Below are 72,089 nucleotides of genomic sequence, written 5' to 3' on the forward strand. Positions count from 1 at the left end.
TGGTACATCAACAGTGGTTGCTCGCGACACATGACAGGCAGAAAGGAGAAATTGCGAGAGTACAAAGAAATAAAAGACGGCGGAAGAGTGAAGTTCGGAAATTACTCACTTGGAGAGATTAAAGGATATGTGTAACACCCAGTTTCCCATGTATATTAATTTATGTTGTATTTCTTTAATTATGTAAGGTGACTCGATGAGTTGGTGCTTAGACTCGTCGAGTTTGGTCACGACTGGATGACATGGTTAATGATGGGACTCGACGAGTCAGGGGAGTGACTCGTTGAGTCAGAGATGACGAAAGAAACCCTAATTTCTTGGGTTTGGGACCTATTTAAAGGCCCTTATGGCCTTCATTTGCGGCTACCAGTCCATAGAGAGAAACCCTAGAGTGCTTGAGCGTTTTGAGAGAGAAAGGAAGTCATTCTTGACCTTTGTGGTGTTGTTTAGCAAGAAGAAGGAGGTCCTAGCCAAGAGGAAGCAAAGGAGGTTGCTATTCTGTAGATTTGAAGCTAAGATCATCGCATTTGAGGTAGTAATTCGGCTCTTCTTCTGTTTTATGAAGAATATATGGATTTAGGGTTTCTTGGGCCCTTTGTTAGGTTGATTTGATGTCCAAATAGTCCCTTTCTGGTGATGAGGCTTTGGATCTGGATCCATAGAGGTCCAGAGAGCCTTACTCATCAAGCTTTATGAGGATCAATGGAGGTTATGACTTTGGGTTATGGTACTTGGGGCTAAATCATCATATATATATATATATATATATATATATATATATATATATATATATATATATATGGTCATATAAACGTTTCATTAGCATCAAGATAGAGACTTTACATGATTATTGAGCTTGGGAAGGTTAGATCTAAGGATTAGAGGAATAGATCTGACCTTAGAAGGTTGTTTGAGGTTGTGCATGAAATGAACTCGCCGAGTGCATGAGCTGACTCGACGAGTCAGAGTGGGTTGTCCCGTGACTTAGATCAGTGGATGAACCGGCGAGTTGGGTGAGTGACTCGGTGAGTCATAGAGGATTCAAAGGACTCGAGTTCACGTATGGACTCGATGAGTCTATGCAAGACTTGACAAGTTGGGTCAAAGGTTGACCATTAACCAGGGTTGACTAGTGTTAACTTAATAGTGTTAGTCAAATTAAGTCAGGAAAGTATTAATTAGAGATGTACTTATGATATAGGAGGACGATAGGCATGGTCCTTATATAGTGTGTTGCATTAGGTAAAACCCTAATGTAACATGACTCTTCATTTCTCAATCCATGGGTTAACTCCATGGAGCACCCATGGAGCATCTTATGGGTGGAACCCAACTTGATAATCCATGGAGCCTTTTAGCCTACTATATAAGATATGGAAGATTGATATAATCTACCCATATATTTAATTAGTTATTCTTTTGATCACTTAATTAATTCTAAATTAATTATTGATCAAAACTAATTAAATAATATTATTAATATATTAGAACTTATAATATATTAATAAACCATATGTGTTATTTCTCTCATTTAGTTTATCCAATTGCATGGTGCCATGCAACCCAAATGGAACATACCGGGTCGGGTCAAGTATTTACCAAAAATAGTTATGGACTTAGATTCCTTATCCAACAATATATGTGCTATGTTATGATATGGGTATGATGATATGGACCGAAATGTCAACAAAGTATGGGCTGGAAGGTCAACAAAGTTATGGGATGGAAATCCCCTGAGACACTTTGATCGGAAGATCCTATAGATTTATGGCTTGGAAAAGCATATGTGTTGTATGTGGTATTTTAGGGAACTCACTAAGCATTTATGCTTACCGTTTGTGTGTTATGTGTTTCAGGTACCAGTGGTGATCGCGTGAAGGCACCGGCATGATCAGTACACACTTGCAGATGATATGCTTTTGAGATCTTGGGATATAGATTACGTATTGTGTTTTTTTTTTGTGAAAATATTGGATACATGATTTTGGGATGATTTGGAACTGAAATGTTTTTATTAAAATTAAATGAAAAATGTTTGAAATTTAACGGTGTTACAAATTGGTATCAGAGCCTTGTTTTGAAGGATTTGGATTCACCTTCGGGTGTATTTGAACTCAAACTGAGGATTTGAGAAAGATTTTCATAAAATAAACAATTTTTCTAAAGAGTAAAAGAATTTGGAAGATACGCAAGGAAGCAGTGTGTACGATCAGCCAGCGCCCGAATGGTGATTTCCTAAATTACCCTTACATTATGTGTTATGAGATATATTGAAATGTGTGATGCATTCTAGAGTAGGCTAGGTATTCATATAGGCCTAGAGTGGCCTGATTTGTGATGCCTTAGCCTAGAAGATTTCTGCTGCCATGGAATTCTTTAGAATGAGTAGGTAGCAGTTATGTGCTATGAGAGTCTACCGAAGGGTAGTTTATGTGTGGAAAGAGATAGAGTACTTGTGACTTTGGATCCTTGGAGGATGACTTGGTATGAATACTGGTGCGGTGTGGAAGGTAGTAGTGGTCCTGTACTACTGGAAACACCGGATCATTGTGCAGTCCACGTAGGAATCCTTAGGGTACTAGGAATCAAGTAGGGTTGGATTATCGAGTGCGAGTATATTCGAGCGAGTACCTGATGTTTTTATGTTGTATTTCAGAGATATCATGGTTGGGACGTGCCACAGACCAAAGACCAGCAAGGGAGGCGTGAGCGATGAGGAGCTCCGCCATATGATTCATGAGAAGGTGGCTGCTGTCATCCAAGCTGAGATTCCAGAGATGTTCGGGTCTATTAAGACCACACTGATTGAGACCTTTGATGAGTGGTACACTGATCTTACTGATGTTGTTGCTACGGCCACTACAGCTGTCGTTGCCGCCAGGCCACAGGGGGGTGACTCGTTGTTGTACCGGGAGTTCAACAACACGAAGCCACTAGAGTTTGATGGGACGCAGGACCCGATTGCTGCGATGAGATGGATATCTGACATTAAGGGATGCTTCTACACCTGTTCGTGTCCAGAGCATCCGAGGGTTCGGTTTGCACTGAACCAACTTTGCTTGGGAGCGAAGGACTGGTGGAAGTTTGTGACTGCACATCTTAGTTCTGCGGAGATTTCAGCGGTGACATGGGAAATGTTCACTGCCATGTTCAGAGACGAGTATGTTCCCCCGGTGGAAAGGGAACAGTTGGCTCAGGAGTTTTTAACCCTCAAGGAGGGTACTGAGTCAGTTACTGTGATTACCAGGATGTTTCATGAGAGGGCGATGTTCTACCCTCAGCACCTGTCGACCGAGTAGGCACGTATGAGCTGATATCTGAGCATTCTGAGGAGAGACATTTGTGAGTTTGCAATGAACTCATCATACTGGACATTTTCTAAGCTCCATGAAAATGCCCAGAAGAGGGAGATTGAGCTGGATACTCATGCTAGGGAGGACGCCAAGTCTTAGAGCAGGGATCGCCGACCGACACAGTCTCAGTCGGCGGCCAAGCAGGGAAAGCCCGCCGATTCGAGATCTGGGGGCCAGAAGATCCGCACTTGCGGAAAGTGCGGCAAGGGTCATGATGGGGTTTGTAGATCTGGTGCTTGCTACAAGTGTGGCAAGGAAGGGCATATCGCCAAGGATTTCCCCAAGGGGTTCATGGTTTGCTTTCATTGCAACCAGACAGGACATCGGAGGGCCGAGTATCCGCAGTTGAGGGGGACCACACAAGGGACGCCTCAAGGATCTGCCCCTGCTGCTACGTGAGCTATTGAGGGTTGGCCGGTGAAGGCCAAGGCGCTAAAGGCGCGAGGGAGAGCGTTCCAGCTGACAGCGGAGGAGGTCCGTGCAGCACCCGACGTCGTGGCTGGTATGTATTCTATTCATATTTATTTATGCTGTAATGAGATCTTGTGTTTATATTATGTTATGCATAGGTACTTTTCTTATAAATTTTGTACCTACTTTGGTGTTATTTGACTCGGGTGCGAGTCGGTCTTTGTGTCATTAGCATTCAGTAGGCACATCAGTATCCAGCGAGAGGAGATAAGTCGACCTTTGCGTGTTTCTATAGTTGACGAGCGAGCAGTGTATGCCACATATGTGATTCGAGGGTGTGTACTTGAGATCTTTGGCGTTGGGTTTCCGATAGATCTGGTCCGAATTGCAATGGGGGACGTATGTGTTATCGTGGGCATGGATTGGTTGAGCCGATTTAGGGCAGTAATAGACTGCGAGCAGCAGTTGGTGACTATCCGAGATCCTAGTGGGGGAGTGCTAATAATTTATGGTGAGGGGACTCGTAGTGGGTCAGCATTTTGTTCGGCTGCTAGGGGAAGGCAGAGTTTGCAGCAGGGCCGCAAGGGGTTCGTAGCCTATATGATGGATACACGGGAGGCCTCTTGGAGGCCAAGTTTGTTTGGTGATGTCCCGATCGTGTGTGAGTTCCGTGATGTATTTCCCAAGGAGTTTTCGGGTGTGCCTCCCAAGAGGCAGGTGGAGTTTTGCATCGATTTGATTCCCGGGGCCGCACCTATCGCTAAGGCGCCTTATCGCCTAGCACCGCCGGAGATGCAGGAGTTATCCTCACAGCTGCAGGAGCTGTTGGGGAAGGGGTTTATTCGTCCGAGCAGATCGCCTTGGGAGTGCCGATCCTCTTCGTTAAGAAGAAGGATGGTTCACACCGGATGTGTATTGATAACCGGGAGTTGAACAAGTTAACGGTTAAGAACCGTTATCCGTTGCCGATGATTGATGACTTATTAGATCAGCTGCAGGGGGCATCTTGGTTCTCCAAGAGTCATCTAAGGTCTGGATATCATCAGATGAGGGTGCGTGATGAGGATATCCAGAAGACGGCGTTCAGGACGCGTTATGGGCATTATGAGTTCATTGTGATGCCTTTTGGGCTCACCAATGCGCCAGGAGCATTCATGGATCTCATGAACCGAGTATGTAGGCTGATGCTGGATTGATTGGTGATTATGTTCATTGATGATATTCTGGTGTATTCTAGATCCTGGGAGCAGCATGAGGGGCACTTGAGAGAGGTTCTTGAGGTGTTGAGATCGGAGAGGCTTTATACCAAATTCTGCTAGTGTGATTTTTGGTTACGAGAGGTCTAGTTCCTGGGGGATCTCGTTAATCAGGATGGGATATTGGTTGATCCAGCCAAGATTGAGGCAGTGATGAGTTGGGAAGTGCCAAGGTCTACTACCGAGATAAGGAGTTTTCAGGGGTTGGCCGGTTCTTATCGGAGATTCATTCAAGATTTCTCCAAGATTGCAGTGCCACTCACTAGCTTGACCCGGAAGGGTGTTTCCTTCTCATGGGGTCCAAAGTAGTAGATCTCATTTGAGACTCTTCGCCAAAAGTTGTGTGAAGCCCCAGTCTTATCCCTTCCAGAGGGAGTTAATGATTTTGTGGTTTACTGCGATGCAACGATGTCTGGGTTAGGCGCAGTGCTTATGCAGAGGGGGCATGTGATAGTGTATGCATCGAGGTAGCTAAAGCCTGATGAGGTGAGGTATCCCACTCATGAACAGGAGTTGGGGTAGTAGTGTTCGCCCTTAAGATCTGGAGACACTATCTGTATGGGGTTTGGTGTACCATATACACGGACCATAAGAGTTTGAAGTATTTGATGGATCAGCCCAACTTGAACATGCGGCAGAGGGTATGGTTGGATGTGGTAAAGGATTATGATTGTAAGATCATGTACAACCCGGGCAAGGAGAATGTGGTAGCTAATGGCCTGAGTCGGAGGGCAGAGAGTGCCCCAATCCGAGGTATGTGTATGAGGATGACTATGATGACTCCGGAGTTGGATGCCATTCGAGAGGCCCAAGCCGAGACTGTGAGACCGGAGAACCGTAAGAAACTTTGTGACTGATAGACGAGGGCTTATGACATTTGAGGGTCATATTTGGGTGCTGTTTATTGGTGGGGCACATAGCATCTTGAGGGAGGAGGCACATCGATCGAGGTTCTCGATCCATCCCGGGGCCACCAAGATGTATTTGAATCTGAAGAGAGATTATTGTTGGCCATACATGAAGAGGGATGTAGTGTGGGTTGTAGAGAGGTTCTTGACGTGTCATCAGGTTAAGGCCGAGCACCAGCGTCCGCATGGTAAGTTGCAATGACTCGAGGTTCTATAATGGAAGTGGGAACAGATCTCTATAGATTTCATCACCAAGTTACCCAGAACCCCAAGGGGTGCCGATGCGATTTGGGTGATAGTGGATCGACTGAAAAAGAGTGCCCATTTTCTTTCTATCAGTGAGAGCTCTTCTGCGAGAGCTCTTCTGCCTTGACTTCACTAAGTCCCTTCTACTACTATTGCTTCATGAACTACTCTCATCCTAGGCTTTCCCTAGGGTAATCACCATCACCCTATCCGACATCAACTTCATAAGAAGTCCCTGCTATCTCCCCCTAACTAGCTCGTGAATACCATTACATATCACTAAGACTAGATAATTATTCGAATGAGAGATCCTACCCTAAAATAGTTGGACTCAAACAAGAGCTGCGAAATAGAGGTAGACCTAACATTCTGAAATTATTTAGTCCTTGCAATATGTAACTTAACATATACGTTTAATAGTTAGTAAAAGATAACTAAGACTCCTAAAAGTGCAAAGCAAGCAAGATTCGAGCATTGAGTAAACATAATCAAATATATCCTAATCAGGCCATCATATCACTGACTAATCTGTAGTAGCATGCAGTTCATAGAGTTGATACACATATAACAGGCACATAAGGCATCCTTCCTAGATCATTATCCCTAATCTAGCATGTAGTTCTCATAAGGATATCATAACATAAACTTGTATGGGTAATTTGGGAGTACTTGAGCTCGGCTAATTGCATGCACTACACCCTTTTTATCTTTTCAAAGTTCTTTTCTCTTTTCTAAATTATTTTTATAAAATGATTTTATTTTGAAAATTATCATACCAAGTCCTTAGTTTGAGTTCAGACACACTTGAGAGTGTGCCCGAATCCCTCAAACCAAGGCTCTGATACCAACTTGAAACATCCCAAAAACACAATCCAAAATTTTCGTTTTAAAAATCATTTAAGAAAGTCATAATTCATCAAACACCACAATAAAGATCAAAAGTTATGTATCTTAAATAATCATAACGAATTATTGTATCAAAATCATGTCTCGAAATATCAGAGTCTAAATATCCCAGGCTGAACAAATGGTGTGTGCATTGAAATCATCCCAATCTCTTCCCTTTGCTACAGGAAGTATCTGAAACCAAAAATGAAAACTATAAGCACGAAGCTTAGTGAGTCTCCCCAAACGACCACATACCACACATAATCACATATCACATACATTGGGCCGCACCCTGCTACATCAGGCACTGCCCGATATCGGCCTGTCCAGCACCAGGCTCCACGCAACATCAGACCGCATCTGGCATCGGGACCCACCCGACATCGAGCAAAGCTCAGCATATATATGAGCATAACTACCTACACATACCATAAACATAACTACTTAGCTATAACATATACACATTCATCGGGCCCCGCCCGACATCGGACCGAAATCTGGAAACATGAAAACATTCCTCGGCAACCGCCTCGGCATCGGACCGTAAACTAAAAACATACAAATACATAAACATGCAAGAATCACAAAGACATCAAGCATACTAACATTCTTCAGGTACCATCCCAACATCGGATCGAAATCCGGAAAAAAATATATAAATCTACACCAGGACCTTAATACAGAACATACTATCATACATAAATGGGCCGGACTTGGTGCCTTAGACCCGTTCCTACTAGGGGAAAACTCACCTCGTAAGCTATGTGTGAAGTCTCTGATAAGGAATCTCTGATGGCTGCTCTAACGACTCCCCAGCTATCATTATCACAATAACACTTAGTCAAAACCTGATAATCCTTCATAAGGTAAAATGACCATTTTACCCTTGGTCAAAGTCAACATTTTGGTCAAAGTCAATGTCTAGGGTTAACCCCACTCATCGAGTTCTGTGAATCAAAAACCTTGAAATCGCGATCCAACTCGTAGAGTCATCCCCATGACTCACCGAGTTCCCTGGCTGCTCATAGTCGTGATTTGGCAAATCAACTTGTTGAGTCCCTTCATAGACTCGTCGAGTGCTACCTTAAACTGAACCGGGACAACACGACTCAACTCATCGAGTTCCTCTATGGACTTAATGATTTCCTCTGTCTGTTTGGGCCATCTTAACATATTAAGCCTCTACTCTCCAGATCCAAAATCCATACTTCATCTACATACTGGAAATGCCCTTTTAAGGATAAAGTTTCCAACTTTACCTGCTAATAATCCTTCTTAGTGGGTTTAGATAAAACCCTAGTTCCTTAGGACATAGATCTTTGTCCAAAAGCCTTATTACTCCAACCCAAAGCATGAAAGCCGAGATCTGGGTCCTAGACACCAAATGAACACGTAACATCTCAGACTTTACTTCCATACATGGCCTTTTGGGGGTTAAATAGGCCATAATAACGTCTTTAAGCTTGCATGGGGCTTCCATGGTCATAAAGTTTGCACGTTTATGCCATGAAACCCCTTCTAGATCCTAGATTTGAAAGGTAAGCCACTTGGGACGTCCATGTCCCAAAGATCAAGATTCTTGAACCAAAACCCTCATAAAATGGAACTAAGGAGATCTAATGAACTAGCAGCCAAGTTAGAGACTTGATTACCAGAAAATGATGAGGATGGAAGGAAGTCTTTGGATCTACTATCTTCTCCTTGAACCTTCTAGCTCCTTCTTCTTCTTCAAGCTTCAAGAACATCGAAAGATTACTCAAGAATGGCTCACACACTCACAAAATGCTCTAGGGTTTCGTGGATTAGGGTTTAGGACTTGGAGGCTGGAAATGATGCCATAAGATGGGGATTAAGATGCTTATATAGAGTGCAAAAACCCAAAATTAGGGTTTCACTCTCGCAGACCTACTCGCTGAGTTGAGCAATCACAACTCGTTGAGTAGATTGCTTAAAACCCCGTGTCCAATCTCTTTTCTACTCGACGAGTCTGAGGCTCCCAACTCGTTGAGTACCTCTACAAAATGAATAAATTATAAATAAATGCGTACCAGAAATCAGAAGTTGCAACAAAAGTTAAGACTTGACTTTGATATACTTATTGAAGGATGGGACACAAGCTAGTAAAATATAGTGTCAAGTTAAAAATTATTAGAATGTAAATTGGTGTGTGTATTATCTTCATGTATTCACTTTGAATACAAAGGGTTCAATCATTAATGACACATTGATATTCTAGTATTTAGATTGAGTAATATACTAATGTGAAATTCAATCGTTACAAAATTTCATTTATGCATATTTTTTTTACGGATTAGCCAAGGTCCAGCATTTTCGTTAATCTATCACCAATCGTCACAAATGTTTTAAAATTCGGGTAGGTCATTTATCATTCTTGATGGTCTTATTAGTTTCCTCAAATCATACAATTTAAAGTAAGTGATTGCCATCTTCTTTATACTAATCTCAATGCATGGATACTCAATCGCTTTAATAGTTTAATAAATAATGTATACTATTTTAACACCCTTAAATTTAGGTTTTAATTTTGTATACTATTTTAACACCGTTAAATTTAGGTTTTAATTTTGTATGACTTTAATTTAGTACAATTCGGAGACCGCATCAAATACGATAGTTTTTTTTTTTTTTTTTTTTTTTTTTTTTTTTTTTTTTTTTTAAATAGGAATCCGATAAAAATTTACCATTTTTCTTAATCTATGACCTTTGCTATAAAGCACTAATCACAACAATCACATTGCCAGTGTCATTTCCTTCTGCGTTCCTTTTCCTTTTCCCTTTTCCTTTCTATTGCAGTAATATCTAAGTTTCTTAGTATCTGCGGATATACAAGACTTCTTTTCCTTTATCTTCTCTAAAGTGAAACAATGTCCATGAAAGCAGATTAAAGGTGCCTGTGGATACCTAAGACCAAGCATTAATACAGAGTGCTTTCTGCTCTCTCAACAAACTTTACAATGTTTAATTTTTAAAGCATTCAAGCTTAGTGAATTTTGCAGTAGCGCATAGCATTGTACACACACACACACTGAGATCATTAGCCTTTCGCTCATCTGTTCATTCTACATAGTCGTTGTAATTAATGGCTGATAACATGACATCTAGAAATTACAGAAGGATCAATGCTGACTTGTATAAAGCACTTTCGGAAGGAGATGACGCCAAGGTATGTGATGCATGCAGAGACTTGCCAGATGGTCCTTTGCACAAGCTAACCATACATCGCGACACTATTCTCCACATCGCTAGTTACTACAAGCGTAACAAGCTCGTTCTTCAGCTACTCAGACTGCTACCTGAAGACGAACCCAACAAACTTACATTAAAAAATGAAGCCGGAAACACGATTCTTCATGCCACAGCCACCAATGATAAGACTGTCGAGGCTGCTGCTGAGATCCTTCACCGAGCTCCTTCATTGCTCACCATGACTGACAGGCTTGGAGAGACGCCTTTTTTCCGTGCAGCCCGTTATGGCAAGATCAAGAGTTTCTATTTTCTTAAAGGTGAAGTGAGTAGGAGATTTCCAGAAGAGGCAGACTTAACAGGTTTTCTTCGAAGAAATGATAAAGCAACTATACTTCACGTTGCAATCCATAGTGAGAACTTTGGTAAGTGTGTTTACAGTGATATATATATGGTCTTTTTTTTTTCAAAAATTTCTTGCAACCCGAATTTCTAATATATGAATGCGCATGCATGCACAGATTTGGCTCATGATATTGCTGAAGCTTATCCAATGTTGATCGGTGAACTGGATGGAGATGGGATGACTGGTCTTCAACTTCTTGCCTGCAAGCCATCTGCTTTCAACCATGGATTCGAAGAGAATTTCTTCAAGCGGTTCATATCTACGTGTATAATACTAAGGCCCTATTTGTTACACAAGACCCTTTATTGTATTTGCGTATGTATTGGACTGGAGTGGAATAAAAAGGGACAAAAATTGCATTTTTATTCCCACACAAAAAAGGGGAACAAGTTGGGATAATTAGGGACTCCGTGATTCACTCCCATATCTTACATAAAAAGATGTGAATGACCTTCTTAACATCATAATTTAAAGAAAAAAAAAAAAAAAAAGATATTGAAAGTTTTTGTCCAGTCCAGTGATCAATGCATACTTGCAAGTGTGTTAGTTAAGCAATAACAAGTTAACAACACTCGTTTTAACTTGTTAACTTTTACTTGGATCTCAGTTACTGATTTGAGTGCTAAAGAAAGAACCAGTAGAGTGCCTATCCTGAAAGAAGTTCAGAAACAAAATCGAAAAACGGAATCAGCAAATAAACTTGCAACCCTTTTAATTGAAAAAGATGCCTCATGGGAAGCAACATCACCCATGTCAAACCAGAACAGAATTAAACCCCACAAATATGGAGGAGGGATATCGTCTTCAACCATAACTCCTGTAGATATTGTCATCAATGCTCCTACTCATGACTCTCCATTGTTTTTAGCCACAAAATCAGGTTGTACAGAGATTGTAAAGGAAATACTGCAAGTGTACCCTCAGGCTGTAGAGCATATTGATGAGGATGGACGTGACATTTTGCATGTAGCCATTAAATATCGAAGAATGGAGATCTATAAAGCTGTGATCAACATGAAGTTTCCCTTGACGAGGCTAAGGGGGAAGATTGACAAACAAGGCAACTCAATACTTCACATGGTAGGCATGAAAGTTAGCGATCAGAAAACCGAGGGGGACATCAGAAGCCCTGCTGTCGTGCTACGAGATGATTTGCTTCTATTCGAGGTAATAATGACATTTTATCCTTTATGCTTCATTTTTTACACACACCAAAACTTTCTAACCCTATATAATAATTGAAGCGTTAGTAGTATGATATGCATAATAACCTTTCTGACATCTCTTTTCTTATTCTATCCAGAGTGTGAAAAATATATGTACCACCTTAGCAACCTTACAGGTAAATAACAAAGGCGAGACTGCTGAACAACTATTCATCGAGAACAATGCACAGCTTCGCATTGATGCCAAAGAATGGATGAAAAGCACAGCTGAACATTGCTCCATTGTTGCTGTGCTAATTGCCACAGTTGCCTTTGCTGCAGCTTACACTGTACCTGGAGGCCCAAATCAAAGCACAGGTTATCCACTTCTCAAGAGCAAACCATTTTTTATTGTATTTGCCCTAGCCGATGCACTTTCCCTCACATTTTCTTTGACATCAGTTATCATATTCCTTTCCATCCTCACGTCTTCCTTTCGGTTAAAGGATTTCAAGAACTCTCTTCATAATAAACTACTCCTAGGCCTCACAGTGTTGATACTCTCCGTGTCAATGATGATGATATCTTTTGCAGCCACACTAATCCTAACCATTAGTAGTGGGCAGGATTGGACAAACATTATGTTGTACATGATCTCATTCTTTCCAGTCACTGTATTTGTGTGCTCATACGTACATCTTTATAAATTGCTCATTAAAGCGTTTGAGGAAAGAGTAAAGATGATTATAGCTTCAATATTGCCTACCCCTGATGTTGAATCAATAAACCACCCCATACATCCCTCTCAACCTCCAACTGCCACTTCTTTTGTTTGATTCTTCAATTTGTCGGCTGTACCTTCTTCTTTAAGCAATCTACCTCTTGAGTGTCTAATTACTTCATTATTGTATGAGATTAAATTTGTACTATGTTTAGGCTTTCATTTGTTGTGTTTATATATATTGTTGTTATATTAACATTTTTTGTTTTGGGTTTTTTTTCCTTGAGAGATGCCTATTCGAAACAAAGAAAGCTCATACACCTTCTAAGCTTTGAGTTTGTTGTGTTTATAATAATCACTAGGTTATACACTACTAGAAAAAGAGGTATTACCGAAAGAATTTTAGCGACGGAATAATCTGTTGGTAACAGAGATGGAATAGCGACGGATTTTACGGATTATGAAAATCTAAGTATCGGGACTTTAGCGACGCTTTTTCAACGGCTTAGCAACAGAAAATCATTTATGTTGATAGTCTGTTACATGTCACTGAAGGTTTACCAACGAAAATAAACTAATTTATACGTCGTCACTATTCCGTTAGTCAAACCACCATTTTTGTAAAATTTTCTAAATTATAGGGGAAATTGGTAAATGACAATGATAAAGGATTAAATGGTGACCTTCATTGAATCAGCTAATAGAGTTAATCGTTACGCGCTACACCAAACTAAAACTTCTCCCTTTCTCTCTGTTCGCGTTAAAGGCATCTATGAGAACAATGTCCTCCTCATCCTAGTGTCGATCATCGTCAGCCTCGTTGTTATCAACAGCACAGCCATGCCTTACAAGACAATCTTCTTCATCACATCCACTTCCTCCTCCTACTACCCAACCAACAATAATCACCCCGAAAACCCTAGTTTCCCCTACCAAAACCCTAGTAACTCCACTCATTTGACCTTCTTCATCATCGAAGTCCATGAATTCCACCGCACCAAATCCTTCCCACATCTGATCTTTTCCCAAACGAGCAATGGAAGATGTTGTCTCTTTAGAACCCTCTTCTTCTTCCTCATTTCTCCGATTGCACCCTCGACATCATCAGTATTATCGACGTTGTGGAAGATGATTCTATAGAAGCTTTTGATGCCATAAAAGCTTCTGGTGGATTACGAAAGGCATTAAAATCTTTGAGTGTTGGTAATTTCATATTCTCTTTCAGACTAAAGTTTAAGACGAATCTACAAGCTTCAACAACATCACTTCAATGGAATGGTCTGATGAACGAAAAGGAGGAAAGGCTACACGTATCTCTAGAGTATTTGATAAAATAAGTTACCATGTATGCAATGCTTTTCCACTTGAATTAGAAAGATCATCCTTCAGTAAGGCTCATGTTCCTTCAAAATCAAAAACATGGAAATCAATGGCTTACACATTTTAGTTCGAAGCATCACAAGATATGTACCTATTTTACAACCTGATGGCTCAAAGGATTCAACACTTAGGCTAGTCAAAACAAAAAGAAATCTATATTCTTCCAACTGTTAAGATATTTAATCTATTGTGGTTAGAGATACATATGGTTTTGACTGATAAAGGTAACAACTAGCAAACATATTGTGACAACCCGAAATTTCTATCTTGTAAAGTCAATCAATTCAATCAAAAGTCAGACTCGTTTCTACTATCTTTTGGCGTTGTTAAGGGTCTGTCTGAGTGTTAAAAGCCTAGTTTATTCAAGGTGTGTGGATAGGGATGTGTTAACTTAAGTTCGTCGAGTCAAAATCATGCCGGAAACTCCATTACAAGAAGTTCAACGCCGCAAACTCGGGTTTACGACCGTAAACTCCAAGCTGGCCGAGAACCCCTTCCCTTAAGTACCAAATTCCTTCATTTCTTCCTCATTCCTCACATCTTCAAGGTTGAAACTTGAATTCTCTCTCAACTATCATCAAGAACACTTCCATTGTTCTTCAAAGTGGTAAGTATTTCCTTCATTTTGAGTTAATATCTTTCACATTCAAGTGAAACCCCTTGATTTCATCCATAAATCCAACTCTTTTGACTTAGATCTTCAAATCTTCATCCATTTCACCAAGAACACCAAGAACACACACTTGTTCTTGGTAGCCGTGAACACCCCAAAGGCTCCCCAAATCGTGAGTATTTCTTCTATAATCATGTATCCATTACAAATACTTACTTTCCGACTTCGAATCAAACATATTGTTCATGATCTTCAAGAGTTTACGGTCGTAAACCCTTCATGATGGCCGTAAACCCTTCATAAGATCAGGGTGGTCGTGAACCCTTCATCCATGACCATAAACTCCTTATAGACCACATTTACGGTTGTAAACACTTCAAGTGTTATTGACCATAAACACTCCCATGGCCGCAAACACTCATAAGTGTGGCTGTAAACTCCCTTGTACCAATCATATGTGATTGATACACTCCATTATGAGTGATTCCTAGTTCCTAAGGGTGTTTTCCATAGATGATTAGTTGTGATGTACACTAATTGTACACATATATGTGTTGTTATATGTTTAGTAGGATCTGTTTGTGCTCGGGATTTCATTGGGCATACTTAGCATCTTATATCAATCCTTCTTTCGAACCACTCACTGCAGGTGAGTTCATACCCTTAAACTCAACCTTTTACATGTTTTAAATGCTTTGGGGGGGGGGGGGGGGGGATACAAGTTGAAACAAAATATAATTGTGTTTAGTTTGACATTGGAATTCTTGCAAACATAAGAACTTTACTATTTTTAAACACGGTTAAACTTCATTTTCAAAACCCTTTATTTTAAATTACTTAAAAACCCTTTTATTTTTAAAATCATATTCATATAGATAATTAAGTATAAATATGCTTTAATGGACTTAGGACTAGTGTTAACAACCTTAAGTCATGTTCCTTGTTTGGTTGTGGGTTTATGGTAGGATTCATTAGTCCGACTGTCGATTAACTTATACTTATACATACTAAATACTTATATGAATACTAAACTTCATATTTTGTCAAGGATATACTTAACTTAATCATTTATGATTAACTAGTGAGTCTTTCAACATGTCAGTTATACAACAAACATACTAGTAAACTATACTAGGTATAGTTTAGAGAATTACTATATACTATTCTCATACAATGAAACTTACATGAGTCGGTCCATAACATGAGTTAGATCATTCACACTATAACAAGAACAGAAAGGAACATATACATTTACAAAAAGGAACATATACACTATAACTGGAACAGGATAACAATAATTTAAGATACTATTTCATGGCACAGCAATACACTTGTTTTGTCATGTTTTGTAACCAGAGTCTCCTAGAGGGACAACATGAGTTTATGTATAGATCTATACGGGATTGACCATCCCACACCTCGTTGCTAGCTACAGTGGTATCTGCAGGTCCACGGGTGAACAAATGTCATACATTTTCGATGTCCGAAAAACATCGTGTATTTATACTAGGTCAATCAAGCATGATTACAACTTTATCACATTTTCATCTAAATTAACCAACTCGGTTATAAGGTGGTAAACTAATATTTTAGTATCATTCATTAGTATAAACATTTTATTTACATTCTTTAAGAAAACAAACAAACGATACAGTCTTGGTAGGAGATTACATTTTCATAATAAATAGAAAATATAGGATTTTCTGGGAAAGCAAACAGACCTTTTTATGATACAACCATAACCCGTTTTATGAAGTAAATACCACATAATGACACTAAACTGCTTATGAATCCACCAGCTTAAATGTTGATCTACTCTTTGAAAATAACGTGTATCCTCAGGTCACCAGTAAATAGGTACAAATGGCCAGGTTTTGCGAAGATGAAGCTTACCCAAGTCTCGTCTTATTCTTTTGATATACATTCATTTTTGGTGTCATTTAAACTTTACAAAGAACACATGTATTAACTACTATTATTAATGCAATGGATGTTGTTGCTTGATTTACTATTGTGCATTGTTATGATACTGTACATGTCGTCCTCCACCCCAGAACGATTCTATCATTCCAGTTTTGGGGTGTGACATATTCCATGAAATGTCCATTATACTTCTCTTTTTCAAGTTGACTTATTTGACTTTTTCCAAACTTTGATCATGTTCTAGATCGTTATTTGCCCTAAGATAGTGCAAACATGAGTAAGTAGGCAACCATTCTTTGTGGGTCAAGTGTTCCTTTGTATGCTAACCTTGAGGAAATTATAGAAACAAAGTGAATCAAGCACACATTAAAAGTGTGTGATATTGTATATTTAGAATTAATGTTACAACATACTCTCCTATAATCATGGAGAGATAAATACATAAACAAATACATACTAATCAATACAAGATCATTATTAAATACAATATCATTATCTAATATCCCCCTTTAAGCTTAACGGTGGTCGACCAAGATGAAGCATGGTGCGAAAATGTTCAAATTGAGCATGAAGAAGACTTTTAGTGAATATGTCAACCATTTGAAGCTTAGTTGGAATAAACTTGGTATATAACTTGCCAGATGCTACAAGTTCTCAAATAAAATGATAATCAAGATCAAGATGTTTAGCACGTTTATGAGAGATTGGATTCTGAGTCATGAAAAGAGCACGCTTATTATCACAAAGAAAAGTAGGTCTATCCGGAGGTAGAACATGTAATTCTCGAAGAAGATGAGTGATCCAAACAATTTCAGCAGATGTGTTGGCCATAGCACGATACTCAGACTCACAACTAGAGAGAGAAACAATAGGTTCCTTCTTAGCACTCCACGAGACCAAATTACCACCAAGAAAGATCGAGTAACCATATGTAGACCAAAGTGTTTCCAAACATTTGGACCAGTCAGCATCAGAGTAACCAAGAATATTAGTGGAGTGAGGACAACTATAGGTGAGTCCAAAAGCAATAGGTCCCTTGACATAGCGAAGGATACGTTTGACGGATTGAAAATGAGAAATTGTTGGAGCATTTAAGTACTGACTTGCTTGGTTGATAGTATTGTTCTTTAATGTTACCTTAATCGCATTTGGATTAACCTGCAAATATGTAAAGTGTGGATAACATGGAAATATATAGTTTGGGCCAATAATCCATGAATGATTTGTGATGGACTAAGTTTATGTGATAGTCCATGAAGTGTTAGTCCAAATGAGTTATTGGATCATACACCTAAGTGTATGAATTAGGGTTTACAAGTGACCCTTGGAATTCTACACTATATATATTTAACCCCGTAGTCCCAAAATCGGTACACATAAATATTCTAAGAAGAGTATAGCTGATTTTGGCGCCTCCAAGCTCCCTCTCATTTTCCTCTAATTGTTGGTGGTTTTTGTGACTTATTAGAGGCATCACATTTGAGGTGCTAAGCTCTTGAAAGGCCAAGTTCTACAAGCTACAACAAAATGTAATCATCTAACTAGTTTTTTATGATTCAAATATCAAGTTTTGTGCTAGTTAGACTTCATACTTTGGAAAAATGAAAATTGCACGTATAACTAGAGAAAACTTAGATCCAAAGCATTAGGGTTGTATGTGCACCATAGGGATGTTATAGTGCTCGAAACCCATCAGGTACATGTTTATTAGAACTCACCTTTTCAACACATTTATTTCAGTTAACACAAATTTTTTAGTCCTAAGTCAACTACATCATGGTTCTTAAGGTAGTAGTTATCCATTTATAGTAACTCAATAGCGTTAGTCTAATAATTTAGAATTGTAAATAAAAACTATTTCACACATTCATGTCTTTAGAACAAACAAGGTGTCCTTGAAATTCATGGATGACAAAACAAATGAAGCTCTGCTAGACTTGGATGCTATCTCAGGATTTACAAAGATAAATTTAGAAATGGAATTAAAACTAGGATACGTATATATTACAAAATTACGTGTTGCATTACATTCATCCACTAAGACACAAATTCCATCACAAATAGTATCTTTTTGGGAATATTAGATTGCGTTATTTGGTCTATTTTGTATATGTCCATTATGTACACGGTTTGGGCCTATCCAACCGTATTTATTTCTAGGGTTAGAGTATATATGGTGCATGCATGCATCTTATTTTAGTTAACTGTTGATTGTTCTTTTCTTTGTAACCCTAGCATGCCTCTATAATAGCAATTCTTTAGAGTTCTTTTGAGGTTGTGTCTTTTAATCATTCGACACCAATTGATACATTTTGTGTTCTTGTTTTCATATCTTGATAATACTATACTTGTTAGAAACTAATCAATCTAAGAGGATTTTATTCCTAACAATTGGTATCAGATCAGGAGGTTGTGTACTCAATACGTAACTCTTCTATTTGAAGAAATTATTAGGGTTCCACAAATATTGGATATGTTGGAGCCGTCACTGATTTATTGACGTAACTCTGTGATCTCTATATTAACTTAATACGTGTTTACAAGTCTGATTCTTGACAGGTATAGAAATCAAGTCAACATGCAGCACGATGATTCACAGTTAAACTCTATCAACATCACAAGCAACATAGGATCGACTACAAGGATTCCAGTCTTGTTCCCTCTGGAGTATAAAGTTTGGGCGTCACATTTCAAAGACTATGTCATTGGATCTGTGGATAATGGTTACCTGATATGGTAAGTCATTACTCTAGGTCTGTTTGTTCATACTGAGACTCGAAGAACCATCAAAACTCAAAAGGAATACAACCAACTGCTCATTGATGTGAAGGAAGTCCCTAAGGATGAGAAAGACAAACTTATCAGCAATATCAAAGCAATGAGGGTAATCAGATTCACCCCACATTCTGATACGTTTCGCTTAGTAAGTTCTTGTACTACAACGAAAGAGATCTGGGATAGGCTTAAAGAGCTTTACTCTACTGATGTTGATCTCGAGCATGATACCCAAACGCTTCTACTTTCGGGGTTTGGGGCATTTACACAAAAGCCAGAAGAAAGTTTGAGCCAGACGTTCAATCGCCACAACCATCTTCTTAGTAGAATGGTGAAGCATGGTATCGGGCGCGAAATGACCGAACAAAAAGTTACCTTCATGAATGGACTCAAATCAAATTGGATGGCTGTCGTGTCTACTATTAAAGCACATGAACAATTCATAAGTTATACATTAGATAAGCTTGTTGGTATTCTCAAGTCACATGAAAGTGTGGTGACAAGAGAAGCGAAAGTTGTTTCCGGTATGGGAGTCCTTATGTGACAACCCGAAAATTTTTATTTTTATAAGCTCAGTCAGTCAACTCAAGTGAGTGTCAAAATCATTAGTACAGAGTTTTGGCCTTGTTACATGTCATTCTAAGGAGTTTTGAGCCTAATACACTTAAGGAATAAGTGTTAGAAAGTACCGCTAGAACCACAGTGTAGCAAAACGAACCCTAACCTCATCTAAGTGAGTTCACGTCCACAAGACCATGATTTTACGGCCGTAAACTCATGGGGCCTTAAACTCAAGAGCATATATAAGGCAAATGGTCATTTTAAGTCATTTCTCTCATTCCCTGGCCAATTCTCCTTGGTTGTCTCTCAAATATAATAACAACAATCACCCTAGATCTTCAAAACTAGTAAGTATTCATCCTTTATTAGTTGATACAACTCTTAATCTAGTTTCTTACATTGATTTCAACCATGAAAATCATGTTTGTTTAGATATTCAAGTTACACCAAGAACACCAAGAACACACACTAGTGTTCTTGGCCAATATCAACCATTTCAAGCCTCTAGATCGTAAGTGCTCTTCCCTATACTACATATTCAATTAGGATTCATGTTTAGACACTTAAAAACATTAAGAATCGAAGGTTGGAAGAGAGTTTACGGCCAAGCATGTTCTTGGGCCGTAAACTCCCTTTTATGGTGCAAAGATGACCCAAATTCCTTCCTTAAGCCTAGAGACTAGCCTAGCACTTTACCTTGATGTGTTTAGTACTCAAAACAATCAAAATACCATCACCCATAGGTGATTATGGTCGCAAACACATATCAAAGTGGTCCATGGGCTGAAAACTCAATTTAAGGGTGTATTGACGCCACAAACACTTCCTAAGGCTTAGACTTGAAGTTAGGATGTTTCATTATGACTTGTAGGACCCTAAACAACTCTCATAAACATAAATGGTCATGATTTTACGGTTTTAAACTCATTAGGGTCGTGAACACCCCAAAAGCATCAAAGAAAATAGTCTTCCTCACCCTAGGGTAGAGCTAAGGTCCCTAAAACATCTATAGCCTTCAAAATTGCACTTATACATGAGTAACCATGAGTTTACGGCCGTAAACTCCCTTGGGCTGTAAACCCAAGGTAGTAAACTCATGTGAGTGCCATTCTACCTTCCTTTGTTGAATCACATGTGATTCTAACACTTGGTCAAGGTCTTTCCTAGTCCCGGAAGGTGATTCCTTTCATATAGTTGTTATAAACACTATATTCATGCCAATATGTGCCATTATATATCATTTAGGACTTATTGTGTCTTGGGACTTCATTCGTGGAACTTCTCATCCGTACGCACATACCCGTTTGAATCACCCACATCAGGTGAGTTCATACCTCGTAATGAATCTTTTAACTATTTTAACTGTTTTAAGGGGGGGGGGGGGGGATACAAGTTGAACACAATGATACTTGTGTAAATGTTTGTTGTTAAACATCTTTTAAAATGTTACTTATTTTAATTATAAGTTTTTAAAATAATTCAAAACTCTTTAAAGTTATGTTACTTTATAGTTACACAAAACTCTGTTTTTTAAAAGTACAAGCATAACTTAGTAGATAAATGAGTCTTTTCAATAACAGTACATGTAGAGCATTAGTAAACTATAATAGGCGTAATTTAGGAGAATGCTATTCATTACTTATATTACAATGAAGCACACAAAGAGTCAGTTCATGCAAGAATCAAACAAACAGTGAAGAGAATCAAACAATATCATACAGAACATGTAGTAAAGGGTTACAGAACAAAATAGAACATAACAAACAGGTTAGGTTGCTATAGCATGAGAACACACAAGCAGGATCTAATTATACCAATAAATCACTAACTCATTCTTTTAAACAAAAGGTGATAGTTATATTGGGTATACATGATCATATAACTTTAATGTGAATTACAAGGCTTGCAAGAATTTACGGGGGTCGCGTTTGGTTCCTTTAATCTCTTGACAGGGAGAGCATTTAGTAGGGGTTCTAGCCTTCACATTATGACCGTAATAAAACAAATATGTTTTTAGGTTATTTAGTAGATCTGTATGTCATTATAAACGACATCTGTGTACTTACTTTCCCATTACTTTCATAAAGTGACAGTACCCATTGAAAGTTGAACTATTTTCTAGTCAAGATAGTTATAAACTAGGGAAATATACTTTTTACAAATCGACAAAGGAATAGTCGGGTCTAGCACAGAAAAGAAGATGCCTTGGTAGAAGGCTATGATTAAAGGATAGGACCATAATGCTAGACTTATGATTCCTTAATATATACATCACAGGATACATATGTATCAATAGGTTCCGACAGCTAATGGGATGTGTGCTCTTCTCTTCATGTCCTGTCCTCGTTGGGTGGTGGGCTTGGAACAAGTTCACCCAATCTATTATCTACCCGATCCTATATATATTTATGCTTATGTATGGATCAGGTTATAGGACACAAAGTCGAATCACGATTTTTCTAGTACAAAACATACTTTTCAAAGTCAGTACTTTTAGTATACAAACTAGAGATTTCCCAGTTAAGGGCTTAATCCATTTTATTAAGTCAGTACAATTCTAAAAGACTTTAGGTGAGTAACTCTATAATACCTTAGTTTATACACTATGTTGATATATAAAACTAATACCCAATAGGCAGTTAAATGTGTGTTTTCCGCCTTACCTCTTGTTCCCCGTTGGGTTGTAGACTTAGAGCAGATTCACTCAATTAACTTTCTACCCGATATCAGATTATATACAGCAATATAAATAATGCTATTATAAAAGTAGTCACTATGGTCGATATTTTACTATAAGAAATATTGGTTTTCTTAACAGGAATTTTCATTAGATATAAAGGAACCATTACAAATAACTCCATGAGTAACAAGTGATTACACCATGGTTATTTATGACAATTATCTAACAACCAATGGAATGTGTGCTATCCGCCTTACTTTCTGTTCTCTGTTGGGTTGTGAGCTTAGGGCAGATGCGCACAATCGATTGTTTGTTTACTCTGAGTTATAAATAACTTGTAACCACTTAGTACCCATAGAAAGGCTTGTAGTGTTATTTTACTTAACTTTCATTCAAGTAGGAAATATATGATTTTCTAGAGGAACAGGCGAACTTTTCAAATTAGAACTTACAGTACATCACTTTTACATATACATTTTCCACAACACTTTACAGCTTACTCACATCACTAAAATCTTATGAACTCACCAGCTTAATTGTTGATCAACTCTTTCAAATAATTTGTATTCTCAGGAGACTATTAGACAGGGGCTCGTGTTGGGGATTCAGAAGATGGAGCATTATAGCTTCAAGTCTTGTTTTGTTATTTGTGTATGAATTCTATGTTTTGTGAACACACACAATGTAAACACTTTCTTTCTAAATGAAATGGTTGTTCATTACTTTTTTACCATATACATAACTTGTGATACTAAACATGACGTCCTCCACCCCTGAACATTTCCGCCATTCTGGTTTTGGGGTGTGACACCTTAACTCTCGTGGCGAAAGGCAAAAATGTTATAGAGGAAGAATCTGAAAAGGAGCTCTCTGATTGTGATCTTTCTAGCGAAGATTATGCATTGATGATCACAAATCCCAAACGGTTTGCCAAGAAGAAATTTCCATCGGCCAAGAACGGAAACTAGTAGGGAGGTTATAGTGCTGAGAAAGTGAAGGAGAAGAATAAAAGCGATCCTAAGAAAGAAGAAGATAAGAAGGAAAACAAGCTTGTAGGTGATTTTGGCTATGAGTGCAATTATTGTCATGGTAAAAATCATCTGGAAAAGGAGTGTATGTTGAGAAGGCTGAACGAAAAGAAAGATGGCGAGGATGATGAGACTTACTATATGCGTATGCTGGAAGAGGTCAAGAAGAAGAAAACCACTGACAATTTTGTGCCTGCTTTAATTGTGCCGGAAAACGCTGAAGATGAGTTTGGAGGAGGGGATATTTGGTCAACTAACTCAGAGGATGAGGAAGTTCGCAAGCCCACATATGGCAAGGCATTTGTTGAGAAAGAAGAAAGCTCAAAGTTCACTGGTAGGTGTTTGATGGTGACCAATGACGGGTCAACTGATAGTGGATATGGAAATGGAAGAGGGGATTACAAGTGTTTTGCTACGAAACCTGTTGGTGAGCAAATCAATGAGTGTGATCAACTGATCAATAATTACACACCATTCTTGAATCTCTTAATGTACATGTATCTAACCATGAATCTGAACTGAAAGGCATAAAATTTACGTTGTCAAGTATAAGTGATAGTCTTAAACAAACTCGTCTAGCGAATGATAACCTATCTAATCAAATCAGTAGGACGTCATCCAAGAGTGAGGAGCGAAGGTTGTGGATTAAAAAGATAGAGTATGAGCTGTCTAGGTCTAGAGATGAATCAATTTATTTGCAGAGAGATAATTTGAAAATTTTGAAACAAAGAAACATCATTTGTTTGATTTCTAAATGACTTTATTCAAATATTACTCAGTTGCATTTAGATTGTGTAATAGGTAAAAAGATTCACAAAACGATCTTGCCTTTCCTTGAATTCAAGGAAGACGAGATTGATGCTGATTGTTACAAATGTGAATCTATCATCTCATCAGACAAAAGCTCTGAAGCTTATAGAATTGGACTGGACAAAGTTGAATCTTTTATTTAGTCCAAAGACCATAAGGACATGTTAAGAAACTTGCTTGATGAAAATGATAGGTCGAAAATCAAGGCCGAAACCGTACAGAAATTTGATTCATTAAGTTTCAAGTTAAGTTCAGAAAATAAAATCAATATTGAAAATACATCTGAATTTGACAAGGACAGTGATATAAGTGAAATATATGTAGAGGATGAAGTTGACTGTTCCGAGTTTGTGAAAAACGAATTTAAACCGGTAAAAGTCCTTATTTTTTAAAACTCAGTTGAGTTCGCTCGCATTTCTCAAAATTAACTGAAAATTATGAAAGAAAAAGCTATAGTTTATCCTAAAGCCCAAGTTGTCCCAAATCAAGTCTTCAAAGTCAATGGAGTGGACAAAAATCAAACAGTAGAATTAACATCGCTCGTAGAAGAAGACAACAAAGATGGGTGTGATAAAAAACCGGAAATGTAAAGTATGGCAACAACTCGTTCAGAATAATCAAAGGCTACTGGATGATAAAAAACGGATATTTCTCATTATGAAAAGTGGCTTATATGGAAGGACTACAACACAACATGATCAGTGTTTCTCAATTGGTTGTGGGAACTGGCTTGAAAGTAAGCTTTGATGACAAAGGTTCTGAAATTACAGAGAAGGAAACAAAAACTATTATTTTGAAGTCTCCAACGAAGGGAGAAATGTATACTCTAAATTTGAACTCGATAAGAGGAAAAGATGCTATCTTCCTGCTAACAAAAGCTCACTCTAATGATAGCTAGCTATGGCACATACAACTTTCACAACTAAATTTCAAGGATATCAACAAGCTCGTGCTTGGTGATCATTTGTGAGGGCTTCCTCTATTAAACTTCAATAAGGATCATTTATCTGCAGCATGTGAAATGGGAAAGCAAAGTAGGAAAAGCCATCTAACTCGAGTAAACACGAAAATCATTGAATCTTTAGAACTTCTACACATAGACCTTTATGGACCTTCTGCAATCGAAAGTGTCGGTGGTAGTAAGTATATTCTTGTTATAGTTTATGATTTTTCATGTTTCACTTGGGTATTCTTTCTTAAGCATAAATTTGAGGCAACTCCTACACTCAAGAGTTTTATAAAGAAAGTTGAGCTTCAACTGTGAAAGCTGGTTCGCAATATTCGCAACGATAATGGGCTGGAATTTAAAAATCAAGACTTTGAAAAATTTCTCGCCGATAAAGGAGTCTCACACAACTTTTCTGCTCCTTATACCCCACAACATAATGGCATAGTTGAAAGACAAAATCGCTCCTTGTGCGAAGCTACTCGAACAATGCTTACCTTCGCTTTGCTACCTCTGTATTTATGGGCTGGTGTTATTACAACTGCATGCTTTACCCAAAATAGATCCATTCTGAACAAGCGATTCTATCTTACTCCATATGAAATTATTAACAATCACAAACCTAACATTTAGTTGTTCCACGTATTACGTTCTAAGTGTTTCATCTTTAATTCCAAGGAAAATCGAAACAAATTCGATGCGAAAGCTGATGAAGGTATATTTCTGGGGTATTCGTTGAATTCCAATGCATATAGGGTTCTCAACAAACACTCAAAAAAGATAGAGGAAACCTATTATGTTACATTTGATGATAATTAATTGAAGAAGATTTAGCAAAACGAAAGTCTATCAGAGGAGATCTTTCTAAAGCATATTGGACATCTATGGCTTTGAGTAATTTCAGCTGTATTATATAGTTTTTTTATTAATCTCATGATATAAACTTAAGTTTATATTTTATAGAACTAATTTTTTGTTTTTTCAGAAAAATAGCTTTGACCGGTTGTTGATAAACTATGCTAACGAGAGGCTGCAACAACACTTTTTTGGACATGTATTTAAGCTTTAACAAGAGGTGAGAGAATCGAATGGCTATTATATATGAACAGGTAAAAATGACTTTTTCCTTATCTGGATTTACTATTTTTTAGATACCTATTTCAAAGTTCATATTCTTTTGGGTTAAATAACAATTTACTTCCATTTTTTAGCATCCTACTTTCGTTTCTTCTTATTACAACATTGTACTTGAAACTATGGCAATGTCATTTGAAGACAAAGCAATTTTCAAACTACAATGTTCTAATACGAAAAAAAAATTAAAAGTATAATTAGGTTTGATTTTTGAAACTACCATTCTTTTTAAGAAAAAATAAAAGGAAAGCACAGTGAAAAAAAATCATTTTTTTTCTCTTGGTTGACACTAACGTTTTCATATATATATATATATATATATATATATATATATATATATATATATATATATATATATATATATATATATATATATATATATATATATATATTTGCATTATATTTTAAACAATGAAGACGGTTGGTTAAAAGATAGAACATAAGGCAATTTTTAGAAATTTGACCTTATCTATTTTTCTTATATTTTCCCTGGTTTGCAGTCATTTTCTAACATATTTTTGAATATCATTACTCCAAATAACACTTAATGAAAAAAAAAAAAAAAAAAAAAAAAAAAAAAAAAAAAAAAAGACATGGTCAACCAACCGCATGTGTCCAAGTTTACATATCTTGAAAAAAGTATAAATCTTCTTACTATATATATGTACATTAATATTACCTCTTTAGAACTTATATTATTTGTTGGTGATTGATTCTAAATGCATACTACCATATTTGAGAAGAGTCTGATGAAACAGCGGTGGTGCTTTTCTTCCAAAACAAGCATATGTTTTACCTGATAAAAATCAGATATTTGAGGAAGAGTATAATGAAATGAACATTTATTATTGTTATATTTTTTTGTTGTTATTTTATAAGTTTTCGGATGATGTATTAAATGAAATTAATTGTTTTTTAGGCTAATACTGATTACAAAGGTGTGTGTTGTGTTTCTCTTGCACAAAAAGGTCATTGTAGGCCTGGAGAGGTACATACAAATTAATTAAATTCAATTTTAAATATTAAGTATTATATAAGTAATTAGATATATTATATTAGTTATCTTTGTTCATGGTTTGTATTCAGGTCTTACTTGGTATCGATTCCCACACGTGTATTTGCTAGAGCGTTTGGCTAGTTTGCTAACGGAATAGGAAACATTGATGCCAAATTTGTGTTATGAACCGGAAAGCTATTGCTTAAGGACTAAAAATTTTGTGTTCTTTGAAATGTATTATTGTGTTTGGTTCATTCTCATGCCTTTCTTCATAGTTGGTGTTTGTTTGTTATGATGGAATTGGGAAATGAATGGAATGATTCAATCCATTGGAATTATAAAAACTTTGTTTGCCATTACCATGTTTACAGGTTCTTCCAACCTTAAGATTTGTATTAGATGGAGAAATGCCAGATTTTCTTATTGCAAAAGATTTAATTTTACAAGTAAGATACACTCTCAATAAGTTCTTGTTACAATTTACCAAAAAATTTATCTTTTAAATTAAACTGCAAACTTCCTATTTTAATTCACTAATCAGGGGGTTTTTTTGTCATAGATAATTGGTGAAATATCTATATTTGGTGGCACATATAAAGCAATGGAGTTTGTTGGTTCAACTATCCAAAGTCTAACAATAAGTTTTTAACCAATATATACACTTACGTGTTACTTTTATTGTAAATAGGATATCAATTTTTATTTTTATAGGGGCATCTAGTTTTGCAGGAACTGAAGCTTATATTATTTATGTTTAAAAAAGTTTATGTTAGGCTTTTTTGAGTTTTGTGTTTTTCTATTACATTTTTACCCATTTAATATAAAAGAATGGACTTTTATGTAATTATTATTTTTAAATAAAATTGCTACTTACAGATGGCTTAGTGGATGTTGAATATTGAAAATTTTTTATTTTTATATTTGTCGGTTTTAAAATATAGATTTTTTTGTATGTTTGAATATTTTTCTATGTTGAATATGCATTATTTTTAATTTTTCATGAACTTATAATTGTTTTTGATAATTCCAAAATCTGTCGCAAATCTATCATGGTAATCCGTTAGTGAGTTATTATGTCGGCAATCTATTACAAACACATTCTGTTGGTAATCCGTTGCAATACTATTTTCGTCGGTGATCAATTACTAGTTACTGACGGAAAATTATGTCGATAAAAATTTGACGTAGCCGTCGTAAATTTGTTACAAACAGTTAGCGACAAGAATATACCAACGGATTTTGGTTTGTTGCAATTCCGTCGGTAAATCCTATAAGTGATAGATTACTGACAGTTTTGGCCGGTAGTAATGCTTTTTTTTTGTAGTAGTGTTATAACTCGTGGAAACCATGGTAGGTATGTTCAAAATTTTATTATATAGATAAAAAAAACTAAGATTAAATGTCAATATAATAAAAAGCAATGTATTTCAAATTGTAAGTAAACCCGGAATGAATTTGATAAGTAAAAAGCAATGTATTTCAAATTATAAGTGACGGTCGATTATGTTGAGGTGACTGTGAGGTGAGGTGGAATTAGATTTTATGAAAAAGCCCTATATTTTGATGCCTTTTGTAATTGTGGATAATGGATGCACGTTTGGTAAAAGGATTATAAAAACGATGCCTCTACACGACACACATATTTGATAGGTAACCTCCGTGTTTTTAATATTTTTTATTACAGCATTATTTTTAGGACATGCAAAAATGCATGTCCTCAATCCTTTAAATTTTAGGATAGATGACATTATTTTTATGACACACACTTTTGCGTATCATAAATTAATGTGTGTCATGTTTGGCACATCAATAAAGGCCTTTATTCTAGTAGCGCAGTGATTGACCTTAACTTTTATTTAAAGTCATAGAAAACAATACAGCGAGGGGAAACTGTCTCATTTTGAATTTGGATTGAATTTTAACGTCTGAAAGTGTAAAAGACAATCTTGAAATAAAAGTTCGGTGTTCGATATTTCTTCCGGTTATGATGACTGTTTCTATAAGATGATTACCCAATGACACCACCTGAAATCTGGTCCCATTACATATTCCATTTTTCTGGTCGATGTTTCTTAGTAAAAACTGATCTACTAAAAAATCTTATTATTTGGGACGCTTTGTAGAAAATATGTGGACAATATTCGTAACAAAATTTAAAATAAGATACAAATTCATAACAAAATTAAAAACTTGGACCAAAAATGTAAAATTGAAATATGGCATGTTGTCAGCTTTGTTATATTGATTTCCATAGCTATACCAGCTATGATATCTCATATTTCAATTTTACAATTTTCGCCCTATTAAATTTTAAGTTCTCTTACGAAAATTTTGATGATATTATTAACAACCGGATCCAATAATACAAAATTTGTGACTCCTTATTTTCTCGCATCATTAATGTTGGACACACATGAATTTGATTTCTAGATTCCCACGGTCCCACCTACAGTTCAATATCGGGGAGCTTAACCAATATATCTACATCACTTTGACTGCATTTTAACAATAAAAAACAGCACCATTCCTAGTCTTCCAGATTTTCATATGGTGGTATATATAACATCTATGATTACCTTGATTCTAAAAGGGTGAAAGTGTTTCGTTTTAGATGTCATTTAATTACTTGTGTTTCTCCTACTCTCCTAGAGAAGGGATTGGTTTAAGCTTACGCATGCATTCTGCCCATTTCTTTTACCATGCAATTTATGCTTTCTTAATTTATGACCTTTATAATTTGCTATAAAGCACCAATCAACGACAATCACATTGTGGTTCGGGTTCCCTCTCCCTTTCCATTGCAGTAATATTGAAGTTTTTAAGCATCTACCGACAATACAAGACTTGTTTTTCTTTATCCCTTTATCTTTTTAAAGTATTGAAACAACGTGCATCATGAAAGTGGGAAAGGTAACCTGTGAAAACCTAAGACGGAAGCATTATTTAGTTCCAAGTTCTTGTTGCTCTCTCAAGTAATTAACTTTATGCATGAAATTTAAATGGCATCCAAAGTTTGTGAAATTTAGAGTGTCCCATATCATTCATATCATCAGTTGAGTACTAATTGCTGATAACATGGCATCTACAGGTAATAGAAAGATTAATGGCGACCTCTTTGCAGCGCTGGCTGTGGGAGATGCTTCCAAGGTGATTGATATGTGTGCCTCCATACCAGTTGGTCCTCTGCACAAGCTAACTATACATGGTGACACTGTTCTCCACATCGCTAGTTACCACATGGCTAATGAGCTCGTTCTTAAACTACTCGGAATGATACCTGAAGACCAATCAAACTTACTCACTGTATAAAATGAAGCCGGAAAGACCATTCTTCATTCCACAGCCACCAACAATAATACAGTCGAGGCTGCTGCTGAGATGCTGCGTCGGGCTCCTTCATTGCTCACCATGACGGATAAGCTTGGAGAGACGCCTCTTTTCTGTGCAGCCCGTTATGGCAACACCAAAAGTTTCTATTTTTTCAAATCGGAAATGAATAGGAGATTCCCGGAAGATGCTGCAAGCTTGATGGGTTTTCTTCGAAGAAATAATAAAGAAACTATCCTTCACGTTGCAATTCATAGTTTCAACTTTGGTAATTAAGTGTATCGTTTTTTTGTTTTTTTTTTTTTTGAGAAAAGTTTCCTTCAATCCGAATGTCTAATATATGATTGTACCCAGCTTTGGCTCTTGATATTGCTAAAACTTATCCAATGTTGATCGGTGAAAAAGATGGAGACGGGATGACTGCTCTTCAACTTCTTGCCTGCAAGTCACCACGTTTCAAACGTAGATTTGAAAAGCATTTCATATGCAAGCGTATGTCACTAACATATGCATACTTTTCTCGGTCATCAAGTCTACTATATAGCCAGTTAATAATAACATTACACTTTTTTTTTTTTTTTCTAACTTTTGGAGATTTTTTTCTCAGTCATTGATTGGATCTGTCTGAAAGAAATAGCCAGTAGAGTGCCTATCTTGAAAAATATTAAGGAAAAACAGCTCGTAATTGATTCCACAAAGGAACTTGCAACCCTCTTGATTGAAAATGATGCATCATGGGAAGAAACAAAACCCATGCCAACTCAGAACAGAGTTAAGCTCCACAGATATAGAGGAGGGAGTACGCCTTCAGAAAACGTTTCTACTGGAACTAATAATAAAATCAATGTTACGCTTCCTACCCCCGACTCTCCATTGATTTTAGCTACTAAATCGGGCTGTACATATATTGTAAAGGAAATACTGCGAGTGTACTCTCAGGCGGTAGAGCTTATTGATAAGGACGGGCGTAACATTTTGAATGTGGCAATTCAATATCGAAGAATGGAGATCTATAAGGCTGTGATCGAAATGAAGTATCCTCTCATGACTCTAAGAGACACGATCGACAATGAAGGAAACTCATTACTGCACATGGTAGCCATGAAAGCTACAGATCAGCTTGTTGAAATGGACTTCAGATACCCTGCCCACGAACTAAAAGATGATTTGCTTCTATTCGAGGTAATGATATATATATATATATATATATATATATATATATATATATATATATATATATATATATATATATATATATATATTATTTTGTTGGTTGTGTTTGTTAGACGAAAAAGATAGAGAGTGAGTGATTGTGTCATATTTTTGGATGGATTACAATCTTATCCGATTGATATGAATCTCAGTATCAATCCAATTGATCATGATTCATGACTAATTAATTAATTAATGCCAGGTCATGTTGTGGGTAGTGGAATTTAGATTTAGAGTTAGGCCATGCATGCATTATATAGCAAGATGTCTTAATTTTTAGCTTTGACTATCCTGCAGAGTGTGAAAAATATATGTACGAGTGTGGCAACTTCTCAGGTAAACAACGATGGATTGAATGCTAGACAATTATTCGTCAAGAACATGGAAAAGCTCCGAATTGATGCCAAAGAATGGATGAAGAGCACGGCTTGGGGCAGCGCCGGTTTTGGTTTGACCATTGCCACTCTCTCCTTTACTGCATCTTACACTGTACCTGGAGGTTTAGATCAAAACACAGGCCATCCAATTATGGGAGGAAAACCGTTTTTTATCGTGTTTACCCTAGCCAATGGCCTTTCCCTCACATTTTCTATAACATCACTTATCACATTTCTTTTCATTCTCACATCTTCCTTCCAGTTAAAGGATTTCAAGAGGTCTCTTCATTGTCAACTACTCCTAGGCCTTACACTGGTGATGCTCTCTGTGTTAATGATGATGATATCATTTGCAGCCTCGCTTATCCTAGGAAATACTAGTAAAAAAGGCCAAGATTGGACAAAAATTATATTGTACACTATTTCATTCCTCCCGGTCACCGTGTTAATCTACACAACCACACCTGTCTGTTATACGCTGCTTAAAGTATTTAAGGAAATACTAGGGAGTATTATAGCTTCAATATTGCCTACCTGCAGTGATGTTGAATCGCGCAAAATAATGCAGCACCGCCGATTGTCTTCTCAAGCTCCAACTACGAGTTCTATTGTTTGATCCTTTAATTAGTCCATTTTTCTTGAAAAACCTTCTGACCATTAATCTTTACCTCATCATTTCCCTTGTTCTTTTAAAGAACAAGGCACTCTATAGTATAGTATGACATTAAATTTGTTATATATATTCACATTAAACTTGTAATATGTTTGTTGCTGTTTTATAATGTAATGGTTTGTTCTTTAGGATAATAAAAATTCTATAAGGGTTGCTAATTATCTATTGGTGACTCGTTATTTTCTCACATCATTAATGTTGGATACACATGCATAATTTGATTTACGGAGACAATCCAACTTTTATTTCCATATGGGCAATGTTATTTATTTGTTCCATACATAATCTAACTTAGCTAAATGAATACATCACCACTGGAATTATTTCAAAAATCTAAATACCCGGTCCTAACGGTGGGTGATTCGGGCGACCGCCCATGGCCCATTATCCTAGGGGGGCCAAAAAAAATAAAGGTATGTTGTATATGTACTTTTAAACATTACAGAATACAAGTCTTGATTAAAGGCCTAAAGCCCCAAAATAGCCCACTAGATCAACTATTTAACCTAATTACAAAATTATAATTATTATTATAATTTTAATATACTTTAGATTTGATAATTATTTAACCTAATTACAAAATTATAATTATTATTATAAAGAAATTGAAAAGTCACGGGAGTTTCAAATGAATATGATGAAAGGAAAAAAAGAATGGGAGTTTCAAATGAATGAGATTCAAGAAAAAATACTAGCTTTATAAGTATGTATGATGAGAACTAGGAACTAGCATTTTTATTTATTTGTATGTTCTGTGGATAATCCAACTTAACTCCGGGAGCTTAACCAATACATCCACATCACTTTGACTTACATTTTTAACTACAAAAAACAGTATTCCTAGTTTTCTAGATTTCCCATATGGTATAACAACACCATCTAATTAATTATCTACTCTATATCAAAGATATATAGCATATATGATTACCTTTGATTCTAAAAAGGGGAGAGTGTTTCATTTTGCCATTTCTTTTACCAATTTAATTATGCTTCTTGATTTATGACCTTTGCTATAAAGCACTAATCAACGATAATCACATTGATCCCTTTCCATTGCAGTAATATTTAAGTTTTTAAGAATCTACAGATATGCAAGACTTGTTTTCCTTTAATTTCTCTTTATCTTCTTTAATGTGAAACAACGTCATGAAAGCAGACGGAAGAGTTACCTGTGAAAACCTAAGACGGAAGTATTAATTAATTCCATGTTCTTGCTGCTCTCTCAAGTAACTTTATGCATGAAGTACTTTAAATGGCATTCAAACTTTGTGAAATTAAGTGTAGCCCATAACATTCAGGTCATCAACTGAGTAATGGCTGATAACATGACACCGACAGATTATAGAAAGATTAATGCTTCCCTGTATGATGCTCTGTCTGAAGGAGATGATAACAAGGTGTGTCATATATGCAAAACCTTGCCAGATGGCCCTCTGCGCAAGCTAACCATACATGATGACACTGTTCTCCACATCACCAGTTACCACAAGCGTAATAAGCTTGTTCTTCAACTACTCGGAATGCTACCTGAAGACCAACCCAACATACTCACTGTAAAAAATGAAGCCGGAAAGACCATTCTTCATTCCACAGCCACCAACAATGACACAGTCGAGGCTGCTGTTGAGATGCTGCACCGGGCTCCCTCTTTGCTCGCCATGACCGATAACCTCGGAGAGACGCCTCTTTTCCGCGCTGCCCGTTATATGGCAAGTCCAAGATTTTCTATTTTCTCCAAGCGGAAATGAACAGGAGGTTTCCAGCAGAGGCTACAGACTTGATGGATTTTCTTCAAAGAAATAATAAGGCAACTATACTTCACGTTGCAATTCATAGTGAGAACTTCCGTAATGCATGTCTAATATATGAATGTACACAGCTTTGGCTCTTGATATTGCTAAAACTTATCCAATGTTGATCGGTGAAGAAGATGGAGACGGGATGACTGCTCTTCAACTTCTTGCCTGCAAGCCGTCAGTATTCAACCATGGATTTGAAGCGAATTTCTTCAAGCGTTTTATATGCAAGAGTATGACATATACTTTACTCGGTCATCAAGTCTGTATAGTCTACTAGTAATTAACCATATCATAATTAACAGTTTTTAACTTGTGGAGTTTAATTTGTTTCTCAGTCATTGATTTGATCGATCCGAAAGAAAGAGCCAGTAGAGTGCCTATCTTGAAAAAACTTAAGAAACAAAAGCTCCAAAGTGAATCCGCAAAGGAACTTGCAACCCTCTTGATCGAAAATGATACCTCATGGGAAGAATCAGAACCAATGCCAAATCAGAACAGAACTAAGCTCCACAAATATGCATATGGAGGAGAAATTATGCCTTCAGAAAACCATTGTCTAGAGATTATCATCGACACCCCCAACTCTCCATTGATTTTAGCCACAAAATCGGGTTGTACAGAGATTATTATCCCTTTTAAATAACAAGACGCTCTGTCTTATTCTCGTAATTTGTTTCGGGTTTTTTTTAGAAATGGGAATTAGAAACAAATTGATCTATTCTAATTTTAAGTCGATGACCCTTTATACAATCTTCCCAACAACCTCTCTATCTTCGGTTTAACCTTATTGGATTATCAAGATTAACATTTAGTTAATAGTTACAACTCTAAACTGCATTGAGGTACAAATCATTCGTCTAATTTATTATAGAGGTAAAAAAAAATAGTTGAACCATGTAGCTGATGGTTTTTAGGCATCCACGACGCATTGAATTCTATAGAGTCTAAAGTATTGTCAATCATCATTCTACCTTCTATATAAATCTAATATTTTTTTCCTATAATGCATACAAAAGTTCAAATGGACATTTATTTTAAACTTAAAAAAGATTCATTTTTCTCATCGGAGAATTCAAAGACCATTTAACTCCATATTCATTGAACGGCAATGTGACATCCTACAATTATTGAGTTTAATCCATTGAATGTCAACTACACATTCCAACTCATGTAACTCTTTCAATAAACCATGCATTGTGGATGTTCTTCAAAAGTAAAAGGCATTTTATTATTTAACAAGTTACACTTAGCTAGCAAATTTACCTTTCTGAGCATGCATGTTGCAGGTTTCGTAAAATCTGGATGTGTGTGTGTGTGTTTCTTCTAATGACAATTAAACTCAAAATCATCATCAATTAAGGGGATTTGAAAAGACAATAGCAAACAACGATGAAAATTTGTCAAACAAGAGAGCTCAAACTAAGAATGAAGTTTTAGCTTCCTTAAAAATGGAAGAACAAAATGTCTATAATCATTAACAAGAACAAGTTCTCGAAAACCTTATAAAAACTATGAGTACATGACCTAAATATTCTTATGAGATCATTGATTGATGATAGCTTCATTTTATTTACTTCTTTTTATAGTTTATTTTAGCATATTTCATTCATAACTTAGATAATTTCCATGCATATTTTCCTTTTTATTATTTTATGACTATTTCGGGTACTCTCGAATCTTGTGAGCATAATTGCAGGTTTTCGGGTCTAGCGGAGCGGGAGTGTTCGGGACGTATAGGAGGCGATGAGATTTGGTAGACAAAAATGACGTTGGGCTTGATGGGTAGTGGAGATGATGCATGGAGTGATCTTGATGATTATTTGAAGACTTGGAGAGAAATAAGCTTTAAATTTGCAAGATGTGGGGGAACATTCAAGCGTATGAAAATTATTAATCGGGCGAGTTCACGAGCTTTGGAGGATTTGGAGAGGTCAAATTGGGCTTTAAATGAAGAAAAACTTGAAGAAAATGGGCTAGGAGGTGATTGGATTCGATCTGGGCTAGTGGGATATGCTTTAGAGGCCCAAAATCTCAAAGAAGCCCATGTCAGGCACCACCCGCGCAGCAGCACGCGGGTCGCGCAAGGCCCTGCAGGGGTAGTTTCGGAAATTCTTCTTTTGAGCTATTTGAGGAAGGTTGGTGCCCATCTTTTGCATACTCTTGGACATCCGATTTTTGAAGATTCTCTCTGGAGTTTTGGAGACTTTTGAAGGCCAAGAACCCTTGAAGAACATCATATTTTTACCTCTTGATTCTTGCTTAATGTTTGGTACAAATTTCTCTAACTTTGTTTCTTTGTGTTTAGCCATGCTTGGCTAAGCTAATCTTGGTTGACTTTTGGTTAATCCTTTGAACTTTTGTTGAATGTTGAAGAATCCATGAACATGTTCTTGAATCTTTATGGGAATGTTTTGTGTTTTAACATCTTATCATTACTTGTATGTTTTAGTTCATGAGTTTAAATGTGTTTGTGGTGATTAGTTGGCTAATTTCTTGATTAAGTAAAGGATCCTCAAATTAGCAAGCAACAAATGATTTTTGTGTTGTTTTTGCTTCACACAATCATAAAAACATTTCCTCCAACATGGTGGTGAAAGCATTTGACCCCTCTTGGATTTGGTGACTTTTTGGTTCTTAATGCTAGTTGACTTTCACTAATTACATGCTATTTGGAATTAGTGACTTTGACTAAGGAAATTGTTATGAGCTTCTCTAGCCATTTCAACAATTAAGAAAAGTCTAGGTAATCTCAAGCTCCTTGGATTACTATATCCAAATTGAGGATTTAAAACAAGTATTGCACCACTGAATTCTAATGATATGTTCATCAAAAGTCAAAGTGAGAAAACTTTAAGTCAACCATCTTTCCCTTATTGATTTTACATCAAATTCTTATTTTTGTTGCAATTGTCTATTTAAATCATAGTTAATTCTAGTTTGTTTCAAGTATTTCAAAACATCAAAACCCCCATTTTTAATTTATTGTCATATTCCAAGTATTTTACAAAGAGATTTTTCATAGAGTTATCAAATTGAACCAGTCTCCGTGAATTCGATCCCTTTACCACTATACACTATTTTAGTGTGTAATAATTAGGGTTATTATTTGTGTTGGCCTCGACAACCACCAAATTTTTGGCGCCGTTGCCGGGGATTGGTTTATTTTTAATCAATTTGTTTCTCTATGCCCAGATCTCAACATACAGGTGACTTGATTTACAATCCAGAAATCGAAAAAAAAAAGCAAGGCGTTTGGCAAAGGAAAAGCGAATTGAACGTGGTCAAACTTCTAATCCCCACGGGGATCCGGAGGTCGAAACCGCTTCAGTAAGCGACATAGAGCCCGATTCTAGTCCCGACCTTCGCCAAGAAATTCCCGAAACACCACCCCTACAATAAAATCCACCCATTATTGAACCAATTGAAATGGCGGACGGAGGAGAAGTTCCCGAAAGAACTTTGAGGCAAATGATGGAGACCGATGTTACACAAACTCCAACCGGTATCAATTACCTGGTTTTGGAAGGAGGCTCGGAGTTGAGGTCAAGTTTAGTTCATCACCTACCGACTTTCCATGGATTGGAGAATGAAGACCCTCATAAGCATTTGAAGATGTTCCACATTATTTGCACTAGCATGAAGCCACAAGGGTCAACCGATGACCAAATCAAGCTAAGGGCATTCCCCTTTTCATTGGCCGATAGAGCAAAAGATTGGTTATTCTATCTTCCACCGGGGTCGATCAACTCATGGACCGACATGGCAAGAGCCTTCCTTGACAAGTTTTATCCCGCCTCAAGAGTCTCAAGTCTTCGAAATGAGATTTGTGGAATCCGCCAAGGTCAAAATGAGACTTTCCATGATTATTGGGAGAGGTTCAACAACTTGTGCTATAGTTGCCCACAACACCAAATTCCGGAACAACTCCTCATTCAACACTTCTATGAGGGATTGTTGCCAATGGAGAGAAGACTAGTTGATGCCTCAAGTGATGGAGATGTCTTTAGTAAAACCCCACAACAAACAAGACAACTTTTCAACACCATAGCCGCAAATTCACAACATTTTGGCCCTCGCCAAGACATGAAGAGAGACACACAACACAAAGTTAATGAAGTGGGAACATCGAATCTTGAGTCTCAAATAAAAGATCTAACATCCGTCGTCCAAAAGCTAGCCATGGGACAAACTCCACAAGTGATGGTTTGTGGAATATGTGCAACCATGGGACATCCTACGGATATGTGTCCCATCCTTCAAGAAGATGCGGAGCATGTGAATGCCACGGGAGAATTCCAAAACTACCACAACAAACCATCCGGGTACCAAAATGCATATAATTGAAGTTGGAAACCAAATCCCAACGGAAGCTACAACCCAAGACCATTGCCTCACAATGGATTGGTTAGACCGTCCTATCCACCACCACAACCTCAATACCAACATCAACAACCACACTATCAATCCAAACCGCACCCTCCACATCATCATCAACAATCTCCTCAATCTCAACCAAGTAGCTCCGGAATGTCTCTTGAAGACATTGTCAAATCTCTAGCCACTAGCACCCAACAATTCCAAAAAGAGACAAGGACTAGTATCTCCAACCTTGAAGCACAAATGGGAGATATAGTTACATCTATAAGCAAGTTGGAATCTCGTGGTAAACTCCCTTCTCAAACCGAAAAGAACCCAAATGTCAATGTGGTGACCTTGAGAAGTGGCAAGCAAGCCGGAGAAAGTAGTTCAAAGAAGAAGCCAAGGGAAGAAGAGGAAGAAATAGAGATCATTCCCATTGAAGAACCTACAGTCAAGAATGATGCACAAGCCGGAGTTCCAAAGAAGTCCATCCCTCTAGTAACACCAATAGCCACTCAACCACCGTTCCCCTTTCGACTTGCAACTTCAAAGAAGAATATGGAGGAGAAAGAGATTTTGGACACCTTCCGAAAGGTGGAGGTAAACATCCCTCTACTTGATGCAATCAAGCAAATCCCGAGATATGCAAAGTTCTTGAAAGAACTTTGTACCAACAAGAGGAAGTTGAAGGGAAATGAGAAAATTTTGATGAACAAAAACGCATCCGCGGTTTTACAAAGGAAACTTCCACCCAAATGAAAAGATCCCGGAATGTTCACGGTTCCTTGCAAGATTGGAGATGTCACTTTTAGTAGTGCTATGCTTGATCTTGGTGCTTCTATCAATGTCATGCCCTATTCAGTGTATGAATCATTAAATGTCGGACCCTTAAGTGAAACCGGTGTCATAATCTCTCTTGCGGATAAATCAAGTGTCTTTCCTAGAGGTGTTTTAGAAGATGTCCTAGTGCAAGTGAACCAATTAGTCTTCCAGGCGGATTTCTATGTGATTGATCTAGATGAGCAAGTGTCCTCCAAATCGGCTCTAATCTTGCTTGGGAGACCGTTTTTGAAGACGGCTAGGACAAAAATCGATGTGTATGCGGGAAGCTTGACAATGGAGTTTGATGGTGAAACAATAAGTTTTAATATTTATGATGCCATGAGATATCCTAGTGATGTTTCATCTTTGTACTTTGTTGATGTTGTTGAGCCAATTACTCAAGAATTGTTTGAGTTATCTAACGGTGATATGTTGGAGATGATCTTAAGCAAAGGATTCGATTGTGGGAAGCTAGCCGAGCAATTAAAGTTTTATTCTTTGGATCCGGAAGTTGAGAAGTTGGTAAATAAAATGGAAATGAAAAAATCCACAAGATTAGATGTCAAGCAAATTGAATTGTCCCAAACTCATACAAAATTGTCTCCATCCCTTGTTCAACCACCCGAAATGGAATTAAAGGTCTTACCTCAACACTTGAAGTATGCCTACTTGGGAAAGAATGAAACCCTTCCGGTTATCATCTCAACTCATTTAACCGAATTTGAAGAAGAGCAACTCCTCAAGGTGTTGAAGGAGCATAAAGAAGCCATGGGTTGGACGATTGCGGATATCAAGGGTTTGAGCCCCTCCACTTGTATGCACAAGATCTTAATGGAGGATGAATGCAAGCCAAGTAGAGACGCGCAAAGAAGGCTAAATCCACCAATGATGGAAGTCGTGAAGAAAGAGATATTAAAGCTTCTTGATGCGGGGATGATCTATCCAATCTCGGATAGCAAGTGGGTGAGTCCGGTGCAAGTCGTTCCAAAGAAGACGGGAATCACGGTGGTGGAGAACAACAAAGGTATGATGGTCCCCACCCGTGTGCAAAACGGGTGGAGAGTATGTATTGACTACCGCAAACTCAATGCGAGCACACGAAAAGATCATTTCCCATTGCCTTTCATTGACCAAATGTTAGAAAGGTTGGCCGGGAAATCCCATTATTGTTGTCTAGACGGGTACTCTGGTTTTCACCAAATCCCGGTGGCACCGGAGGACCAAGAAAAGACAACATTTACATGCCCATTTGGTACTTTTGCATACCGGAGAATGCCATTTGGATTGTGTAACGCCCCGGCCACTTTCCAACGTTGTATGGTTAGTATCTTTTCGGATTATGTTGAAAACATAATTGAGGTTTTTATGGATGATTTCACGGTACATGGCAACTCTTTTCAAGAATGTTTGACTAATCTCACAAAAATTTTAAAAAGATGCATTGAAACAAACTTAGTTTTGAATTTTGAGAAATGTCATTTCATGGTGAGTCAAGGTCTCATTTTGGGTCACATTGTGTCTAAAAAAGGAATTGAGGTAGATAAGGCCAAAATTGATGTTATTCAAAGCTTACCTTACCCGACTTGTGTTCGGGAAGTTCGTTCTTTTCTGGGCCATGCAGGTTTCTACCGAAGGTTCATCAAGGATTTTTCAAAGATAACAAGACCAATGTGCCAACTCTTGCAAAAGGAGGTCGATTTCGAGTTCAATGAGGCGTGCAAAGAAGCTTTTGACAAGCTCAAAGAGTTGCTTACGTCCGCTCCCATCATGCAAGCACCAAATTGGGATCTCCCTTTTGAGATCATGTGTGATGCAAGTAACTATGCAATTGGCGCCGTTTTGGGTCAAAAGAATGGGAGGGCCTCCCATGTGATTTGTTATGCATCAAGGACACTAGACAATGCCCAAAGCAACTACTCTACCACGGAGAAGGAGCTATTGGCCATAGTGTTCGCCTTGGAGAAATTTAGACAATACCTACTTGGTACCAAGGTCATAGTGTATTCGGATCACGCAGCTCTTAAGTACTTGATGACGAAGAAGGATGCAAAGCCGAGACTCATCCGGTGGATCCTACTGTTACAAGAATTTGACTTGGAAATCCGGGATAAGAGCGGATGCGAGAACCTCGTTGCCGATCATCTAAGTCAGATCACTTCAAATGAAACTCCTCTCCCATTGCGGGACGAGTTTCCGAATGAGCATCTCTTTTCCCTTACCCAATCTATTCCTTGGTATGCCGATATCGTTAACTTTTTGGTCACAAAAAGGTATCCCGACATATTCACGCGTTCTCAAAAAGACAAGTTGAAAAGTGATGCAAAATACTATGTGTGGGATGAACCTTATTTGTGGAAACATTGTCCCGATCAAATCATTAGGCGATGTGTGCCCCAACAAGAGCACCAATCCATTTTGCAATTTTGTCATAAATTTGCTTGTGGGGGACACTTCGGACCTAGCCGGACTTTGAGAAAAGTCCTTGAATGTGGATTATTTTGGCCAACCATGTTACGCGATAGTTATATGTTTTGCAAAAGTTGTGAGCAGTGCCAAAGGACGGGAAACATTTCGCAAAAGAACCAAATGCCCCAAAATCCAATCCTTGTTTGTGAAATTTTCGACGTATGGGGGATTGATTTTATGGGTCCATTTCCCGTATCATTTGGCAACGTTTATATTTTACTCGCGGTTGACTATGTTTCTAAATGGGTTGAAGCCAAAGCCACAAGATCGGACGATGCCAAAACGGTTATCGAGTTTTTAAAGTCTAATGTTTTTGCGAGATTTGGTGTGCCTAGGGCTTTGATTAGTGATAGAGGGACGCACTTTTGCAACAAAATGATGGAGGCTCTATTGAAGAAGTATCACGTGACTCATCGTGTCTCCACTACCTATCACCCTCAAACGAATGGTCAAGCGGAGGTCTCGAATCGTGAAGTGAAGTCTATTCTAGAGAAAACAGTGAATCCGACAAAGAAGGATTGGAGTTTGAGACTTGACGATGCCTTATGGGCATATCGGACCGCTTATAAGACCCCGATTGGAATGTCGCCCTTCAGATTAGTTTTCGGAAAACCTTGTCATCTTCCCGTCGAGTTAGAGCACCGAGCATTTTGGGCGGTCAAGAAATGAAACTTCGACATTTACGAGGCTGGAAGGCATAGGAAACTTCAACTCCAAGAGCTAGAAGAATTGAGAAACGAATCCTATGAAAACGCAAGGATTTATAAGGAGAAAACGAAGCTCTTTCACGACAAGTCCATCACCCGGAAGAATTTTGAACCGGGACATAGGGTCTTACTTTACCATTCACGATTGAAGTTATTCCCGGGCAAATTAAGATCAAGGTGGATTGGCCCATTTGTTGTAATAAAGACTTTTGACCATGGAGCCGTGGAAATCCAAAGTGAAGAAACGGGACATATTTTCAAAGTTAACGGGCACCGATTAAAGCCATTCTATGAAAGTTTTAATGCAAGTGTTATTGAAGTCATCCACTTGGATGCACCGGAGTGTTGAACCAAGCTAGAAGGACGTCTCGCCTAAGACGTTAAAGAGAGGCATTTTTGGAAAAGCTTTATGCTTTCGTGTTTCTACGTTCGAATAAAGAAGTTTTGAAAATGTTTTGATACGTCTTTTGAAGTCATTTTTGAAGAAATCAACAGTTTCTAGGTGTTTGGGGCATTTGGGATCAAGAACTAGTGAAGAAACGGAAGAAAACAGAGAAAAATCGATTTCCAGGAGCAGGAGTCTGCGCGACCCGCGCACGGGTGCGCGGCTGGTGTGCGCGGCCGGTCTTCAACATGCAACAAAGATCAAGCTCCAAACTGCAACACATGCGCGCCCCCTCTGCGCGACCCGCGTGCTGCTTTGACGACTATCCCCTATTTTGTTGACCAGCTTTGACTTTCGTTGACCAGGTGGTTTAATGAGTTGACCAACATTGACCGGGTGTTGAACACACTTGAATATGGATTGAAAACCTCCAACAACTCTCCTTCTTCATTTCATTCTCGCAAAACCCTCTCATTCTCTCAAACTCTCAAGAACACATACACCCACTTTTCACAAAAATTTGATTTCCCGGAGTTCCACCGGTCGGAATACGACGAGACCACCACCATTCTTCACCATTTTCCGTGCTCTACAAACCCCACCTAAAGTTTACTCCGATCCATCGCCGGATCTAGGGGCGCCACCACCACCCAACTCGCGGCTTTCCGGCCATTTTCCGGCCAACTCCCACCACCTCTCGCAATTCCGACACCACCAAAGTGTTTCTTTTTTCGGGGATCTTTACATCTAACCAAACAAAACCTCAAAATCTCACAAAAAAAAATTTCCCATAATTTTTGAGCCACCACGAGTCGCCGGATTTTTCACACAAATCAAGTTGAAAATATCCGTTCAATGAACAAGTCTTGCATTTAGGCACCCACGAATAACCAAAGCTTGGGGTGCACGGTAGCGGATTCCGGGTTCAAGTTCAATTTTGGGATAAAACGGGTATTCTCTTTCCTTGGTTTTTATTACATTGTATTGTTTCAACTCAGTAATTGCATTCAATTATGCTTTGGAAATTGCCTAAGATCGTTAGTTGTTGCCCGGTTTATTTGGAAACATTGATTTGAGAAAGGTTGAGATTGGTTGATTTGCTTGGAAATTTGTTCAAAAATTGTTTAAATTTTGGTTGGGATTTTCTCATTTTGTCTTGTATTGTTGCCGAATTTTTGTTGGGATTATCAAATTAACCGAGTGTTGTTGTTGAAACCATTTTACATTGTCAAAAGTTGGGTGTCATTATTTCTTGGATTTTTTTTGTGTTCGGTCTAAAGATAGTTGCATTGATTTGAGAGTGGTGAGGTGAGGGATTACGTTGGTGAAGTTGTTTTTGATATTGTAGGTTTCGAAAATGGGCAAAACCACGGCTCGGACACGCACCCATGGATCATCGATCGATCCTAACCCGCAAAAGGATACCGCCGGTCCATCACGCAAAGCAGCCGGTAAACGAAAAAAAAGAGGAGAAGAGGGAAGCGATCCTTCCCTTACAAATGTTGAGATCAAAACCTATCGCTCCAATCTTCGGGGTCGCGCAATCCGGCCGACAAAATTCTACCATAAAAAGTCCATGAAAAAGCTTGGGGTGCATGATGGTGTATACCATTTGTTCATAAAACTCGGTTGGCGTGGTTTTCTTCGAATTTGTGACAGAACTTACGAGGAACCCACAATGGAATTTCTTAGCACATATGCACGAGATGATAACACGGAAGTCCTCACATTCCAGTTGAAAGGGGAGCATCATAGACTCACATACGCAGAGCTTGACTCTATCATGGGTATAGACGATCCGTTCCGCATCAGCCCCCAAAATCAAGAGTACCAAGATTTTCTGCGTTGCCCTGATGCAAACTTCTGGATGCAAATTTCCGATCTCCCAACCTTCAACCCAAGCCGACAGGGAGCCAAGCACATCGTTCACCCCTGTTGGCGAATTGCTCACCGAGTCCTTACGACAAGTATCTTCGGGCGTCTCGAGCCCAGTCAAATCAACAGATGTGAGCTATTTTTCCTCCGAAGCATGAGGCATGCACTCTCCCTCAGTTTTTCAGGCTTCTTTTTAGACAAATGTGACTCCATACGCCAACGTTCCTCAGGGGAAATTTTCATCGGGGGACTTATCACGATCATAGGTCGAGCCGTCGGCCTAGACTTCCCGGAGCCCGAGTACATACCTGTCGACACCCCACCGAACTTCCTGCTAGATTGTGACACTCTCATCCGGATGGAGATGTTGCTCGATCGGGGAACCCGCACGTACAGTTGGTTAGACGCTGACAAAGCCCCGGTTTACATCCTGCCAAGTTGGATCGGTTCTTCATTCGATACAGGCGACCCCGACACTTGGCTTCATCCAGATCAATTGACCCAAGCAGGTGTATTCCCAGAATTCGGTGATGATGAGGGTGACGACGCAGAGGAACAAGAGGAAGAAGATGACGAAGAGGACGACGAGATGCCCGAAGCTGAAGACCATTTTGACCAACCCTCGATGCAGCAGCCGATGTTTCAGCATGATCAGTTCCAGGCCCCTCCACATCATTTTGACCAGCCGCATCAGCAGGAGGGACACGAAGTCCCACCATATTTCCCTCCCACGTTCTTTGACCAATTTGCCACAATGTTCTCCACGGTGCAACGCATCGACGCCCAAACGCAAGAGAATTCGAGAGCCATCCTAGATGTGGCAAGCCGTGTTGATCGATTGGAGCAGTCCTCCTCTCACACTTCCCGCCAGCTCCAGGATATGTGGGACTACCACCATCGCCACGGGCATTTCCCGCCGCCCGACCCCCCGATTTAGGTCCTTTCTGCCCTTTCCTTAAGCATTGAGAACAATGCTTGTTCTTAAGCTTGGGGTGGGGCATTTCCCTTTTTTTTTCTTACTCTTTTTCATGCATTTTTAGTTAGGTTGCATAACATATTAGTTTAAGTTAATTTGCATTCATTTTTTTTTATTAAATTTTAAAAAGATTTTATTTTCTTCTTTTCTACTTTTTATTTTTGCATAACATTTAGCTTAAGACATTAGCATTCATGCATTTTTGTTGTCTGTTTATTCTCACCTCTCTTGGATGCCATGGAACAGGTTCATAGTTATTGTATCATTATTGGTCCAGGATCTTGTTGCTATCTCACCCATCGAACCGGGACCACTAGCTGCAGTTTGGGATTTCATACTTGGGATCAGATGTTGGTAGCTTAAAGGGGTAAGTGATCATGGACAGGTAGTTTTCATGAAGAATTATGCATACAATACTAACAACTATAGGATATACTATAGCAATGGGTGTTCTTAGCCTTGCGGTCACTACCGCGGAGAGGATCACACTTGATCATGTTTGAACTGTTAGGATGAAGCATTGGTGCTTGTCCCCGAGTAGAATCCATATCCGGTCTCTTTACATCACCATATCTTTTTGCGATTTTCTTAGAATTTAGAGAGTCTTTTAGTCCACATTTGGACATTTTCATTATCTTTGAAAAACCACGGAAAAGGAGCTTACATTACATCTTTATGCTCCACACATGGTCATTTTCACACTTAGGCCATTCGGATTATATCATTACCCTTTCGGTTCCACCTACACACCTTTGGGAACCAAATTTTGAGTCAAAGGGTTTTAAATTCTCAAAAAAAAAACAAAAAAAAAAAAACAAAAAAAAAACAAAAAAAAAAAACAAAAACAAAAACAAAAACAAAAACAAAATGAAGCATGCAAATTTTCAGTCGCAACTATCTTAGATAGGTGGCCGGTTCAATTATTGAACAAATTTCCCAACATCTTGGTCACCCGACGTTTGATATTCATTTGTATAGATCTGTTTTATTGTATATAGATCGACTTGTTATTTTTTTTTTCTTTCTCGCAAATTGGTGATGTTAGAGAGACTGTCGAGTCGGATACTACGGGAGGTTTGGGCCAACACTAAGTGAACTGATTCCTACAACGGTGCCCGAGCGATTAAACCTAGTTACACATGAGAGAAACCGGCAGATGTGAGATCAGAGTGTGCACTTAAAGAAGAGCTCCACCCGAGCCCATCCAGTTGCTTTCTCCCTACTACAGATGTTCTTCATTGTATACATGTTCCATTGAGGCTGCGACTGCTCATCCCTCATTACTCACCTAAAGGAGTTGTCCTGGCTGTGGTTTATGGTTCCATTGTCAACGGATGAAAAAGTTGTGAGATAGCAGCGAAATCAATTCTGACCATGTTGACTAACGTCGGACAGGTTCCATGGTTCTATCCATTCTTTTTATTTCTAGGGTAGTTCATTTAGTCTTGTCTTACTTGAGGACAAGTAAGGTTTAAGCTTGGGGTGATTTGATAGCTTCATTTTATTTACTTCTTTTTATAGTTTATTTTAGCATATTTCATTCATAACTTAGATAATTTCCATGCATATTTTCCTTTTTATTATTTTATGACTATTTCGGGTACTCTCGAATCTTGTGAGCATAATTGCAGGTTTTCGGGTCTAGCGGAGCGGGAGTGTTCGGGACGTATAGGAGGTGATGAGATTTGGTAGACAAAAATGACGTTGGGCTTGATGGGTAGTGGAGATGATGCATGGAGTGATCTTGATGATTATTTGAAGACTTGGAGAGAAATAAGCTTTAAATTTGCAAGATGCGGGGGAACATTCAAGCGTATGAAAATTATTAATCGGGCGAGTTCACGAGCTTTGGAGGATTTGGAGAGGTCAAATTGGGCTTTAAATGAAGAAAAACTTGAAGAAAATGGGCTAGGAGGTGATTGGATTCGATCTGAGCTAGTGGGATATGCTTTAGAGGCCCAAAATCTCAAAGAAGCCCATGTCAGGCACCACCCGCGCAACCCACCCGCGCAGCAGCACGCGGGTCGCGCAAGGCCCTGCAGGGGTAGTTTCGGAAATTCTTCTTTTGAGCTATTTGAGGAAGGTTGGTGCCCATCTTTTGCATACTCTTGGACATCCGATTTTTGAAGATTCTCTCTGGAGTTTTGGAGACTTTTGAAGGCCAAGAACCCTTGAAGAACATCATATTTTTACCTCTTGATTCTTGCTTAATGTTTGGTACAAATTTCTCTAACTTTGTTTCTTTGTGTTTAGCCATGCTTGGCTAAGCTAATCTTGGTTGACTTTTGGTTAATCCTTTGAACTTTTGTTGAATGTTGAAGAATCCATGAACATGTTCTTGAATCTTTATGGGAATGTTTTGTGTTTTAACATCTTATCATTACTTGTATGTTTTAGTTCATGAGTTTAAATGTGTTTGTGGTGATTAGTTGGCTAATTTCTTGATTAAGTAAAGGATCCTCAAATTAGCAAGCAACAAATGATTTTTGTGTTGTTTTTGCTTCGCACAATCATAAAAACATTTCCTCCAACATGGTGGTGAAAGCATTTGACCCCTCTTGGATTTGGTGACTTTTTGGTTCTTAATGCTAGTTGACTTTCACTAATTACATGCTATTTGGAATTAGTGACTTTGACTAAGGAAATTGTTATGAGCTTCTCTAGCCATTTCAACAATTAAGAAAAGTCTAGGTAATCTCAAGCTCCTTGGATTACTATATCCAAATTGAGGATTTAAAACAAGTATTGCACCATTGAATTCTAATGATATGTTCATCAAAAGTCAAAGTGAGAAAACTTTAAGTCAACCATCTTTCCCTTATTGATTTTACATCAAATTCTTATTTTTGTTGCAATTGTCTATTTAAATCATAGTTAATTCTAGTTTGTTTCAAGTATTTCAAAACATCAAAACCCCCATTTTTAATTTATTGTCATATTCCAAGTATTTTACAAAGAGATTTTTCATAGAGTTATCAAATTGAACCAGTCTCCGTAGATTCGATCCCTTGACCACTATACTCTATTTTAGTGTGTAATAATTAGGGTTATTATTTGTGTTGGCCTCGACAACCACCAATTGACAACCCAAATAGTGGTATTAATCTTTGGCATTCGGTTTGCACTCATGATCATCTCATCATGACTTGCTATATATGATCATTGATACAAAGAAAAGTAGTCTCATAAATCGTTATCGAGTTATATTATGTGAGAACCAATATTCTATCTAAATTAGTATATGCATAGAATAAAATAATATTGCTAAAGTTTATCGCTTTACTTTTTATCAAATCAAGGTCTCGCGCGAGTTCATGTTTGTAGATTCCCAGTACTTGTGACCATTTGGTTAAAGCCCGAAAAAAATTGTTTCATGTTTAATGTTTATATGTCACCTTAAAATATGGTCATGAATTAGTCTACATTTTTAATAATAATTTACAAAATCAATATTATATAAGCTTAAGTTTAACCAACCCCATATATATACTATTAAAAGAAACCTCAATAGTGAACCTGTTTGAATGAGTGTGTTTGGTCACTTACACTACTTTAAACTTATTTTGGCATGTAAGATTAAGAACACAGAGTTTTGTCATTATCGTGTAGGTTAATTCAATGGCCAAGTGTTAATTTTCCATCTTTCTCTTCATATTTAGTCCACAAGACTAACAAAAAAAAAACAACTAATTAATAATTATACAGAAAGAAAATTAACGCCTTTTTGTGCATAATAATTTTTTTTGACATTTCGTCGAACACTTCGTATGCAAAACATACAGTCAAACCAAAAAAAATATTATAAATGCAATAATATGGTTAATATCAGCATTGACGCAAGCAGAAATATTCTAACAAAAAACTTTACTAAATTCAAATGTTTATCCAAAGAATCAACTACCAAGAACGAATATAGATCGTCAGATGTGCTTTTACATTTTAATGATGAATGGGGAAAAATATATTAAGGACTCGTTGTCATTGATTGATTAAAAAAAAAAAAATTAAACAACTATTTAACAGACGACAAATTCCGATGTTAATTACTAACTTCTTTTCTTCAAGGGCTCGATACTTCTTTAAGATGTGACCAATTTGTAAATCTTATAATCCTTTTAAAAAATTACAAAAAATAAAATTAAAAGAAAAGAGAAAGAAATTGAAGATCCAAATGCAATAACTGATTGAGGAAAATATAATGCAAGGAGGTAATTCCACTCATGTAGTTAAACCCTCCTCACGTCATGTGGGATGCATACGAGGATATTTTAATCAATCCATCAATTTTTTCTACGTGTCGCTCTCGTTAAACCCTTTTCCAAAAAGAAAAAACATTTTCAACTTCATTAATCAAAATTCATAAGTGTCTTCATCTATGTACATCAAACCCCTAACATAAGGTTGCCCCTTTGTAAAGACTATGGTGGTCTTTAAGAAGTTGATAACTAATATGGATCACTTTGACCTTTAGAGAACATATGGTACGTTTGACAACTTAATAACTTCGTTTGTCACTCATTAAGTAAACATAATCAATACATTTTGTAGTTGTTAATGGATATTGATGAGTTCTCCTTTTTATAGTAAGTTAAAATCACTAAAATTTTGGGTTATTATGGGTGTGACATAGAGACATAATTAAGTATCATTTCACTAAAAAGCTTAAACAAAAAAGAAACATCTATTTGGGGAGAGAGATGTTGAATCCAGGGTGATGTTTATTGAGGTTGCATATTTGAATCGCTAGACAAATCTAAAACCAATCAGCTCCGATGAGAACCTCCATGTATCTCCAGATAAGAATTTTTGCTCTTTTTGGAACGACATATTTTATGAAAATGCAACTAGCAAGCATCTAGTAAAACCAAATTACAAACAAATAGTGCAACTAGAGAAGGGTTGTGCAATCAACTAACCTAGTTCATATTTCAATAATTCAATTCTTACGCCTATTACAAGTTCAGAAAAAATACTATGAAACAATATCATCTTAAACATGTTTAATTAAGGTTCAAGTCTTATTTAAGATAAAACGAGCAGCTTATGAGTTGTAAGGTCGTATCAATAATTTTTGGTTTATGAAATGATCGATTTATGTAATCTAGATTTTAAATTTTATAAACATAGAAATAAAGAATATCACCATATATGTTAATGTAATTTTCATGCATTATTGTTGTTTAGTTATTTCTTTAAATTGTATAGTTTTTGATGTAGAAGCTTATTATTATTATTATTATTATTATTATTATTATTATTATTAAGCCTTTATGTACCTTTAGTATATTTTGTGTGTACCTTTTGTTTAGTTAGTTCGTTAAATTGTATAGTTTTTCATGTAGAAGCTTATTATTATTATTATTAGTATTAGTATTAGTATTATTATTTCATGTAGAAGCTTATTATTATTATTATTATTATTATTATTATTATTATTATTATTATTATTAAGCCTGTATGTACCTTTAGTATATCTTGTGTGTACCTTTTGTTTAGTTAGTTCGTTAAATTGTATAGTTTTTCATGTAGAAGCTTATTATTATTAATATTATTATTATTATTATTATTATTATTTCATGTGAAGCTTATTATTATTATTATTATTATTATTATTATTATTATTATTATTATTATTAAGTCTGTATGTACCTTTAGTATATCTTGTGTGTACTTTTTGTATATATGCATTTCATGCAAAATCTTATGGATCTCATATAGGATCGTGTGCATCTGATATATGATCTTGTGCATTTTGTACATAATCTTATGCTACCATTTATATATAAATAATTGTGTGCATATGATGGTGATAAATATAGGAGTTGGAAAAAATAGAGTACAAATATGTAAATAAAAAACGAAAACCACCAAAAATAAAATGAATAGTATATAGATGTAGGAAAAAAAATAGAGTTTGAATATGTAAATAAAAAATGAAAACCACTAAAACTAAATGAACTGTCATAAGTTATTTTGTTGTACCAGAAAAGCGTCGATCAGTAATAAAAAAACAATTTGCATAACAAAAAGATATCAATTGTAAATTACCAAGCGATTAAAAAAACATGGATGATTTCAGTTCACTTTCTATATACTTTTTCTTTTTTTTGTATTTCTTCATCAACCATTTTGTATTAAGATATTAATTAAGGGATCATTGCAGTTGACTTTTTGATTAAAACTGTTCAAAATATATAGTCAAATGAGTAAGTACTGATTACTTGTAACTCAAGAAGCATTATTTGATTTTGACCAAAAACTAGGGGCACTTGTCTAAAAAGCTACCGGGGTTGGCTAAAAAGACATTTCAATTTTTCATATAGACATCCTAATTAATTTTTGAAATATTTTTATTTGTTGAAATTGTATTATTTTTCGAAAAAGCTGATTATAAGTAGTTAATTATTGATTGATTTTTTATTAATATGCTAATAGAGTGTTTAAAGGATGTCTTAATAGTAACACTCCTACCAACTCAAAAAAAAGTCTAAATAGCTACAAAAATAAGTTGACTTTTAGATTCAAATGACACCTTATTCAAAGGAGCTTTAGCCTTTATGCACCGACCACGGAAATTCCAAAAATCACATGGCTTGTTTACTTGCTTTTTCTTTTATAGGTTTCCAACAAATTTTTCATATTTAGAATCAGTTTATTAAACTTCATAAATGAATGCTACTTGTGTTTGTTACTTAGGTATCCACAAGCGTATAACTAAGAAATATAAAGAATTACTTGGTTCATATAATAAGTGTAATCGTGTTGTATGTACGGGCGAACTAAAGATATTTATTTTTTGATTTTAGGGGTTGTAGTATCACCTTTGAAGTTCTACAATATAGAGATATGAAGATATAAAAAATAATGTGATATGGTAACCTCACCTTTGGTATGGTAACCTAATATCACCTTTGGTGTGGTATTAATATTCTCCTCTTTAGGAAGCTCACTTAGATTGGGATTCTAAAAAAACCAAAAATATTAAGCCATTTAGTCTTTACTATACTTAATGCTACCAGGGCACTTTAACCAGTTTGTGGGTTTAAGCGAACAAAAAATATGAGGCTCTTTGGCCTTTCCTATGGCAAGCCTTGCTTTCACATCAAGACTTATGAGTCTTTTATCTTCTTCATTGTATCTTGCCTTCGGTTTCTACTTCTTTTTGCCCGAGGGTGAATTATCAATCATAAGTTGATACATAGAAACGTGAGGACCATGATTGATGATGTTGATTATATCATAGTCCTTGTTTTCAATAACAACCATGACATTTGTTTTCCACATGGTAAAGTTATTTTCATCGAACAATGGAATTTTGTTCGCTGCATAGGATTTTGGATTGTATTGGGATGAAGAAGACATGATATCTTGAATGTATCAGAAAACCTATTCTGATACCACTTGTAGGTTCGTAGATTGGATACAAACCAGTAAAAGAACAATAACGAAAGACACATAATTATCAAAAAAAAAAATATGTTTTCACTAAGAAATTAATCTCACAAAGAGAATCAGCACAAAGCGACGATTAGGATTACGATTAAAACAACCCGATTACATGAATACATAGTTGAACTAGTAACAATCAATCCTGACATTAAGGGGGTTGATTCTAATCCAAATATATAAAGTTATCCGAATCACTAAGATTTATGAACATTTAACTAAAAACTATCATTACAATATTTACATAGTACAAAGAGAAATAACAACAAAAAAGTTACACGTTGATGCTGTACTTCGAAGAGCATAAGCTGGCGTTGGCGCCGACACTGACGGTCAGCGTGCATTAGTACTTGACTCATCATATTATAATGTCCGGCCTTACATAACTATATTCAACATCCGAATCCCATTCTCATAATATGACCAGTTAACTCTTCGTTGATGTACTTTCCCCCATTATCTAACTTCATACACTTAATCTTCAAATTAATATCATTCTCTACTACAACCTTACATTTCTTAAAGATATTGAAGACCTCATATTTGTTTTTTCAACAAATGAATGCATACATTTATTGTGGAATCATCTATAAAGGCAACATAGTAGCACAATCTTCCTATTAAGAAACCGGTGTAGGGTCATACAAATCAATATGAACCATCTATAACTTACATGTTTTGGGTGACGCTCCAATCTTCATAAAAGTAACCTTTTATGTTTGTCAAGATACATCGATCACAAAAATCCACACTCACATTCTTCAGATTTAGAATCCTACCTTTATAATTATCATCAGTATACCTTTCTCACTTACGTGACCAAGTTTATGGTGTCACGTAGTAGATGCATCTATATCCTTAATTGTGTACATGGTTTCTTTTTATGTCAGCAAGCAACTACAAAATTCCATTTTACTACCTTCCACTAGTGACATTCCAAAATCCATACGATATCTGTTTTCATCTAACTAACTCACTGGTATTAGCATTCCCTTCAAATCTAGAATGAATCTAACATTTTCAATGTCTACTTTGAGCCAATATATGTATTGAGGACTACGTCCGCATCACCCGTAATATCAAGACTCTTCAGTCTTATCATTTTCCAATCTCACCTTACCATTGTAATACTTCAAATATTGCATCATATTTTGTCATAAACTAGCATATAATGATGGATCATAATCCACAATCCATGATTTGACTAGATTTTCTATGTGATAGTTCAATGTGTAATTAAAATCGACTACCATGATCAAATCTTTCTTGCCTTTATCGGCTGCAGATTTTAGGCATTTATTTATGAAGTGTCAATTTTCCTTGCAATTACTCGAACAATATCATTCATGTTCTTTGATCGCCCCCTCTTTTTTGTTTGCTCTTCCTCTAGAACTATCCCCATTTTTATCAGTTCTTATACCCATGCCTTCTATACTCAACAAGGAACTAAAAAACTCACATGTTTTCTTCCTTCATATATTTTCTCCCATGATTAAATCGCAAATTCCTTTGAATATAAACTTAGTAGTTTGAGATGAACTGCTAGTTGTTGTAACCTTATCGGAACAACTCTTAGACAATGAAGATAAAAACAACAAGGACTGAAATTCATTATCGAAATTAATGTCAACATATATCAACTTAGATAGAATTGAATTAAACACGCTCACATGATCTATGACTAAGTTACCTCCTTCATTTTTTTATTCATCAACTGTAGAAAAAAACCTTATTTGTGGTTTATAGTTTCTCGTACATATTGGATAATGATCGGTGTAGTTGTGTTAGATATGCAGATGAACTAGTTGATTTGTTTATTAATCTCATGGTGAAGTTTACAAGTATATTGATGCTCTATATATAGAGTTATGGATATACAAAAGAAACAATGTCTAGACAATATGTGATGCTAATATAGAATCACCTTTGGTGTGGTATTTATATTCTACTCCGTCGCCATTTCTTATGTGGAACGCCTTTGACACCCACCACCTGAATCTTCCTTTTTACCCCTTCTTATATAAAGACATAATCACCATGGATAAATAAGAAATATTGGGCTATGAAGAAAACATGGAAGATTTAAGCATAAAGGGAGATGATCATTTACAGGATCAAATGGAAGGGTGAAGATGAAGCTTTAATCATAGGATATGTATGCTACATATTCATATCAAGATTGCAGAAGAAAAGAAGAGTGATGCATTGTATCTCATAGTTCTCTAACTAAACTTAATATCTAAATTATGTAATATGAACTAAAATTATGAGTATTAAGCTTGAATGTGATGATGTGATCCACAATTATCAAATCTACTAACTGGAATTCAGGATTTTGAGTATGATATTGCAAACCAAAAGGATAATACTTCTTGTTTAGATTTAGAAATTATGATGTCCTAGAAGAATGTAGTCAATGGATTATGTAGTACCCAAGAGAATAGATGTTCTTTATTAACTATTTATTTGTTTTCTCATCCAATAATAGAATAGTAAACTGAATGACCAATAATGCAAGTTTTTAAAATCTGAAGTGCTATTCATGCCAAATTTGAAATCTTAGACTCCAAGTTGTGATAAAGCTACCATTTCTATAATTTACTCTAGGGTGAGCATTTGGACCTCTAACCGGACCGGACTTAGACCGACCTCAACAGGTCTGGTCCAAGATCCATCAATTTCTGCAAAACCGGTTTGATCCAAGAGTCGGGTCGGTCGAAATACTTAATCCTACAATCATAATAGATAAACTAACTTTCGGTAGGCTTCAACGAGTTGTATCATATGCACCTAAAGTTGTACCGGCCCAACTGGTACACGAACCAAAAAACCCAGACCTAAACCGACCTCAACCAATTCGGTCCAAGGTCCATCAATTTCTACTAAACCGGTCTGGTCTAAAAGTTGATCTGATCCACTTCGATACAAATATTCAACCCAAGTTGATTCTATTCCTTTCTAACTTTTTTGTTTTTGTCTACTATCAGAAAGCTCTAGTTACATGTGTACATTATATTTTTCTATAATTTTTGGTCTACTTAAAAACTACTTTTCTTTTACTTTACTTTTTTTTGTGGTTTACTTTATATATATATATATATATATATATATATATATATATATATATATATATATATATATATATATCACAGAAACGACGTTACTTTTGTTCTAAAACGTTTAGAAAATATATTTTCTGTCTTGTTTTTTAATATCCGATCTCACATTTCAGTTCTGTTCATACAAATTTATATGGTATCAGAGCGTGCTTTGTTTTTATTCGTTCATTATTGACGGATTTTTGTTCATCAATGGCGAATCTTTGATCTCTTAATTTTAGTTTCTCATAATGCCTTCTTTTACTTCTACAAATCCAATTCTAAATCCTAATTCTTTGAATTCTGATTCCTACAATGATCGTTTTAATCTTCATAATTCGGATGAACCTGGTGTAGTACTCATTTCTCAATTACTCACACGGAAAATTATGCTACTTGGAGTATATCCATGCGGATTTCTCTTTCAATCAAGAACAAATTGCTTTTGTTGAAGGAAATGTTCTTCCTGAACCTGATTCATCTTATCCAATTTACAGATCTTGGTCTTAAAATAACAATGTTGTTATATCTTGGATCCTCATTTCAGTCTCTAAAGAGATTTCATACAACATCATTTATTTGTCTACCGTTGCCGACATGTTGAAAGAATTAAAGGAACGATTTCAACAATCCATTGGTCCACGAATCTTCCAACTCAAACGTGATTTGATGAATTTGACACAAGGATCTAACTCTGTTATGAAGGCACTTTGGGAAGAACTCTCCAGTTACAACAATAATTGTATTTGTGGAAAGTGTACTTGTAGAGGTGCAAAGGAGATTGAACGTGTTATAAGTTTTCTAATGGGATTAAATTCTAGTTATGCTCAAGTTAGGGATCAAATATTATGTTAGAAATATGGTTTAGTGGCACTTGGAAATCTGAGAATCGTGATAATCACTTTCAAATCGAAGTATTTGGGTGGTACTCCCAAATCCTCAATTGGATAAGACTCAGATAAAATCAAAGAGAAAGAAAGAGAGAATGGGATGATGTAATTTTCGTGAGTACCAGAAAACTGACTAAAATTGGTTATATACATTCCTTGTCTGAAAAACTGTCAAAACTGTCATATAACAGTTTTCTCAACAGTCAAAACTGTTATAAATCCGGGTTTGGTATAAGGATTAATGCAAAGTCAAAACCGGGTCAAATATTCAAAATTTGGATTTTCTGATGCATTTTTAATACAGCAATATAACCCAAATAAAAAATTTCCGCGCTGACCTGGCAGCTCGATCCCAGCCAGGGGCTGCCGCCCCTTGGACCCCGCTCCCAGGGGCACTGCCCCCGGACCCCCGTTCGTTCAGGGGTTTCGACCTTAAATGACAGTGTACTTTGATACTTGATCAAACTTAAACAAGTGTGTACTCCACACCTTCCTTACTTGTTTAATATTTATCAAGATCATTTTTAGTCAACAAAGTAATCCCATTACACTTAAATAACATTGATGATAACAAATCACCAACATATTACTCATGGATCCTATTCCTTCTTACAACAAGATTTTCTCCTATTCAATAAGAAACGCAATATAATGTAGGTGATCTACAAAATCGTACACTTGCATTTGATACTCGTGTTTCAAACAACAAAAATGACAACAAACCTACATATAGACCTAATCAGTCACATACGACATTCAGAAAAGATTCACCATTTTGCATGCACTGCAAGAAGACAGGTCATACACAAGAAAAATATTCTAGGTTACATGGATTTCCACCGGGCTATAGAACTCAATCTAGTCAATCTCGTGTCAATTCTGTTGATGTTGATCAATGTCAGTCATCTACACAATCGACTACTACTTCAAATGTTCATGATGCTCTCACTGGACTCACACAGCAACAATATGAAAACCTTATTGCCATGTTATCTGGACAACTTGCTTCTACAAATGTGGTGAATGTTTCCATTAATCATGCAATTGTTTCAGAGAATTTAGCAGGTAAATATAGAATTCTAACTCTTAATGCTGGTAATTACTTGTCAAATGTTTGGATTCTTGAATCGGGGGCTACTAGACACATTGCAATGATAAAGGCATGTTTATAAACATACAATCTATCACTAGAACTCGAGTAAGATTGCCAAATCATAGTCTTATTCAAGTTCATTTCAAAGGAGATATCCATTTAACAAATGAGTTATTACTCACATATGTTCTATATTTTCCTCAGTTTGAATTAAATCTCATATATATTACTTGTTTGACCAAATCTCAATTACTTATGGTCAAGTTCTACCATAATTTTTCTTTGATCGAACAGATTTTCCCCACGAAGATGATTGACAGGGATGAAGTACATGAAGGTTTATATCTGTTAGATGTTCCAACCTCTATTATATATACTAATGTGGTTATCTCTGTTCAACAATGGCATTGTAGATTTGGACATCCATCTTATGACAAAATAAAGATGATTGCTAATGATTTTGGCATTAGTAATAAGGATAATCGTGATTTGTTTTGTTTTGTTTGTCTACTAGCAAAGCAATAATGATTACCATTTGTTTCTTTGAACAATGTTTCTAGTAATCCTTTTGATATTCTTCATTGTGATATGTGGGGCCCTTGTCAAACTTCTTCTTATCAAGGTCACAAGTACTTTGTTAATTTGGTTGATGATTGTACACGTTTCACATGTATTTACTTGTTGAAAAATAAACCTGATGTTCAATGTGTGATCCCAAGATTTTTAAGCATGGTTCTTACTCAATTTAATTCCAAATTCAAGATATTTAGGTCTGAGAATGCAATGGAGTTACTTTTTAGTGAAGTGTTTCAAGAAAAGGAATATTGCATCAGTTCACATGTGTTGAGAGGCCACAACATAATTTTCTTATTGAAAGGAAACATCAACACATTCTAAATGTTGCAAGACCATTATATTTTCAGTCAAAAATTTCAATTCTTTATTGGACTGAATGCATTTAGACAATTGTTTACTTAATTAATAGAACTCCTTCAAAGCTTCTTCAAAATACCACTCCTTTTCAGAAATTGTATAATGAAGAACCACAATACAGTTTCCTATATACCTTTGGTTGTCTTGTTTTTGCTTCTACTCTGTCAACCCACAAATCAAAATTTAAACCACGTGCAAGACCTTGTGCATTCATAGGATGTCCACCTGGCATGAAGGCATACAGGTTATTAGATTTATCTACCAAAGAAGTTTTCATGTCAATAGATGTTGTCTTCCATGAAAATGTATTTTCATTCATTCATTCTTCTCAATCATTTGTTAATGATCTATTTTCAATGTTTGTTTTACCAAAAGCTTTTATTCAGTCATGGAATCTTCACAATTCTCTTTAAATGGAATTTTTATTCCTACATCTGTTCTTCTTCAGAGAATATAATTCCAGATTTACCCATACCTACCAATTTAAATGGTAGACCACATCGGCCTAGAAACAAACCATCATATTTGAAGGATTATCACTGCAATCTCATCAAGATCAATGCTTGTTTGATGCTTCTTCTTCCAAACTTAATGATTGTAGATATCCGTTATCTAAAGTCATTGATTATGATAACCTTAGTTCTACTTGTAGAGCTTACACTTTATCTATATTTGCACAAGAAAAACCAAGAAACTACAATGAATGTATTAAAATGGTTGAATGGCAACAAGCCATGAACGATGAATTGTGGGCCTTGGAGTCAAACAATACATGGATTATTGTTCCTCTTCCAAAAGATAGAAAACCATTAGGTTGCAAATAAGTGTACAAGTTTAAAAGAAAGGATGATGGAACAGTGGATAGGTTTAAAGCCCGGTTGGTGACAAAAGGGTTTAATCAACAAGAAGAGGTAGACTTTCTAGATACTTATTCACTAGTGTCTAAGCTTGTTACAGTCAGATTACTCTTAGCCTTAGCAGCCCAAAGCAAGTGGCCTCTTCTTCAGCTAGATGTAAACAATGCATTTCTCAATGGACATTTAGAGGAGGAGGTATATATACAATTACCCCAAGGGTATTCTGGTAATTTTCCTTCCTCTTTTGGGTCTTCTCCAATGGTTTGTGAGCTTCAAAAATCATTATCTATATTAAGACAAACTTCTAGGCAATGGTACTCAAAATTTTCAAGTTTCTTAATCACTTTAGGTTTCACACAATTCAAGTCAGATTACTCTTTATTTTTCAAAGGAAGTGGTTCTTCATATGTTGCTCTACTTGTTTATGTAGATGACATAGTTATCATAGGTGCTTCTACTGATACCATACAATTAGTTAAAAAGGCTTTAAGTGTAAGATTCAAGGTGAAAGATTTGGGAAATTTAAGGCATTTTTTGGGTCTTGAAATTGCTAGAAACAAAAGTGGTATCTTTATATCACAAAGGCAATATGTTCTTAAACTTGTAGAAGATATGGGTTTATTAGCTGCAAAACCAACCCAACAAGCTATGGATCCGAAGTACAAGCTATCTGATTTTGAAGGTGATTTCTTACCAGATGAATTTCAATATAGAAGACTCATTGATCATCTCTTATACTTGGCAATAACCAGACCCGATATTACTTATGCATTACCCAGATTAAGCCAATTTCTAAATAAGCCTAGAACACATCATGTACATGTTGTAACTCATCTTCTTCGACTTATAAAGTCAAATCCAGGTCAAGGCTTATTTTTTTTTTCTGCAAACAGTTCATTACAATTGAGAGCTTTTAGTGATGCTGAATGGGCAGGGTGCAAAGCAACAAGAAGATCAGTTACTAGTTTCTGTGTCTTTATTGGAGAATCACTCATTTCTTGGAAGTCTAAAAAGCATAAAACTGTTTCAAGGTCCTCAACTGAGACGGAATAGAGGGCTATTGCAGGTGTCACATGTGAATTAATGTGGTTAAGACACTTATTAAGTGAGTTTTGGAGTAAAACAAAATGAACCAAATCTAATATTTTGTGATAATGAGTCAGCAATATACTTGGCATCTAATCCTACGTTTCACGAAAGGACAAAGCATGTAGAAGTTGACTGCCATTTTATTAGAGATAAAATGATTGACAAGACTATCTAGCTTCTTCCCATACAAACTCAATCCCAACTTGCAGACATATTTACTAAACCATTACCACGTGCCAAGCTCTTATCTTTAATGTCCAAGATGTCCTTAAAAATCATTTTTTAACGGTCATCTTGAGGGGAGATATTAGGGTTATTAATGTAATTTAACATTGAGTCAGTTGACATTATCATATATTATGAGTTGGTTAGATGTATGTTAGTTCAAAGGCGTACTGTAACAAGTATGTGTGTGTGTATATATATATATATATATAGAATATAGATCCGGTAAGAATTTTTTTTTTGGTAGGAAGGTAAGAAGTTTTTTTCTACATATTTTTTTGACGAACAAAAAAAAATGAATCACTAGATGATTCATTTGCAAGATGATTCACAAGAAAAAATTCTCAAAAAAACATTTTTATGATTCATTTTTAAGTAAATTAAAAAAAAATCACTTTTATGACAATTTTAGTGAATAACAACAAAATCATTATATAAATGAATCATCGAGATGTTTTTTTGAGAATTTTTTCTTGTAAATCATCTTACAAATGAATCATCTAATGATTCATTTTGTTCGTTCGTGAAAAAAATATGTAGAAAAAAAACTTCTTACCTTCCTACCAAAAATTTCCTTCTTATTTGATCTTGACTCTCTCTCTCTCTCTCTCTCTCTCTATATATATATATATATATATATATATATATATATATATATATATATATATATATATATATATATAATGTTTGATCTTGACTCTCTATATGATATAGATCCGGTAAGAAATGTTTTTTGGTAGGAAGGTAAAAAGTTTTTTTTCTACATATTTTTTAGACGAACAAAATAAATAAATCACCAGATGATTCATTTGTAATATGATTCACAAGAAAAAATTCTCAAAAAAACATCTTTATGATTCATTTTTAAGTAAATTAAGAAAAAATTCATTTTTATGATAATTTTAGTGAATAACAACAAAATCATTGTATAAATGAATCATCGAGATGTTTTTTTGAGAATTTTTTCTTGTGAATCATCTTACAAATGAATCATCTAATGATTAATTTTGTTTATTCGCGAAAAGAATATGTAGAAAAAAAAACTTCTTTCCTTCTTACCAAAAATTTCCTTTTTATTTGATCTTGACTCTCTCTCTCTCTCTCTCTCTCTCTCTCTCTCTCTCTCTCTCTCTCTCTCTCTCTCTCTCTATATATATATATATATATATATATATATATATATATATATATATATATATATATATATATATAATCATTTCTTAATCTGAGAAATTAAGATCTCATCTCTTATTTCATTTCTGTTCAATACAAGTTGATAATGTCTGAATACATATTTACCGTATTTTAAAAATAAACTTATATTCACTCAATTTTATGTTAAATTTCGTTTGAAAATAAAGTCAATCGATAAGATGACTTGATATAAAAACAATGAAGGTGACAAGTTTGGTATACTACTTAAAAGTAAAACGATACTTTCTTATATATGAATTCAACAAATCAAATAAATTAATACGACAGTTACATCAGGTTTATTAAGAAGTTTACATCATAAATTTTTTTATTTTGATTAAATAATCAACTTTTTATAAATCAGTTTAATATATTAATTAGTTATAAAATTTAGAGGAAATGTTAAAAGCCATTCTAAGTCATCTTTGACCCCCATTAATTTTTTTTCTTCTTTTTATCTCATTTTTGACATGTAAATTGCCCTTTGCCATTTATCGATTAATGGTTTTTCATAGGGGTGTTCGTTTGGATGGATCGGTTTGATCCGATCCAATCAAATGAATCCAAATTGATTGTGGTTTTCAAAACATGGATCTGAATAGTTCAAACTAAATTCAAATCCGATCCGATCCGATCTAATTACAATTCGGTTGGATCGGTTTTTATAATTCGGTTTTAAAAAACTAAAACATTTTAAAACGATGTATAATTATAACATTACCTAACTTTACACAAGAAGCAAAAACAAATTATTTATTTGTCATTTGAAATTTATAAACAACTACTAAGAAGATATATATTATACTTAAGTATTTTGTAGATAAAAAACTTTTGAGAGAAAATGCATATTAATGTTTATTTATCGGGTGAAACGTTTTGAAACTATTTGAAAAAATAAATTACAAAATTAATAAATAACTATAGATATATATTATAAATAAATAAATTATTAAAGGTTATTCGGTTTTTTTGGACTATTCGATTCTTATTTTATAAACCAAACCAATCCAAAATGCAAAATAAAAATTCGGTTTTGTTGAAAACCAATCCAAAAATCCGAATATCCGAATTAAATAGTTCAATCCAATTTGTCCAATTAAATAATTCGGTTTTATCCGAATAGTGAACAACCCTAGTTTTTCAGCATCTTTAAGATATAAGTTGATATTTTTAAATTTTGTTTAAAGTTTGAGAGTATAATTATTTAAGTTTGACATAAATAAAATCGGTATGCATTGGGAAGAGGGAGAAAGAGATGGTCCATTGGCATTGACATGTGCATGTGAATAAATCACATGATAGAGTAAAGTACACAAATGGGCAAACCATTTTTTAAATAGTTAACTGTAAATAATAATAGGAATAATATGGTCGTTAGACATCACATCTTATAACTACCTAATTTAAATAATACTAATTTTTTTAATAGTTAATGTGTAAATAATAATAAAAATAATATGGTAGTTAGGCACACATCGATATATGAGTTTGCATTTAGTATGGGTTATCCACTTCAGACAAGTAGAATAGTCATAATAAAATTTTTAATTGTTATAATTATTAAATAATGGAGATTTATTTATATTCAAGTGTGTTACCATTTACGATTAATTTATATTGTCGTGAAGTGTTAGTAGATTATCTATAAAGATTAAACGTAGCATGAAGATTACGCATAACATTCATGAGTGCTTAATAGAGATTTAAGTATTGGTGAAACCCACGCTCAGAAAGATTGCTTCATAGATTCAATCACGAGCAATTCTGAGATGATAATATCATTTATTCCTAAAACAATGAGACATTTGAGCTCTTTGGGTATAAGTTAGTTATGTTTTAGTCTTTTTCTAACGCTATTCGTAAATGGTAGTCATAACGAGTAGGTCTATGCATAATCTAGCTTGTAGACAAAAGTTGTGTAGTCAAAGTTTATTTGTTTCCTTTTCCATACATGGAAAGGCGATATTGTGGGCCCTTCGGTGATTTGATGATGATATACATCTGCTAGGCCTAGCCAGGACTTGATTGATGTGTTCGATTTGTAGTATGATTTAATTGTCATAAATCAGAAGATCAAGAATCAACTCATAGATTATTAGGTTGGTTCATAATTCATGAATAGGTCCCTAATGATATCTAGAAAGATACAAAGAGATAATTGGTCACTTATCTAAGGGTGAATTCTTAATAAGATCAGAGTTCGACAATTGTTGTAGAAGACACACTTTGTTGGTTATTCAAAGTCTATCTGACAAATAGTAGTTGATGAATTGTCCAAGTGTGAGATTGTTGGAAATAGGTGTCCAATGTCATAACTAAATGGTGTAACTTCATGAATAATAACAAAGTCTTTTTTGGGTTTTCCTCAAGAACAAGAATAGCTAGAAATGGTTTTAGGAGATTGAGGAAAAGGTTTATTAATTTATTAAATTAATTAGAAACTAGTTGAAATTAATTAAAATTAATTTGGAATTAATTATGGATTAATTGGAGGTATATGACTGAATGTTAACTGTTCAATAGTTAAACAAATGGGATATTCTAGAACCCCCATGAGGTGGACAGTATTGGGAGCCTCCTTGAAGGATTCCAGAATTGTTCCATTCGTCAAATAAAGTAGTGATTTAAATGAGGATTAAATCTAATATTTAACTTATTGAAATCGGGGGTATCACGTCACCTGCTCAACTATACAAAGAGGCATTAGGGAGCTTATATTTTTGTCAAACCCTAACCTCCTGGAAGGCTGAAGAATCCGTCCCCCCCCCCCCCCCTCTCTCTATAGCCTCTCTTCTTAGTTTCTAGGGTTCTTGGCTTTGGGTGTGACACATTAGAGCTACAGTATTCTAGGCACTATTCTTCTAAGAAACAACAAGAGATCAAGAAATCAAGCATCAAGAAAGAGAAATCAGTTTTGTCTAAGGTATATATTCGAATCCCCTTCTTATAGTTTGATAAGCTAGTTTTTAAAGTATATTGCTATAATAGTAAAACTTAGAATCCTAGGTTGCATGTACACTTAAATATATTATTGAATGCTTTCATTGCAATAACTAGTGTAAAGATGCATAGAAAACCCAACAAAATCAACCATGAAAAAACGCTTGATCCTTGATGCAAAATTATGCTCACATTGACTTGTCGGTTAACCACGGACACTCCATCAACAAAATAATTTCCTAAGTGATTTCCATTTTAACTTGTTGAGCATCAGCGCTACCGGTTGATCTAAAACCAATTGGTATTTGAAAGGGTGCAACATTACCCATATAGCGTATTCAGCCCTCTAAGAACAGGCATTCGATTGCGGCACTCCAGGCTATCGTGAGAGGACTTGGTCGATGCCATTTCTGACCCTCAACAATCCCCCTCAGAAATTGCTCCTTGAGAAAATCGAACCCTCGCCACTGGCTCTAATACCACTTATTGAGCATTAGTGCTGCCGGTTGATCTAAAACCAATTGGTGTTAGAAAGGGCGCAACCTTACCCATATAACACATTCAGCCCTCCAGGACCAGGCATTCGATTGTGGCACTCCAGGCCATCGCACAAGGACTTGATCGATGCCATTTCTAACCCCCAACATAACGTATATTCTCGTAATTACATGTCGGTTAGACACGCATACTCTATCATCATAATATAAAAAAATGTGCATTTACAAGCGTAGCACATGACTCAAGTTATATATATATATATATATATATATATATATATATATATATATATATATATATATATATATATATATATCAAGAATTATGTTTTATTACTTTTGATCTTGAAACAAACTCCAATCGAACCCTTTCGCTAACTCTACTCTTAAGATATAAAAAGTCGAACGAGTGGTAAGCACAAATCATTTTAAAAACCAACCTCATTAGGAATCATAGATAACTCATTAAACCGTTCTTAGAGAATTAGAGTGGATGAGCCTAGTCTTGATTCGACGATTATGTTTTTATTAACATGTGAGGACACATGTGATATAATTATTATACGTATAGTAGATTATACAATATAATAAATTTAAACCTTTTACATTTATAATCTTGTCTTTCTAATTTAATTCTCTTATTAAATAAAGTTCAAGATAAATATTCAAATTTTAATTCAAGTTTAAATAATATTCAAATTTAATTAATTAAATATTCAAAATTAAATTCCAATAAATTAATATTTCAAATTAATTACAAAATTAAAATATTAATATTTAAACAATTAAAATAACGTTTTAAACAAGAGGCTTATCCCCATATTTTTGAAATTAGTCAAAATCCCGAAATCCTGAAAATCTGCTCGTCACGCCATGGCCAACTGGTGACCACGTTCCGACTGCAATTAACAACTTTTGTTTTTTCAATTTTTACAAAGTTTGTGATATTAATTGAAACCAATTAGTCTCTGATACCACTATTGAGGATTATTAAAATTAAATACATTATCTAAGGAAGAGGAAACAATTAAGAGATTTCCCAAAATGCACATGCATGCTAAAATCTAGGTTTTACTAATTATGACAGCATGCTTTAAAAATCAACAAAAAAAAAAGAAGTACTAACCTCTTTATTACTTGATTGTGATCTTATGACTGTTAATTCGTTACTATGGATGAAGGATCCAACATAGCACCCCTCTAATGGAATCATACCCACAACACCAAAAGCAAAATGATGAAACCTTAAATGAAGGTCTATATGAAATTCTCCAACCCTTAAGAGAGAGGTTGAGAAATCATTGAGAGAGAGAGAGAGAGTATGAACAGTTTTTTGGGAGGGAACAAGCAGCTCCAGGGTTTACCCTCTAGCAGTCTATTTATAGGTTGTAGATGGAAACCTAAAAGGATTTAAAATGTATGGTAAATCCTTATTTGATTCAAACCAACCATATCTTTATCTTTGTATACACCAAAACTGTCCACCTCTACATATTTAGGAGCTTTTGGAATATTCCAATTAATCTCATTGATTAATTAATATCCAAGCCCTTTAATTAATTAAAACCTCTTAATTTATTACCAACATAATTTCTAATTAATTTATTCATTCCTTAATAAATTAAAAATGTATTTATCTCCATTTCCTTATGCTATTTGGATCATGAGGCCAGCTCATAAAGACCCTGCTATTATTAGAAATATTACAAAAACAATTAATAACCTTGGAAACTATACGTGACATCCCCATTTTCTCGTGCCGAAAATACCTTTTCTTTACACTTATTTTAAAATAGAGTATTCTTTATAAATGCGGAATTTTTCCCATAAAAAGTATTTTCAAAGAAACAATTTCATCTTTTATTAAAGCAAAAGATCTACATATCCTCGAATCTTTCATCAAATCCAAACATCACTATCCATGTACCTTTATATTGCTACCTGAGATATAAAAAATTGAGTGGGTCAGGTTTGGGAACTTGATGAGTACATAGGGTTTTCAACCTACAATAATATAATTAGTTTGTTTAATTATATATTTTAAATCAAACATTTAACACGATTACCCATCCTCATTTTTCTATATATATCTCTAAGGACATATCCTAAGAATCATCATGAACACCAAGTAGATAGTACTTCTTTGGGGATTCTTCCGCAATATATATTTGTAAGATATAGAGTTCATCACAGGAACACATAGTTCATCACCTACAGGTTGTGAACCTACTTGTGTTTCACTTGGCCGTCTATAATAATCTGTGTTCATCATTTATACTTCATCAGATGACTTCATCGTTAGTACAATAGTACTATTAAATTTGTGGCATCCTATCATCTTTTTCATCTCTCAACGTACTATAAAACTCATGTTATCATCATTTTCCTCTCTTGTTACCCTTTACTACCCAATGTATTATAATTAGGGAAATACATATACGGTTTAAATCATATAGAAATCGTCTTATATTATTTCATCCACCACAAAACCTCTTAAGAACAGAATATAAGAACATATAACATTTAATTATCTAAATACTTTCTTTCTATATGTAAGATGAAAGTAACTATGTACTCACTTGTTAAAAAATGGATGACTGGTGATTTGGGCAAAGCTTCGCCTAACATCATAGTTTTTCCTTTAATATGACCTAGGTATAACTATCACTAAGCCTTAGTCTTATATTTCTTACGAATTTAATAATAATATACTAGATTCCACAATAATCCCAATGACTATTGATCTATAGTTGACAATGATAAACCATGTAAGATCATATCGGAGGTAGGGTCTGTTTGGTATACATAGTATATTGTTTAGAAAGCCCACTTTAAACACCTCACTAAATCTAGCTTAGACATCAACCCCGTAAATAGATCAATTAGTATTATGATATGGAATCACTAATAAATCTTATTTATAGATTCATAATAACGACTATGAATATAAATATAAGTTACACTTGAAGCATAATAAGTGTAGCTTAACTTACTAAGATTTCTAACAAAAGCTCGGATAGTTTGCAGGTAGAACTTCGACCTGAACACTTTTATCTCTTTAACGACTCAAGGCTTCACTATAAAATTTTAGAATCTAAGGGAAAATCATAACTCTTCCAAATGATACCCTCTCTTTAGTATATTTATGTCGAAGGGCTCCAAATCACGAGATCTTCAACTCTCGTTTAGATTGTTTTGCCTAACAATCAACCGATTTTAATATCAAATTCTATGTTAACACGGTTGCGATGAAACATTGAAAAATCGTAACTTTCTCATCTGAAGTCAGATTTGGAAGTTCACTATATGAACAATTTCGCTTTTATGATTACTATGACTTTCATTTAGATTACTTAGGCTAATAATCAACCTATCTCCGATTCACTTTTTATAATGCGCACAGCCGTGTCGGATTGATTGTGAAATTTTAAAGAAACGTAACATCTTCATATGAATTTAAATTTAAGTGTTCCTTATATCCATGATATAGTTACTAATATTATCTATTTTATTTTAAATGTATAGCTCGAATTTGCGGTCATTACAGTTACCTCCCCCTTAGGATGATTATGTCCCATAATCATTGGCAAAAAAGTCAAATAATGATCCCGTGAGTGTCTTTTCCATCCTAAGCAATAACCGTAACTCAATGTCTTTCCCAATAAGTATCAAACTCTTGGAATTCTTGGCGGCTGGCAGTACTCAAACTTGCATCTGATCTTTATTCTCTGTTGGACCTTCAGTCTTAACCTTCGAGTTACAAACTCTACATTCGTCAGAGTCTCCTGATCCTTCTCGATACATGATATAGTCTTTACTTCGGCTATATTAATGAATCGAATGGTCATTTCCTAATGACCTTACATCACATGATGCAATGGCTAGACTCAGGTCTTTATAAGTCAAACTCTAGCACGGAAGATACTTTCCTTCGTATTCTAATGTGATACAACCACATCATATCAGGTATCATTTATAGCCACTGGCTGATTAATCCTAATGATGTCTATAATTCTTTCATTTATTACTTCGACCATCTCCTTCTCCAATATTTTGACTAAGTCAGACACTACAACGAACATGGTTCTCTGAACTGAGTAACTTACTTCGCAGATTTGTTTTTAATTGGACTTGATTCGATATGACCACTAAGGTCTAAATAACATTCTTTTTCTTATTCATCACCGAAAAGAAGGTAGCAACGAAAAAAACAAAAGGAATTTAACTACCATTGCCTTAGTAACCTTGTGACTTTTTCCTGATCCAAATGTGAGTCCCATGCTTCAGGTAGTATAGGCCTCTACTAACTTTCACACATACTCATACTCGTCCCAAGAATTGCATCGCAATCCTTAATTCCATTTGTGAAAAAGAATCACACAACAACTCAACACATTAAATAACATTATTAGGGATTGTATAACTTCTTGAAAATAATAGCAATAATATTAAAGTTCCCCATACTCCATGCCTCTTATATTAGACTACATAACATAATATATGACCAATTCATATCTTGAAATCTGGATAAGCAACCTCCTACTCGTGATCTCCTTCATCTTCTGATGCCTCCAAGGTCATCTGAAATGCTCTTGCCTTTGGCTTTGGCAGCATATTGAGTTTTGCAACTTCCTTCTTCTTTGGGAAATCCTTTGAAATATGCCCCTCATCTCTACATCTATAACATACCTATCATTGAACATACAATCTTTGGAATTGTGACCAATCCTTCTACATTTTTAGCAGATCACTTCTCCATTGCATCTCCCAAAATGCTTCTTCTTATACTTCCCACACCACCTAGCTTCATTGTTACCCCGAAACTTCTTGTCATAGGTGCTAGACTTTGAGAATTTACTCTTCTTGTCAGATTTTGATAATCCTTCACCCTTCCTCTTCTCGCCAACTTTATCCTTGTCTGCGGTTCTTTCCTTGATCATGTCTTCGATAGAGTTGGCGACCTAAATGGATGCCTCAAGAGTAGGTGTGTGTCGTACTGGCATAATGTACTCATATGGTAGTCCCTTGGCCTACTTATAGACTTTTATTAGCTCGTCGAGTACGATGCATTAAGAGAACTCCCTTTTTTATGTAGGCATTGGTGTACTCATTAATGAACATGTTTCCCTTCTTTAATTTAGGAAACTATTTCTCTAGTTCGAACACGTTTAAGACTGAGCAAAACTTCTATTTAAAGTGTACAAAAAATTATGGCCATGTAAGTTGTAGTGGCTCGTTGGGGCTTATGATCTTTCCTAACATGTTCCGCTAACGATCAGCTTCGCCCCTAAAATGACGTACAACATAAGTGGTCTAAAACTTGCGCTTGCAACCACATGTTATAAAGGCTAACTCCATCTTAGAAATCCAGTCCATAACTCTAATCGGATCTTTTTTCCCATTAAAATTTGATGGTTTGCAAGTCATAAAGTCCTTATACTTGCATTCGTTCCTATCGATTCCT

General features: G+C 35.9%; 3 protein-coding genes and 1 pseudogene across 3 annotated transcripts; all 4 read left to right on the forward strand.

Moving 5' to 3' along the window:
* Window positions 1-10,027: 10,027 nt before the first annotated feature.
* On the forward strand, window positions 10,028-12,725 carry LOC145005772 (uncharacterized). The gene is made up of 4 exons (XM_078964878.1): window positions 10,028-10,691; window positions 10,788-10,937; window positions 11,280-11,839; window positions 11,976-12,725. The coding sequence occupies exons 1-4, from the start codon at window positions 10,163-10,165 to the stop codon at window positions 12,651-12,653; spliced, it is 1,917 nt and encodes a 638-aa protein (XP_078821004.1). The 5' UTR covers window positions 10,028-10,162; the 3' UTR covers window positions 12,654-12,725.
* Window positions 12,726-30,302: 17,577 nt separating this feature from the next.
* On the forward strand, window positions 30,303-33,120 carry LOC145004193 (uncharacterized). The gene is made up of 5 exons (XM_078963081.1): window positions 30,303-30,357; window positions 30,474-30,980; window positions 31,067-31,204; window positions 31,320-31,894; window positions 32,222-33,120. The coding sequence occupies exons 2-5, from the start codon at window positions 30,764-30,766 to the stop codon at window positions 32,915-32,917; spliced, it is 1,626 nt and encodes a 541-aa protein (XP_078819207.1). The 5' UTR covers window positions 30,303-30,357; window positions 30,474-30,763; the 3' UTR covers window positions 32,918-33,120.
* Window positions 33,121-34,287: 1,167 nt separating this feature from the next.
* Window positions 34,288-34,722, forward strand: LOC145006672 (uncharacterized). Its single transcript, XM_078965746.1, has one exon. It carries the CDS (start codon window positions 34,288-34,290, stop codon window positions 34,720-34,722), a length of 435 nt encoding a protein of 144 aa, XP_078821872.1.
* A 4,968-nt stretch (window positions 34,723-39,690) lies between these two features.
* Window positions 39,691-59,415, forward strand: LOC145006674 (uncharacterized; annotated as a pseudogene).
* The last annotated feature ends 12,674 nt before the right edge of the window (window positions 59,416-72,089 follow it).

Source organism: Lactuca saligna, chromosome 7, assembly GCF_052625555.1.
Source record: "Lactuca saligna cultivar CGN05327 chromosome 7, ASM5262555v1, whole genome shotgun sequence".
NCBI classification, from domain to species: domain Eukaryota; kingdom Viridiplantae; phylum Streptophyta; class Magnoliopsida; order Asterales; family Asteraceae; genus Lactuca; species Lactuca saligna.

Coding starts and splice junctions, on each gene's coding strand:
- LOC145006672 (XM_078965746.1), top strand. CDS start 34,288: ATGGCTGATAACATGACACCGACAGATTATAGAAAGATTAATGCTTCC.
- LOC145004193 (XM_078963081.1), top strand. CDS start 30,764: ATGCTGCGTCGGGCTCCTTCATTGCTCACCATGACGGATAAGCTTGGA. Junction 30,981..31,066: donor AATTCATAGTTTCAACTTTG/GTAATTAAGTGT, acceptor GATTGTACCCAG/CTTTGGCTCTTGATATTGCT. Junction 31,205..31,319: donor AAAGCATTTCATATGCAAGC/GTATGTCACTAA, acceptor TTTTTTTCTCAG/TCATTGATTGGATCTGTCTG.
- LOC145005772 (XM_078964878.1), top strand. CDS start 10,163: ATGGCTGATAACATGACATCTAGAAATTACAGAAGGATCAATGCTGAC. Junction 10,692..10,787: donor AATCCATAGTGAGAACTTTG/GTAAGTGTGTTT, acceptor ATGCATGCACAG/ATTTGGCTCATGATATTGCT. Junction 10,938..11,279: donor CAAGCGGTTCATATCTACGT/GTATAATACTAA, acceptor CTTGGATCTCAG/TTACTGATTTGAGTGCTAAA.